Source organism: Vulpes vulpes, chromosome 14, assembly GCF_048418805.1.
Source record: "Vulpes vulpes isolate BD-2025 chromosome 14, VulVul3, whole genome shotgun sequence".
In the NCBI taxonomy this organism is placed as follows: Eukaryota; Metazoa; Chordata; class Mammalia; order Carnivora; family Canidae; genus Vulpes; species Vulpes vulpes.
Genome location: NC_132793.1, coordinates 14,973,971 through 15,038,905, shown reverse-complemented (window position 1 = coordinate 15,038,905; position 64,935 = coordinate 14,973,971). Strand labels below are relative to the sequence as shown.

Here is a 64,935-nt window from a genome sequence, read left to right as displayed (position 1 = left end):
ACGGGGCTCAGACTCAGGACGCAGAGATCAAGGGTTGCATGCTCTACCCACCAAGCCAGCCAGGCACCCCCATTCATGTATTTTTTAAACGGATGGTTGTAGGTATCAAATTGTAGGTATTTAATTCAACTGTATATAATGAAAAGAATGCTATAAACATCTATTTTTGAGTGTATGAATTTATAATATATCAGAAATTGCAACCTTTGCAACTATTTAAACTCTTGATGAAAAAGGATTAGCAGTCAACTAAAAAAAGTGCCAGAAATACATAGTTGTTCAATGATCATTTGGAAAGCAAACTGACAAAAAGATTAAATACTACCAGTTTAGACACCAGAAGCTCTTCTATAAAGCTATCCCAAGCTCCTGAAATGAAGGAATTAATTTCCCCTTCTTTGTGTTCTGAGAATCTCTCCGAAGGCATGAAACACGTTTGAATGTGGTTATTTGTAGATGTGTAGGGTTTTTCCCTGTGCTTCTTGAACTGGGACAAGGGGAAACATGGATGATCATTACTTCCATAACGTATGTGTCTCTATGCAAATTTCTGGGGCAAGCAACCTCAGATTCTCTCTTCCTGACCCCCAAGAGGTTAAAAACTATTTGAACAGACTCTGAGGCCTTTTAAAAAGTCTTAATGGGTTCTTCTGTGACTCCTACAGAACAAAATGCTGTAATCAAAGGTGAGCTGAATTGAAGTCCTCAATTCCCCTACATGGGACTGAAGTAAAATACAACAAAACAAAACAAAAGCCAAGCAAGCAAACAAAACCCACCCAGGTATTGGGGCCAGAAATTCTTGATTAAAATCCTGTTTTCTGGCACTCACCAGTGAGAGGAAAGTTTAAAGATCACTTTGCTCCTCAGTGGGGGGATAAAAGACCTACCTCTTGGGGTAATTAGGAGGATGAAATAAGGTGAAGTTCTGGGTACTGAGTCCATGCCCCCTACATTCTGGCCCTTCCTTGGTTTTGCCCCTGAGATAGAGGGAGTCTGGAAGATGGCATGGGCCACGCACAGATCCTCCTGCCAGCTTCCTTTCGAGCACAGAAAAGTGATTCAGAGAGTCAGCAGGCAGCTCAAAAAGGAGCTGAGATCTGGCTTATAACTGGGGTAAAGCTGCTCCGTCCCTTTTCTCAGGCCTCCTAGGCCAAAGGTAATCAAGTCTGCGTGTACACCTGGCGCATCCAGAGACACCTAACCCAAGAAACTACAACTAATCCTTTCTGTAATGGCCCAGATCAAATGCTCCTGGAAGGCTTCTCAAAACCCTCTCACCTTTTCTTTCTAGTTTTCCTCTCTCCTTCTCCTGAGATCGCTGTCACTCCATCAGTCCCTCTCCTTGGACAAACATCCCTTTCTCTCTTATGTTGGAGATTAAGGGCACAGGCTTCAGGGTCAGAGAGATCTGGGGGCTATAACCCTCCACCCGAGACAAGACATTTTACCTCTGCATCTCAGTTTCTCTTTAGTAGCTTGGGAGCCACGTGTGTTGAGAGTATGGTACTTTGCACAACACCCACCACATAAATGATATCCATTTTTATGATCACAGAGGTCTCCCTCTAGGAGTCTTGAGTTGGGAAGCTTTCTTGCCAAAAGCTCCTCACACAAAGTAAATAACAGGTAATCATGTCACTATTTTCAGAACAGCTGAGAGAGTGGGCGTGGGGCTCTCTCTCGCAGAACAGTGCCAACGCTCTTTGGTCATCCTCATTCCATGCAAATCTCTCTCCAGTTCCAGATACTGACAGCCTGGAGTTTCCAGAGGCCTTGTAATGTCCAGCCACTGCCTTGCATAACCACAGAACCTGGGAAGCCTGGACAAGGAAGGACCCTCCCAGACTGTTCATCCCAACAGCACCCCCATTGTAAGACAGGCAAACCAAGGCCCATACAGTGAGTCAGCACCCACTGGAGGGATGGCAAAGAATTCTAAAGATAGCCCCACCCCCTCCAATCACTTTCTCCTTGCTTTGCTTTATTTTGTTTTGTCATAACACTTTCCTCACCTGACATCATGTCTTTATCCTTTTCCTTATTTATCGTGTTTCCCAACCAGACGTAAACTCTGTGAGAGCAGGGACATGTTCTTGTGCATGGATGTATCCCTAGCATCTTGCCCAAGATCTGCCACAAGTCAGTGTCCAGTAAATGTGTGTTGTATAGGTAAATGAATGAATGCCATTTGGTTTTTTGTCCTTACAGGTTCAGACATGGCATTCACTCATTTACTCATCTATACAGTAAATGTTTGATGAACATCTTCTATGTGAGAGGTTTATTGAAAAATCCTGGTGAGTGAGACACTGTCCTTGCTTTCAAGCAGCTCCCTGGTTAGGGAACAGTAGCCACCAGTGGCTAAGGACCTATTATATGCCAAGCCCTGGGCTGGCAACTCTATATGCATCTTCTCTGTGTATGTACAGCTCCTGCAGTTGCAAAAAACCATGCCTCACTTTAGACTCCTTAAGAAAAGAGGGCTTAGGTCTTTTGGAAGGATACAGGACAGCTAAAGACTAAAACAGAAAGGAAGATGTAAGAACTGAGATGATTCCAGGGGCTGGCCACCTTATCTCCAGCTCTTAAAACCTGAGTGGTCTTTGAGGGCGTCTGTCCTTCCTGGATGTGTGCCCCTCTCTCTTTGACTGACTTACTCCCTTTCTAGTTTGAGTTTGGGAGGCAGTCTGATTAGTGTAGCCAATGGCCTGCATTGTCTCCCAGAGTGAGAATTTTTAGGTCAAACTGCTTCTTGGATTACTAGTGGGCCTAGAGGATGAACATCACCTACCTTGTAACATACCCTGAACAGAGCGTATCTTTAGTTCAAAGGGAGTGTTGAACATCATCCTCACTCCGACTCCATGAAGTTGGTAATGTTACTTCTATTCTACAGATGGGAAAACAGGCTTAGAGAGGAGACAACAAAGCTGTAACAAAGCTGACCTGCAAATCCATGATTGAGAAATACATGCCAATTCGATGGGGCGGAGGGGGGGGGGGTGTTATGCAGCAACAGCTGATGAATACAGGATTAAAATCAGCTTTCTCTGATTCAGTTTACCTATGTTGTCCCACTAAGTTAATACCTCTGAATCCTGGTGTCCCCACAAAAACATTTCGAAGTGTCCCATCCCCAAAGAGCAGAGAGGAAGATGCCGGAAAAGAGATTGAGAGATTTGTCCCTGAGAACTTCCTGTGTACTAAGCTTGTGCTTCCCCTGTAGTTCCCTACTCTGATGGCTGGAGAAAAGCACAGATGATAAAAATCCTAACCATTCACAGAGTGCTAGACTGTTCTTCAAAAATATTTTGTCTAAATTACTGTATTTACATACCTCAAACTGTCCTAGAGAGTAGCCAGGGCTGGTGTTATTATGACCAGTTTATTGTTGAGGAAATAAAGCTCAGAGAGGCAAAGTGAGCTGTCCAGGTTACAAAGCTTCATCTAAATCCTAGTCTCTTGATTTCTAGCCCTGAGCTCCTTCCAAACACCCTGTTTCCTCTGTGTCTTTGAGAGACCATCTGAGCACTTACCCATGGGACGCATAGCACCATGGGATTCACATGCTACAGCCCAAGGACTGCAGTGTAGAGATCAGAGTGCGATGCTTTGAACCCCGTTTACCAACATCCAGTGTTTTCCTGCTCCTCCCAGCTTTCCCTGCCCTTTTGAGGTCCTTTCCTCCAGCTTCCATCCAACATAGCCAGTCAAGGTGGAGATAGTGCATTTTCTAGATGCCACAGAAATCATAATCTGCTCTTTGCAAACAGCAAAAGCTGCTGGTGTAGCAGAAATGGGGCAGTGAGGCACAGAACCTCAGCTGAAGCCTCGTCAACCATTTGACTTATGACACGGGCAATCCACCCACGCCATGGGTCTGTTTCCTCCTCCAATTAATAAGAATCCTCCTGTGATGACAGGGCTGTGATAAACACTGTCTCCTTCCCCTGGCACATCTTTGCCCTGGGTAACTCCACTCATCTTTACGGTCTACTACTTTTACCACTTCCTCAGAGAGACTTTCCCCTAAGGCCAAATTGCCTTCCTGCCCAACTTCTTTCACTTAGCTTCCTTCATAGCATACGCTACAACTTGTATTCCTATAATTACTATTTTGTTTTCTGGCTTTGTTGTGTATTTCCCCTGCTAGATCAGAAGCTCTCCAAGGGGAGGGACTGTCTGTTTGCTCTACCCAGAGGCTGGCACAGTACCTGCTACATAGTGAGCACACAATAATATACATTTGTTGGATAAGTGAATGAATGAATCTGCTTTCCTCTTCTCATCTCTCCTGCCTAACTGCACCCGTGCACCCCACACAGGTCCCAGCAGGTGTTGTAAGGTGAATGATGAACTGTAAGCTGGAAATTCATGGGCTAGGGCAGATGGCCATGGCCTCCACTGCTCCCTGTTCCTGCCACGCTGGCCTTGCTATTCGGAGAATATGCCAATCTCATTCCTGCCTCAGGGCTTTGCATTTGAGTTCTTTCTGGAATGTTCTTTCCTGATACCAGTTGGCTTCATCCTTCACTTCTATCACATCTCTGCTTAAGTGCCACCTCTTCAGAGAGGTCTTTGATGACTGCCATTTCTGAAGTAATCACTCTCACCCTCCCTCTTCTGTTGTTCTCATCCCCTGGCCTCCATTTTTCTACATAGCTCTTCTCAAGACTTGATGAGAAGTTTTACACTGTTGGTTGACTTGCTTATTGTCTTTCCCCTCCATGAGAACAGATACTCAAGGGTTTTTCCTCTTTATTTACTTTATTCAGTTTCTGGCACATAGTAAATGCTCAGTGAATATTTATCAAATGATTGATTGAATGATGAAAAGGGAGGTGAAGAGAACAGCTTTTCTTCTTAAAATGAAGTCCTGAATTCTTCAAGTCAGAGCAAGGAATCATTTCTAGGGAGAGGCAGAGAGTATAGTATGTGGCAGAGTCAAAAAGCCCAGGGAGTAGAGCAACTGTTTTCAGAAAATCTCACTTCTTTTCCTCCTGGGGGGTGTCTTAGACCTGGTAACCATTCCCTGGATCAGAGTTCTTTATTCAAGAGAAACAGTACCCTCGGAGGCCCAGCCACCTGCTGGAATCCCTGGCAGCATCCACCCTCCATAGAGAGACGACTTGCAGAAAAGCACTGACCATTGAATTTCCTCCTCTGAGCCTTGGTTTCCTGGGACTATTAATTGTATCTACAATTTACAATCTTGTTTTAGAAAGTAAATAAGAATCAAGCGAGATCAAGTATCTAGCACACAGTATGTAACTCAGCAAATGTTCCTCAGAGGCACACACAGCCCTTAAAATACTCCAGGTGGCTCAGTCAGATAAGTGAGTTCTTTTTTTTTTTTTTTAAGATTTTATTTATTCATGAGAGACACAGAGAGAAAGAGAGAGAGGCAGAGACACAGGTGAGGGAGAAGCAGACTCCCTGCAAGGAGCCGGATGTGGGACTGGATCCCGGGACCCCCAGGATCATGCCCTGAGCTGAAGGTAGACGCTCAACCGCTGAGCCACCCAGACGTCCCAAGTGTCCGACTTCTGATACAGTCTCATGTCATGATTTCAGGGTGGTGAGATTGAGCCCCACATCAGGCTCCACACTGGGCATGAAGGCTGTTTAAGATTCTCTCTCTCCCTCTCCCTCTCCCTCTCCCCCTGCCCCTCCACCCCTGCCCTCAACACGCTCTCTCTCTCTCTCTCTCTCTCTCTCTCAAAAAATACTCTGGGTAACAAAGGGTTCTTAGTCTGAAGGAGAAAACAGACAACGGTGAGTTCTTTGTCTCCAGTTTCTCTTCTGAGAGAGGAAATCACTGGCCAGAGCCCATGCAGAGGACAGGCAGCCAAATACAACCTCCCACATGGAGTTTCCGAAGAAAAGTGTGAGCGCAGAGTTGCATAACCTGTCCCGGAGACACGTGTCTCTCCTGAAGTGTTTTCATCAAACATTCCCTGAAAGGGATCACGTGAGTGGGCAGCCTAGGGAAGGAAGAAGGGAGAAAGGGAGGGAGTTGGAGAACTCTGCAGGTGGGACAGGATTAAGAAAGAAGATACTGCATTTACGGAGCTCCTACTGTGTGCCAGGCACTGGGCTCACTCTCTTTGACATCCACCCAGATCTTTCCCATAAATCTGACAGATCAGGTGTTAACACTCCCACATTCCAGGGAAGAAATAACAGTAATTAATATTGCTAACATTTCCATGATGCTGACTGCCTATCAAGTAGCGTGGTGAGCACATATTTGATCCTCAGGACAGCCCATAACATGGGCACTATTCTCATCGCCATTTTTATAGAGAAGGAAACAGAGACTCAGAAATGAAGTAGCTTCTCCAAGGTCACCCAGCAAGATAGTAGTAGGGCTTGGTTTCAAATATAACAGGGCTCAAACCCCACAGACCTGTATGAGGACATCCTCCAAGGGATTTATGGGGGGTAGATCTGGAAAATGATCTCCACAAGAGTTGACCTTACAAACCCACAGTGGGAGTTCAGTGTGGAAGTGACATAAGTGACCAAGCAACCAGAGGCACTCCTCTTCTCTGCACCCGGAGGACAGTTTGTCCCAGCTTGTGGCTGTTTGTCATTCAGTCTCTGACCTAAAGTTTAAAATTTCATTCATAAGTTTGGAATCACAAACCCAGCAGTGTGGGAAGGGCCCTTGGAGATCAGCTATTCCAGTCCAACCCCCTCAGATTACAGATGGAAAAAAACCCTGAGGCCTAAAGAGAGCCACGGACATGGCAAGGTCACAGAGCAATTTTCTCTTAGAAGGAGGATTTGGTTTGAGGTCAATTACAGATCATCTTGTTCTGTAATTACCAAATGTTGGCCATACCTCTGATTCACTTGGGGAGCTCTTTAAATATCCAGATTTCTGCATTCTCCTTTGGAGATTCAGACTTTAGTTTGCAACAAGGCCTGGGAATCTGACAATATAATACGTTCCTCAGCTGATTCAGATGGCACAAGGCCAGGGACTGCATTTGGAAGTTGGAGTCCAATGTTCCTCCTTCATTTTATTCTTTGGCATACTAAAACCTAGCGTAGGACTTTCCCAAAGTCACATGGCAGGCCATTGGGGCCCTAGTTCAGACTCTGTGATCTGAACCCAAAACTCATTTTTTCTCCAGGCTTCCTGTGGTCAGATTCTCAAAATGGGCCAAGGAGGTTGGCTGAGGGAGTTACTGTGGTTTTCCCCAGCTCTTGTTTTCCTTGCTGTACCCAAATTAAGACAGAGGATGATGCCCCATTTCCCAAACTAGGAAAGGTGGGAATTCAAGAGCTGAACTCCTACAGCAAACTGGAAACTGCAACAGGCTGTCCTGCAGGTCCGCAGAAGTTTCCCAGAGGTGAGCTCCAGGCTCTAGGAATGACATCACACCCCAGCTATTCAGTGCCCTAACGTCTCAGGCTACCTGAGTTTTCCATTTCCCATTTCCGGAGAATGGACAGGGAGGGCTTTCTGTCTGTGGGAGGTGACAGGTGGGGAGAGCCCAATGGGCCCAGCTGTGACTCAAGTAAGGGCCTGACTCAGGAGGAACCAAACATTCCAGCACCTGGAAAGAAGACCAAACTGCTCATGGAAACTAAGTCAAACCCTCAAGCACTTTTCCTGAGCTTCTCCTCACTACTCCACTACTTATTTTGCCTTGCTTCAGGAATGGTTATCTGCATTTTGGAATGAGGGGTCTTGGGGTTGAATCCCTGATCAGCTTATGAGCTCCCTTACCTACATAGAGTCACACTCCCTTTCTGAGTCTCCATTTCCTCACTTTAAAAAAGACAGGGACAGCCCCCGGGTGGCTCAGCAGTTTAGTCCCTCCTTCAGCTCAGGGCGTGATCCCAGGATCCCTGGATTGAGTCCCGTGTCGGGCTCCCTGCGTGGAGCCTGCTTCTCCCTTTGCCTGTGTCTCTGCCTCTCTCTCTCTCTCTCTGTGTCTCTCATGAATAAATAAGTAAAATCTTAAAAAAAAAAAAAGATAATATCCACGTTCTCAGATTGTGAAGATGAAAGATCACGTATGTATTTGATAAACAGAAGATGTTTTCTCAGAAACAGCAGATCATATGACTCATCAGTGGACCAGAGGGATTTGAACATATTTTTCTTGATCTGAATTGAGCCACCTAAAAGAATGGTTGACCTGGAAACACCTCAGAAATCTTTGGGCCTTAATAACTTCTAAACCGGAGTCCAGGGGAACTGTTTACAGAATTTCTAAATGATAAGGGAAACCTCCTATTTACTCTTAATAAAGTTTCATGTTTCTTTACTCTTGTCTGGAATCATATCAACTCAAGGTGATAATAGGATTACCACATGCCCTTCAGAGGTTCTGACTGGCAGTTTCATGTGCCTTTGATAAGTGTTTAAATGGGAAACTAATTAGTGGAGGGTAGATCGAATGTTGGCAAACATTAATCTTGTCTAACTCCGTATTTCATAATCTGGGAAGCTGGATTTAAAGAAGGAAGTGGCTTGCTGGTCACGCAGCTAGTAGAATTGGCTCTACCTTCTTTTCCTGGAATGGGTTACTTCCTTTCTTTCCATTCTGGAGAAGGGGGACTAGGCTCAATGAAGTGGTGGGGTTTGGGTTGGCTGGGCAGGAATACAGTGATTCATCAATTTGCTGTTACCCTTTCTGTTTTGACTCATTAAGCAAATATTTACTGACTGCGTACATACACTATGTGGACTCAGAGAAGGGGGAGAGAAAACAGTCATAGTGACAGGCAGTCAGAATCTGGTTCCAGGTATGACTTCAGCACCTGTCCTTTTTTCTATTTTAAATGTATATGTATATACAAATATAAATGGATACCCATGTGATGCATTTGGGCTCCAAGTCCCAAAGGTCCACTAGGAGGATGTTTGCCTCCTAGTAATCAGGTTATGTCAGAGGGCAGGAACGATCCCATTCGTATGGGTCCAAACCTTCCAGGCACCCAGTAGCACGAAGTCACTGCTGCGGTGTTGGCACGTGAATTCTACTCCTGACTTCCACTAACTCTGTGTCTTTGGGCCAGTATGTTGCTTTCCTTCTCCAACCCTTAATTATCTGTCAGACGAAAACAGTGGCAAAGTCATGCGTGGAAGAGCTGGCAGGTTCATTTAAAGTTATCCTGGACTTTGTTATTTTTTTTTAAGATTTTAAAAAATTTATTTATTCATGAGAGACACACAGAGAGAGAGAAGGAGAGAGAAAGGCACAGACACAGGCAGAGGGAGAAGCAGGCTCCCTGCAGGGAGCCCGACGTGGGACTCCATCCTGGGGTCTCCAGGATCAGGCCCTGGGCTGAAGGCTGCACCAAACCACTGCGCCACCCGGGCTGCCCCTTATCCTGGACTTTAACGAGGAGAAAGGAAATAGAATCAACATCTATCGACTTGTTCATTGCTAAGCATCTTTCCCTGCTCTGGCCCACGCACCCCTCTCCCTACTCTCCCGGTTGCCGCCTTCTTCTTCAACATTCCCCTGTAGAGGGCACGCAAGTTCCACGGCTCCCGTGCCTCACTTCCGTTCGCCTTCACTTTTCATCTTGCGCATGTGCGGACTCCGCTTCCCGGCGGCCCCCACCCCGCCGGGTCTAAGGAGGCTCAGCCGAAGGTTGCGCCCACCACGCCTGCGCGCTCTCTGCCCCGCCCCCTCCACCGCCATCCCCGGAAACGCTTCCTTCCTACGCCGTCGCGGCTGGTGCCGTGGTCGCTGGATCTTTGCCTCTCTAGGCCGCTAGGGCTTCTCCTCCATGGTCCCGTCTGTCAGCGCTGTCTGGGGGGCTAGCAGGTGAGGCTGGGCCGCACTCGGACGCTTCGACCCTCGAGTCCGTCACCGGTGAGTGAACCCCAAAGGAGCCTGTGGACGGGCGGGGCCCGAACAGGCGGAAGGGCAGGACTTCCCCTCGCTCTGGGAATGGGTCCGTCCGACCCCGCCTTCACCCCCCACTCCCGGAATGGGCTCGCTCCCTCCGTCCGGGTCCCTCCTCCCGGGCCGGGCGGCGTTGCCATGGCGACGGCCGGCTGGCTGAGGCCCGGCGTGTGTTCTCGCAGGTGCCGGGGCGGCCCCGGGTCCATGGCGCGGCGGCGCTGACCCAGGCCCCTGGTGGCGGCCGGGCCCTGCGGGCCGGCATGGCGGGCCAGTTCCGCAGCTACGTCTGGGACCCGTTGTTGATCCTGTCGCAGATCGTCCTCATGCAGACCGTCTACTACGGCTCGCTCGGCCTGTGGTTGGCGCTGGTGGATGGGCTGGTGCGCAGCAGCCCCTCGCTGGACCAGATGTTCGACGCCGAGGTAGGGTCCCCTGGCCGGCGCGGGCGGCGTCTGGGCCTCGTGGGGGGGGGGGGGGTGTTGTGGTCTGACCCTCCCGGGGGCTAGCCGTGGCTGGACCACCATCTCATATTGTGGCCCTGGGAAAGGGATCTCATCCTTCTGAGCCTTAGGTGCCCCATCCATGAGAGGAAACCACTGACACCGAGGCAGATTGTTAGTACAAAGGAAAGGACCTGGATATCATAAGGAACAGGCCTACGTTCCTTATGAACAACCTGGTGCATCTCCTTTCTGACACTCTGAGAAGGTGACTTCACTTCCCTGGGCCTCACATTCTCAGGTGCCATATTGGAGAGGGGGGTGGATAAAACAGCATTCATGGAGGTGTAATGGAAACAGCCTAGACTTTGGAATCGGGCCTCTGTTTATTTTTTTTATTTTTTAAAGATTTTACTTATTCATGAGAGACACAGAGAGAGTGAGAGGCAGAGACACAGGCAGAGGGAGAAGCAGGCTCCATGCAGGGAGCCCAACGTGGGACTCGATCCCAGGTCTCCAGGATCATGCCCTAGGCTGAAGGCGGAGCTAAACCGCTGAGCCACCAGGGCTACCCCCGGCCTCTGTTTAAATTCCGTTTACTAGCCCTATGATGTGGGGCAAGTGTTGTCCTCCCTGAACTCTAGTTATCCCCTCTGCAAAATCATGAGAGCAATAGCAGAGAGGTCGTGGACTGTAACACAAAGAGCCTGTACTTTGGATTCAGAAAGGTTTAGCGTCCAATCTGGGTCCAGATGTACTAGCCATGGGACTTTGGGCAAGTTGCTTCACTTTTCTGAGCCTGTTTTCTCTCCTGGAAACTGGGCGGAATAATTCTCAGCAAAATGTTATGAGGCTGAGAGACCCCAGAGGTGCCTAGGAAGATGAAGAGTGCTTTCTGAAGTAATGGGTTATGAGATGGTTGGTTGCATCTGAGAAGCAGCTGTGGTGAATGGTAATGAGCACACTTCTCAGCCAGGAGGTCTAGAATGCTCCTGCTGCTTATTCTCTGTGTAGCCCTTGGGCAAGGTATTATCTGAAAAGAGGTAACAGTAATGATAAAAATAGCTTTGCGAGGTGGTTGTGAGGATAACAGGAGTTGATTAGAGTCAGAGGCCTTCGTAAGCTGACAATGCTGGGCAGATGTTTGGTATTCAGTAGCATTGTATCAAGAGTGGTGGAAGTTGCACACACATCAGGTGCCCAGAAGTAGCCTCTTAGGAGCCTCTGTCCTCCTGGGAAGAGCCTGTGGAAATCCTGGGCTCTGTTGAAGAGTCATCTCATGCATACAACCTGGATTATAGACTGGGGGTTGGCAGACTTTTTCTTAAAGGGCAAGATAGTAAAGGTTTTAGGTCACAACTACTCAATAACACCACTGTGGTGCAAAAGCAGCCAGAGACAGTACTAAGCAAATAGGTGTGGTAGCGTTTCCGTAAGACCTATGTACAAAACTAGATGTCTGACTGGTAGGGGACCAGTTTGCTGAACCCTGTAATAGTCCTTACTCTTTCTTTAATTATGATATCACTTTTGGGCAAGTTACTTAATGTTCATCTCTGGACTTTGGCTTCTCTTTTGTAAGTCTCTTCCTGGCTGCTGTTTGGAGTCATATAAGATACCATAGTGGATGTCTGTGAAAGCACCTTGTTGGAATTAGGCTGCCACACTGATGGAGAGGCCTGTTGTCTTCTGTGCTTTGGGATGAATGCTTTTTCCTTGGGAGGTCCTGGAGCCTGGAGCTCTACCAAGCCAAGTCACTTCCAGCATATTTCCATTTGTGATTCCCCCTCAGATCCTGGGCTTTTCCACCCCTCCAGGCCGGCTGTCCATGATGTCCTTCATCCTCAACGCCCTCACCTGGTGAGTATCACCAGTTTTGCTCTCCAGCTTTTGGGGTCCAGCACTGGAACTAACTTCCTAAATTTGGACATGGGACAGGCTGGCGCTTGTTCCTGGGGAGTGGTAGACTAAAGTGGGTGGCAAAGGCCAGTTCTGGGACTGGCTCCATAATAGGGCTCCTTCTATCATGATTTCGACTTAGCTGAAAAGCTCTTACGTCACTCTGCATGCTGCCTGTGGGATAGCTTTCATCTCAGATCACTTCCCTGTTGTAGAATGAGATGAGGAGGGGATTGGACTGGGAGTCAGGAGAAGTCAGTTCTGTTGGTCCTTGTGCCATTGGCCAAATTAAGTCCCTTCTCTCTAGGCTTTGGGCTTCTTGTTGGTACACCTGAGGGTTTTGACTGGATAAAATTTAAGGCCACTCATGACCATTGCCTGCCCCTTGAGAGGGAGTTTAGCATAGTGACTATGATCTCAGGCTCTAGATGGTTGACTCACTTGGCTTTGAATCTCAGCTTTCCCACTAGTCTAGTGACTTTGAACAAGTTTCCTCATCAGTAAAATGAGGCGAATAATATTACCTATCTCATAGTTGTAAGGATTAAATCAATTCATTCATGGGAACTACTTAGACCAACACCTTGCACATTATTGTTCTCGACCTTACACTGGAGATTGAAAGTGGGTGGGCTGACCTGACCTGAATTTGTCTCCTAGATATGTTCTGTTTGACATCCCACAAGTGGTGTTTGAAATTAAACATTTTTCCACTTAGTTGAAAGGATATTTTCTATTAAAAAAAAAATCCAGATTTCTGGCTTCTCTTGAAAACTGGGAAGATCAATTGATTTCAGACCAACCTTCCAGCATGTGGATTTGCCCAGCTGCAAATAGCCTGTTGTCCTCACTTTCGATGGCCCATGTATGCTTCAGGGTCCCTAGGATTCCCCTGAGCGATGGTTACCATTTCTCATCAAGCTTATAGTTTTGTTTTTCTTCCACCCAACCTGATTCCCTCCCAGCATTACCTGCCAGCTTTCTTTAGGCATCTAATAATGTAACTCTTGCTTCACACTTCTCTTGCTTGCTTCTGATCACTATGCTGTTATCCTAATTGTCTCTACTCCCCAAATGATCCAAGGCCAGGACAACCCAGTGACAACTCACTGCTGTCCTCTCCCCACAGTGCCCTGGGCTTGCTGTACTTCATCCGGCGAGGGAAGCAGTGTCTGGATTTCACTGTCACTGTCCATTTCTTTCACCTCCTGGGCTGCTGGTTCTACAGCTCCCGTTTCCCCTCGGCGCTGACCTGGTGGCTGGTTCAAGCCGTGTGCATTGCACTCATGGCTGTCATCGGGGAGTACCTGTGCATGCGGACGGAGCTCAAGGAGATCCCCCTCAACTCAGCCCCTAAATCCAATGTCTAGAATCGGGTCCTTTGGACACCCGGCTGGGCACTTGGCCCCACACCCCCAACACCTTGGGCTGCTCAGACCTTCCAGATGAGGTCCAGCCCAGGTCTGAGAGGAACCCTGGAAATGTGAAGTCTCTGTTGGTGTGAGAGAGATAGTGAGGCCCCGTCAAGAAGGCAGGTAGCAGTCAGGACCACAGCTTCAAGAATGGCCTCTGTCTGGTGAAGCCTTGCTATTTGGGAGGTCATCAAGGGGACCTCTTTCAGGGTAATAACAGAATTGGAACCATGTCATTCTTGAGCCACCACACCTGTCACCAGCCTGTTATTTTTAAAAAGAACCAAATCAAGGATATCTGATTGGAGCAAACCACTCTTCTAGTCATCTGTCTTAACCTTCCTGGGACAGCTGTTACCTTTGCCATGTTGCTGAACCACAGCTATTCTGTTTGGAGAAACACTCGGTTTCTGGATCCATAGCCACAGAAAGAGACAGAGGTGCAAAGTATTAGGCTGCTGTCAGGGAGAGGACGGCAGATGGAGGCATGAAGCACAAAGAAAATACACAACCTGTGTCCTGCTACACGCATGTGTGCGCACACCCATGAACCCATGACTAACTTTCTTCCAGTTCTACTGGGTCTACTGCTGCCAGCTTTCAACCGAGCAGGCCATAGGACCCAGAGAAGAATCCCAGCATTGCTTCTGGTCCACCCTTCATGATAGAGTCACTGCCTCTTCTCTGGGAATGACTAGGCACCCCAGCTCCCACCGGACCTCACTTCTGGCAATAGTTCCTTTTTCCTGCCTTCCTGGGAATTCTACACTGGGAAGGGTATGATGGGTGCCCAGAAACAGGAAGCCTCGCCTTCCAACTTGGGCTGCGCTGATAGTGCTGAGGGAGATAGGAATTTGCTGCTAAGATTTTTCTTTGGGGTGGCATGTCCTCTGTGGGGGGCTTGCAGCTGTCCCTCCTATGTACATAAATACAGTATTTTCCACGGTTCTGCGTGTGCTTACTTTGTACTGCCATGGTTGGGCCAGTGAGAGACCTGCACAGCCAGACAGGGAAGCTATACAGGATGATTAGGCCAACTTCCCCCCTTCCAGACCCCAGATTATTCGTCCATTTGGTTAAAATGCTAAGTGCAGGGAATTCCTGTGTCCTACCCTCTCCATCTACGCCCTCCTCTGCTCTGTCTTGGATGAAGTGCCATGACTGAGTTTTCTTTTTCTTGCCAGTGATTTATGAATGTGTCCAGTGGAATGCACTTGATCTAGACCCACTTCTAGAAACCATCTGTGTTCCTCTTTGGGTCCTCTGAGTCCAAGACCGTGGACAGCTTTCAGCTTACAGTGTTAGGGCTTCACAGATGAGTTTTGCTCTCTGCCCAGGAAGCCTGTCTAGCTTCCTGGCTCCCAGCCCTGCAGAGTAGGGAGAGGAGGCTGACAGGATGAAGGTTGGAGAGTGAACATGCTTGGGGGATGACAGGGAAGGTGCCAGGGTGAGGCACTTCAGTGACTCAGGGCCCTGGCCAAGCTGGAAGAAAGCAGCTTGTTAGTGGGACTTGGATCCTGGCTGCAGGGTCCAGGAGATAAGACAAACTGAGGTGACTTCCCCTAAGTTGGTGGATTTCCCCCAGACACCACAAACTATAAAGGCACGTGGCTAACTTGTTACTTGGGGAAGGGAACCAGAGCATATATCATGTGGCTGCTGTCTCCCGTGGTCAGCTATGGGCTGGTTGCTCCATCTGTGTTGGCCCACATCTCTGGGAGTTTCCATCAGAGACCTGTGCCTGTTCTGCATATCTTCTGTAATGACAAATCTTTGCCAGAAGTCAGGGGAGCCAATATTTTTTTCTCACAATAATACAGTGACTGAGCTGGACGACAGTTGGGATTGAGAAATGTATGACTTTAATGAAATTGTTATGATTTCTGAAGTAACAATAAAAAGTGTCTAGAGACAAGTTCCAAAGAGAACTGGGCAGTGGCAGGGACATGTTATTTATTTTATTTTTTAATGTATATAGTTTTTAAAGACTTAAATATTTTTTTGGGGGGGGGGAGAGAGAATATGAATCCCAAGCAGACTTTGTGCTGAGTGTGGAGCCCAGTGTGGGGGGGCTCAATCTCAACCCTGAGATCACAACCCTGAAACCAAGAGTCTGACTGACACCCAACCAGCTATGCCATCCAGGCGGCCCTGTTTATCATTTTAATAATAAATAGCTGTGCTTAATACATGTCCAGAAGTAGGCTAAGTGCTTTACCTGTTATTAATCTTCACAACAACCCTCAGAAATAGGAAATATCATGAGGATGATGATGAAACTAAGACATTTGCCCAAGGTTATGTGTTAGGAACCAGCAGACCCAGGATTTGGGCTCTGGTTCTGACAATAAACTCATTTTGAAGACATTAATAGTTAAAGGATGTATGTGCATGTTCTTTAATTAGTTAAAACAATCTGTCACCTCTGCCTTCTATTGTTTTAAATACAAAGATGTGTAGTGCTTTGTAAACATGACAGCTTTCTAAGAATAACTGGTAGTATATTAAATATGGCCACAGATTCCCAAGTGAATGGATGAAAGGATAAGGGAAAGTTACCTCCACCCCGCCACTGAGTTGGTGTGTCTCTTGGCTTTCTAGGGAGTCTGAAGCCTGGACCTCCTTCCATCCCACCCCCCCACCCTCAACTATCTCAACTTCTATAGGGAGAGAAGTGGAGACTACTGCATAGCTGGTGCTCTCAGAATAGTTTATGACCTGGAAGATGGGAAAAGAGAAAGGGATGTCTAGCTCAGTGGGTTCCCCTAACTGCCAGTTCTAGGTAGCCCTGTCCAGATCAGAGCCAAATAGGAGCCAGGATGGCAGCCAGCAGATGCCAGGGGGTGGGGTGGGAAGCTCCAGGCCCATGAATCATGAGGTGCACAGCTCAAACAGGCTCCCCTGGAAACAGTTTCTTAGGCTGCTCAGTGACTTCCCAGATCAGAGTAGCTTCCTCTGGCAGTCCCAGGGGGGCAGTCAGTGCACAGACATGGATCTCTTCCCTATATCTGTAGCTCAAGGAGCACAGAGTTTCAGGGGCAGGTGAGTGTGGGCAGATTCAGGGCACAAGAGAGGCCCTCTATGGAAAGAGAAAGCCTTGCTTGAGGTTTTCTGTAGGAAAGTAGCAAGTGGTAGTGAAAATAGTGTTGAGATAGGGATGGGTACAGGTTGCTGAGAGTTTGGATCCCTATCTTGCCACTCCCTGGACAAGTCAGATTTGTAGGGGTCTGGGGCTCTGGGCAGCTCAGTTGATTAAGCATCTGACTGGATCTCAGCTCAGGTCTTTTTTTTTTTTTTTTTAAGATTTCATTTATTTATTTATTCATGAGAGAAGGAGAGGCAGAGACACAGGCAGAGGGAGAAGCAGGCTCCCTACAGGGAGCCTGATGCGGGACTCAATCCCAGGAGTCCGGGACCATGACCTGAGCCAAAGGCAGACTCTCAACCACTGAGCCACCCAGGTGCCCCTCAGCTCAGGTCTTTTTTTTTTTTTTTATTGGAGTTCAATTTGCCAATATATAGCATAACACCCAGTGCTCATCCCATCAAGTGCCCCCCTCAGTGCCCATCACCCAGTCACCCCCCACCCCTTGCCCTCCTCCCTTTCCACCACCCCTTGTTTGTTTCCCAGAGTTAGGAGTCTCTCATGTTCTGTCTTCCTCTCTGATACCTCCCACTCATTTTCTCTCCTTTCCCCTTTATTCCCTTTCACTATTTTTTATATTCCCCAAATGAGTGAGACCATATAATGTTTGTCCTTCTCTGATTGACTTATTTCACTCAGCATAATACCCTCCAGTTCCATCCACGTCAAAGCAAATGGTGGGTATTTGTCGTTTCTAATGGCTGAGTAATATTCCATTGTATACATAAACCACATCTTCTTTATCCATTCATCTTTTGATGGACACTGAGGCTCCTTCTGCAGTTTGGCTATTGTGGACATTACTGCTATAAACATCGGGGTGCAGGTGTCCCGGCGTGTCAGTGCATCTGTATCTTTGGGGTAAATCCCCAGCAGTGCAATTGCTGGGTGGTAGGGCAGATCTATTTTTAACTCTTTGAGGAACCTCCGCACAGTTTTCCAGAGTTCAGCTCAGGTCTTGATCTCAGGGTTATCAATTCAAGCCTTGTGTGGGCTCCATGCTGAGTGTGGAGCCTACTTTAAAAAGAAAAAGAAAAGTGGGTCCCAAGGCTATTTGACTTGAGAGAGCTACGGTGGAGTGCAGGGTCAAGTCCTGGGACCCCTTACTAGTGGTGAGGCCTTGGTGATCTGCCCTTGCCTTGGTTTCCTTGTTTGTAAGATGAGGATATAAGATAGCACTTTTCTGTGGTCTTGTGAGGATTCAACGAGGTATCTAGTGTAAAGCACTTATTAGCATGATGCCTGACCTATAGGAAGTGATCCAGAAATCTAAGCAGTTATAGTTACTGGGCCACTGCCCCATCTCTACTCCTTTTACAGAGGAGATCCTTTTCTTCCAAGCCTCAGTGTTTTCAACTGTTAGTTGGGGGACAGGCTTGCCCATGATTGGGGTACAACTACCAACTACTGCGCTCCTATGTACCATCCATTGCAGAGTGACTTGTGTCTCTTCTCAATCCTGTGGGATAGGCACCATTATTTTCTCACTTTGCAGACAGAGAAACTGAAGGAGTAAACACCTTTCCCTAACATCACACAGGTGATGAGAAGCTAGGCCTGTCTGCCTCAACAGCTTCATTCTCTGCACATTCCAATTATGTTTAGTGGTAGGTGATCCAGAGTTGGAGAGGGACAGTCTCTGGAACCCAGATGTCATAGCAAAAGGCTGTGAATGTGAACAGAAGATTGGCTCTTTAACAAGCAGCTAATTCCCTTAAAGGTGAGCAGTTAGGGCTTTATTGTGGCACAGGGCCAGGAAGGAGGCAGAAAAAAAGGATATTTGTTCAACACCCCACAAACTGGCTTCACCTGCATCAAGCCTGATTTTCTCCAGGCCCTGTGGAATGGATATTAGTATCCCAATTTTATAAACCGTTGAAATAGACTCAGAGAGGTCATGTGACTTCTTAAAAATCACTCTGCATCAAACACTTAAATTTTTGCCTGTTAACTGGTAGGGAGCTGTTTTCTGGAGTGGTCTCCTCTGATCCCTGAGATCTGTTGCCGCCTCCTGCCCAAAGCAGGATCTAACTGAGCCCAGAAGAGGTGCCTCAAATTGAAGTAGTCAAGCATAGGGAAGATGGTAATGGGAGGACTCCAGCTGTGGGATTGTGGAAGGCAGGTTGCCTGAGGCCCAAGTGCCAGCTCAAGTGGGGGTAAGGCTGGAAAGAGTGCAGTGCTGGGAGTCATTCACACTGAGGCCTGCACCCTTGCACCTCTGCACCCCGGTGGTGCCCTGGACAGGAAGGATCCCAGCCTTAGCACACAGGAACAGCCCATCCAACCGCTGTCCTTGGGCCCAACTCTGGCTCCTTTTGCAGCAAAGTGGAGCCAATCTTTCTCAGGCCCACACCTTTTGGGTTCTCACTTGGGACTCCTGGGCAGGCTCCCACTAAGGCTACTGCAGGGGGTCCGCAACATGGTAGGTTTTGGTTGAGAGCACGGCTGCCCTGATTACCTGCTGGTAGCACACGGGGACAGACATTCGTTTGGGAGGTTGATGGAATGGAGAGTGCTGGGGGTGGGAGAGCCAGTGGGGTGATTTTCAAAGACTGATGGGATGGATGCTGTCCAGTAACGGAACCGAAATGGCGACTACCCAGGAGGTGGGCTGGAGTGCAAGCAAGCCAAGCGGGAAGGCAGCTTGGGGTGGAGGTTGCAGGGTGGAGGCGGCGCGGGAAGTGGCGCGATGGGCGCGGAGGAGGCGGGAGTGGGGAGCGCGGCACCCAGACAGGCGTAGGCTCGCAGGGGCCGAGCGGGGCAGCCCCAGAGCAGCCCCTGTGCCGGCGGGCTCAGGCTGGCAGCGCCGCCCAGGGCTAACGCGGTGGGGTGCGTATTGTGGTCGCGCCGGCCGGCCAGGCGCAGTCTCAGAGCAGAGCGCCGGGATGGAGGAGCGTGCAGGCGGGCAGATTCGGAGGAACCCCTCCCGTCTTCCTCTCTCCCGCTCCAGGCATCTCCGCTGCCGCCTGGGTTCCTGCAGGAACTGCTCTGCGCCCCTTGATCACTGTGCGCTCTCTTGAGGGCGCCAATCCGGGCAACCTGCCTCGCAGGGGAAGAACCCCAGAAAGCCCGGGTTCCCTGGGTTTTCCTCTCCCCAACTGCATGTTCAGGGCTGTGGCTCCTGCCGACAGAGGGCGACCCCGACTCGATGGGGTCAACGCGGCTTGCGTGTAGGGGGGCTGGGCTTGTGTCCCGCCAGAGCTGTCTAGCTGGAGTACTGACCCTGGGCCTGACCCAGGTGAAACACATTTTGAGGCCCAGCTGACACCCATTTGTTGACACCCGATGCTGCAATATCCAGGGTGCAATGCCCATGAATGGCAGGCTGGATGCTTCCTTGTGCCTTTTTCCTTTCTGCAGAAAATGGAATGGGGAGCAGCCAGCAGTTCTAGATGAGAGTCTGCCCCTGCCACTTCCTAGTCCCTTGAGCCTGGCCAAATCACCTTCTGTCTCAGAACCACGGCCTCTCATCCCCTTGTCTTGCAGGGCCATTTGAAGTACCTGGCACCCAGAAAGCATCTGACAACTGTCTCCCTTCCATGACTTCATAGAGTGCACTCTTCTGGAGGCCAACTCACTCGAGTGGGGAGGGATGCAGTTTGCTGGTTTCTGTGTGCCAGGTTCTAGACAGACTTTAGGGGCCTGGGAATGGGGTAGAAGAAATCTAAAATCAGATGCATACTACTCTCCCCACCTGGGTGGAGGGGCTCTTTCCACCAGCCCCAAACAGGCAGAACCAGCGGTAGTATTCTTCAATTCACTATGGAGATTTTATTTGTAGACTGGAGAATTTTTCCGCCCATCCCTCCCGCTCAGATGATGGCGCCATCTTCACCCTCACCTCACACTTCTGGCTCCCATCCCAGGTCACACCACCTGTGAGCAGAGACCTTGGTGTTAGGAGTGCAGATGGCCACCAGGGGGCTCTGCTGCCTGGGGAGAGGGACCAGGGTGCCCTGAAATCTAGCAGGTTGGGGTTTGGGGTTTTGTGTAGGGGAAGCCTCCCTTTCAGATGGACCCCCAAGACTTTTACCCCTTCCTCTCTTGGGACCTCAGCTCTCTCATGGAAGGCTGGAGTATTTTTGTCTTCTTTCTTTTTTTGCTAAGAAACTTTTTGTTCAGAGGAAATCTTCTTTGAAGCATGAATAAATGAAACAAATGGGGGCAGTGATTTGGTCTAAGAAGGGATGGGATATGGCAAAGCTCTACTTGACCACTCCCCCTTCCCCTAACATTTGGAAATCCCTCAAGTCCCTTACTCAGACTCCTGACTGAGATTCTGAGCCATAGCTGCTGTTGTGGCTCCTGAGGCCTCCAGGCAGTGAGATAGATGACCCACCTCCGAACGCCCACTTCCAGTGTCCCTCCCCAGAACCCCTCTTTGGATTTTGAGAGGCCCCAGCCTGGCCACCACCCTGTTGTGTGGCCTCCATCAATGGTTTCCCCCTCTCTAGGCATGAGGGAGGGGTCCCCCAGCACTGCAAGCTGGCTACAGTCCCACTCTGGGGCCCAGCTCTAGGCCTGGCTTGGGGCCTGTGTCTCACCCTGGCCTGGCAGTGGTGCTGTCACACTTTGTATGGATGGCACATGGGTAGCTCAAGTGATGCAGAGCAGAAGCGGGTACAGCAACGCTTGACCCAGCGCAGGGTGGATGATCTGCACATCACTCGAGGCCCTGGGAGGTGGATTCGTGTAGGCAACCCTTCAAACCAGATCCACTGGTCAGCTACAGTTTCCTGCTGTTTCTTGTCACCCATGGGAGTTCTGTGCTGGTAGGTCTTCAGGAAGATGATGCGGGGGTCCCTTGTAGATGATTGGCTCCCCTGGACTCTGGGGTAAGTGGTCAGGCCATGACCCTTCGATGTCCTTGGGAGCTCAGGCTCCATCTGTTCTTGGCTCTGGCGCACTGCTGCAGGTGACTGCTGCGCCTCATTCTTCTCCCATAGTCCCACCGTGGGCTCCCCTGTGGACTCTAACTTCTTGGATTCCAGTGTCTTCTTGGGGCACCCAGCCTCTTGGAGCTCTTCATTATCTTGTTCCACTCTATCACAGACATTGCTGCTCCTGGCAGGGGGAGGGAAGGCAATCAGTAAGACTAAAGGTCCTGGTCCTCCAGCCTCACCCTGAGACCATTGCTATGCAGCCAGGTCAGGCGAGAAAGCTATGGAGAGGACCAGAAAAGAAACTTCGCAACCAGAGGCCTTGGGCCTGGAGGCAGAGGAGGTGATGAGGACCATTGAAGGGACAGGAGAGGTTGGGAACGTGAGAGGCAGTGACCAGGAGTTAGAACACCTAGGACTGTGGACTGTATGTTGTCTTCACGGGCCGCTGGCCATGGTTCTGCCTCTCTGGATTTCAGAGAGGTGGAGTGAACTAGTCCAGTGTTTTCAAATTCTGCTCCAAGAAACCTTAAGTTTCTCAGGAGATATCTCAAATGCCTCTGCACCCAGGGGTGGGGCAGAGTGAGGGCAGGATACCTTTCTACCTAACAGCACAGCTGGGGCTTGATGACAGATACTTGAAGAGAGGTTCTGCTTCTTCAAACAGGTTGGAAAACTATGGGATGAGAGAGGCCTGACCCCTCCAGCCCAGTGCTTCCTGATTGCTGGCGTCTAGGAGGCCAGCTCCGAGAGGAGCTCTGATAGGAGGCATTAGGTGGAGGTATTTGGTGCTAGAAGAAGACCTGCCCCAAGAAGGTGTGTAATAGACTGAGTCCTCTGCACAGTGACAGCATTGTTCTAGCTGAATATGTGTGGAGTGGAGTGAGGACTGAGGCTCAACGTAATGCCAGTACCAATGCTAACTGCCACTGCTGAGTGAGTGTCCACTGTGCATTGGGCCTGGGACCCTCACACCAGCCCCACAAAGGAGGAGGCAGTGGTGGAATGGCTTGGCCACCACAGGCTTTCAAGACCAACAAATGGGGGTTCAAATTTGCTTGTGCCTCTTACCATCTGTGATTTGGGGCAAGAAATTTCACCTCTCAAAGCTTAGTTTCCTCAACTGTGAAACTGGGATAACTCTATCTAATAGGACTGCTGTGAAGAATTAACTCAATGGGAAATGTTTGTGAAGTATTTAGCAGATGCCTAATAAATGTCAACTTTCTTAATATTCTGACATGATTTATGAGGAAGCCAGGCCTTAGCTAGATGACTGGTGTGCAGGTGAATCTCTGAGTGGTATGGACTTGAGGGTGGGGAGGAGGAGGAGTGGTCCCTCTTGCTTGGGTAGTGCCCCAGTTGGTGGTTAGCCCCATAATTGGATGATTATGACACTAGCTAGGACCACAGCTCTGATATCACACAGGAATGGCTTCAAATCCTAGCTCTATCACTTACCAGTTTGAGTTATTGGGACAAGTCACTATCTTTTGAGCCTCGCTTCCCTATCCATAAAATAGGGCTAATAAATACCTTTATCATAGAACCTTTGTGAAAATTAGGTTTTCTAAATTTGTCAGCATACATAGTGCCCACTCCTAGTAAAGATAGCCAGGGGGCTGAGCTCACCCAGTGGAGATACCAAGGATCTGTGGAACTCTGAGCAGTGAATTCCAACACCTTCTGGCCAAGTTATGCAGTTCTTGGATCCGGGGGTTCGAGCTCTTGAGCAGCTTCAAGAGCGACAAGTTTTTTAATACCTGCCAGGATCAACAAACCAGGAAAACAGAAGCCTCAGCTTTCCTGGGGTAGCCTCCCACATCCCACCTAGACTTTGGCTCAGCTCAACTCAGGGCTGCACCTGGTGACCCCTTCTGGGTCACAACAAGCCTGGCACCCAGGAGGGACCAATATGAGGGATCTCACCATCTTAAGTCGGTGCCGCCCAATTACTTTGTTGACAGATTGCGGTATCTTGTCCTTTGGTTCTTCATCTTGTATCTGACAGACAGAGGGAGAGAGTATGCTAACATAGGAAAAATACCCCTGAATGCCTCCATTATGCTGCTCCATTTGGCTGAACATGGTTTGACTAACCTTTGACCAGGGGTTTTGTCATCTTGGTTTGGGGACAGAAATGGGAAGACCACTCTAATTCTCCTGACCTCCCTTCACCTTCACCTCTCCCTTTCCCCCAAGGCTAGATGGCCCCTGTTCTGGGTGTGGTTGGATCCCCTCTGTGTCCACTCCCAAGTCCAACCTTAGAAACCATTCTATTCTTGGGCCTCTTCTTTGCTGATGGAGTCATACTGGGGCTGTGAGACCTCAAAGACAAATGGAGCAACACTGGTACCAGGCACCACCTGCGCCCTGCCCCTCTCAGTTCGGCCAGCACTCAGGCTGGCCGTCAGCATGGCTCTGCTGGAGCTTCCTGGGAGGGGAGCTGTGACATCACTGAAATTTGTGACAGCAGCAGGGCTGGGTCTCCACGGAGTATGTGTGTGGCAGGGGTGGAGGGTGAGGAGGAAACTCCCACCTGTGGAAAAACCTAGTAGGTGCCAGGCAGAGGCATATATTGTCAACATCTCCCTGTGAGGTAAGAGAATTATCTTCTCTTTTTAAATAAAGAAACCAGGGTTCAAAGAGGTTAAAGAATTTACTCAAGGCCACACAGTTGGATAATGGTGGAGCTGGAAATTGAAGGTCTGATAATCAACACATGAAACCAGGTGTTCCCAGCAATGCTCCTGTTTATTCATGTCGTATGTTGATGGTACACCTGCTACATTTGTTGTTCTAAGCACTGAAATAAAAGAAAATTCTTACCCTCAAGGAACATACATTCTAGTGGAGTTCAAAACAGTGTGTGTGCTTGTAAATGTTTAGCAATTGGCTCCCTGAAACAAAATGTATTTGTGTGTGTGAATTTATTATAAATTTCACTGATAGAAATCTAAAATAATAAAATTCTCCACTACTCTTTATTGTAAATTCCAAACAGCCAGTTTATTCTTAAAATAGGCTTTTCTTGGATTTTGCCTGACTCATATCCATAACCAGCCTATGGTCACAATGGATGAACAAGTGTAGCTCCAACATAAATGTTGACATTTTCACTTACACTAAAGGGAAAGAAGAAAGCAAAAAAGTGAAAGAATAAAAATGTTGGAATTTCACTCATTCATCAGTGACATATTGATTTATCTGCTGTATTGGATCAGAGTTTTCAAATACAGGAAGTATATTTTCTCAAAAAAATTTTTTTTGTCTGTGTGTTGTCTACAATGTATAGACAGGACATATGTGTTTACATTTAATTGCATTATTAATATCTCCATTAGTTTCTCTTTTTTAAAGATTTTATTTATTCGAGAGAGAAAGCACAAGCAGGGGGAGAGGGAGAGGGAAAGGGAGAAGCAAAGGCAGACTCCCCTGCTGAGGAGGGATCTCGATGCAGGGCTTGATCCCAGGGCCCTGGGATCATGACCTGAGCTGAAAGCAGATGCTTAACCAACTGGGCCACTCAGATGCCCCTCTTCCATTAGTTTCTTAAGGCTGGACCAGTGGTTGGCAAATTTCTTGTGTAAAGGGCAAGATAGTAAATATGTCAGGTTTTGTAGGCCACAGCATTACAGCTGCTCAGCTGTGCTATTGTAGTGTGAAAGCAGCCACAGATATTATGCAAATTAGTAAGCATGGCTGTGTTGCAATAAAACTTTATTTACAAAAATAGGCTGGATTTGGCCCATGATAAACCTCTGGTCTAGACAATCAACAAAATAATAAATCAAAGCCTGATTTATAACAAGTACCTATGTCTTTGGGGTAACAACTCCTACCAAGGCTGATTTCAAGGTACCAGTGTGATGTCACTGAATGCAGAGTTGAATAGAAATGCACAGTAGCATACCATTATATATTTCTACTGTATTTCTACAAATGTGAAGACTCTTGAGAGCATAGATAGTAGCAAAAGGTAGCAAACAATTGGAAGTGATGAGTTTGAACATTTTTCACCTTGTTTTTAATATCATTAATTTAATTAAGTTTGTATAATTTGATTTTTAATGATGACTATGCTTAATGACCAGTCAGCAGAGTTCGTAGAAGCATAATAGGCTTTTGCAAGCCCTTATGAGTCAGTTGCAGCCTATTATGCTTCTACAAACTCTGTTAAAAATAAAGGTGAAAAAGGGAGAAGGAGAGAGAATCTGAAGCAGACTCTGCACTGAGTGCAGAGACTGATGCAGGGCTTGATCTCTCAACTGTGAGATCATGACCTGAAACCAAGAGCTGAAACCAAGAGTCAGCGCTCAACTGACTGAGCCACCCAGGCAACCCAGGTTGTGTTTTTTAAAAAGCCATTCTAGGGGATCCCGGGGTGGCGCAGCGGTTTGGCGCCTGCCTTTGGCCCAGGGCACGATCCTGGAGACCCAGGATCGAATCCCACGTCAGGCTCCCGGTGCATGGAGCCTGCTTCTCCCTCTGCTTATGTCTCTGCCTCTCTCTATGTGTGTGTGTGACTATCATAAATAAAAAAAATTAAAATAAATAAATAAATAAATAAATAAAAAGCCATTCTAGTAGGTATGTAGTGGTATCTCACAGTAGTGTTAATTGACATTTCCCTAATAACTAATAATATTGAGCATTTTTTCATGTGCTAATTTGCCATCTATTTATCTCCTCTGATGAAGTGTCTGTTCAGATCTTTTGCCCATTTTTAAAAATTGGGTTGTTTTTGAGGGACCTGGGTCAGTTGGGCGTCTGACTCTAAATCTTAGCTGGGGTGTTGATCTTGGAATCATGAGTTTGAATCTCATTTTGGGCTCCACACTGGGTGTTGATCCTACTTAAATAATAAAAATCGGATTGTTTTTCATACTGTTAAGCTTGAGAGTTCTTTGTAAATTCTGGATCCCTTTGTCAGTCATATGGTTTACAAGTATTTTCTGCTAGTCTCTGGTTTATGTTTTCATTTTCTTACTGCCTTTTGAAGAGTAGATTCTTAATTTTGATGAAGTCCAATTTATGAGTTTTTAAAAAGTGGATTATGCTTTTGGTGTCGTATCTAAGAAATATTTGTCTAGCCCCAAATCACCAAGGCTTACTCCTCAACATTTTACAGTTTCTAGGTTTTTAAATTTAGGTCAATGACTCATTTTGCATTAATTTTTATATATAGTGTAAGGTATGGATCAGGATTTTTCTATATGCATATCCAGTTATTCCTACACAATTTTTTTTAAGATTTCATTTATTCATGAGAGACACACACACAGAGAGAGGCAGAGACACAGGCAGAGGGAGAAGCAGACTCCCTGCAAGGGGCCTGATGTAGCACTCCATCCCAGATCCTGGCATCATGCCCTGAGCCGAAGGCAGATGCTCAACCGCTGAGCCATCCAGGTGTGCCCCTACACAGCATGACTCTTCTTTCCATTGAATTCCTTTGCACTTTTCTCAACAGTCAATTGACCATATAGGTATGGATTTATTTCTAGATTCTGTTCTGTTTCTTTGATCTATATGGTCTGTCCTTTTGCCAGTACCATACTGTCTTGATTCCTTTTAGTAAGCTTTATAATATGTTTTGATTACTATAGCACTTTATAGTAACACTTAAAATTAGTGAGTTTTCCAATTTTCCTTTTTTTAAAGTTTAATCTCTATACCCAACCTGGGCCTCAAACTCATGACCCCGACTATAGCACTTTATAATAATACTTGAAATTAGTGAGTTTTCCAACTTTCTTGTTCTTTTTTTTTTTTTTTTAAGTTTATTTATTTAGGTAATCTCTATGGGGCTCAGACTCATGACTCCAAGATCAAGAGTGGCATGCTCTTCAGACTGAGCCAGCCAGGCACTCCTTCTGTTTATTTCAAAAATTGTTTTGACTATCATCCTTCATTAGTCTTTCCTTGTGAATTTTAAAATCAGCTTGTTGATTTCTACACAAAATCCTACTAAAATTTTGACTCTGTCCCTTGGACTTTTTGTTCTGAGTTATTCTTTCTTTTTTGTGCACAGTTGCAGTTGTCATTTTCTTCACATGTTTCCTGCCAGTAAAATTTTGAGGTTCAAAGGCCTCTTTTAATTTTTCTCAAATATTTTTGTAAATTTTGAAATGGTTATAGATCATAGGGAGATGCAAAAGTAGTATAGTTTTCTCCAAGGGAGCACCTTACAATATGTACAATATGAAAACCAGGAAATTGATATTAGTACAATCTATAGACGAAATTCAGATTTTAGCAGTTTTACATGCATTCATTTGTGTGTATATATTCCATCACCACTAAAATCTCTCTTGTGCTATCTGCCTCTCTCCCCACAATCCCATCCCTAATCTTAGAAATCACTAATTTGTTCTCCATCTCTATAATTTTGTCATTTCAAGGATGTTATGTGAATAGAATCACACATCGTGTGACCTTTCAAAATCGGCTTTTTTTTTTTTCACTCAGCACAGTGCTCTTGAGATCCATTCAGTTTGTTGCTGTATCAGTAATTCTTTTTATAAACTTAAAAAATCACTATAGATTCACAGAGAATTCCAAAAAATATATGCATGGAGGTCCTATCTACCTTTCACTCATTTTCCCCCACTGGTAACATCTTGTTTAACTACGTTATAATATCAAAACCACATGGTGATTCATGTAACCACCACCACAATCAAGACACTGATTATATCATCAAGTACTGTTATCATCCCAAGGCTCCTTCATGCTCTTTATACCCACCCCACTTTCCTCCCATGCTATCCCCTCGCAACCCCTCTTCATTTCTATAATTTTGTTGTAGAATATTCGAGAATGTTATATAAGGGGCACCCGGTGGCTCCGTAGGTTAAGCATCTGCCTTCAGCTCAGGTCATGATCTCAGGGTCCTGAGATGGAGCCCTGTGTTGGGCTCCCTGTTTGGTGCAGAGTCTGCTTCTTCTTCTTCCTCTGCCCCTCCCTACCACTTGTGCTCTCTCTCTCTTTCCCTCTCCCTCTCCTTTTCAAATACATACATACATACATACATATATACATAAAGTTTTTTAAAAGAATGTTATATAAATGGAATTTTATAGTATGTAACATTACAAGTTTGGCTTTTTTTCACTCAGAATAATGCCCTCAATATCTATCCAATTGTTTGTATCAATCATTTGTTCCCTTTTTTGCTGAGTTTTATTCCACAGTATGGTATGTACCGCAGTTTAACTATTCACTCATTGAAGAACATATGAATTGTTTTTAATTTAGAGATATTATAAGTAAAGCTGCTATGAACATTCATATATAGGTTTTTGTATGGACATAGTTTTCATTTCTCCGTAATAAATGCTGAGGAGTGCAGTTGCTAAATCATATAAGTGTCTATTTAGTTTTCTAAGAAAACACAAACTATCTTCCAGAGTGACTACATTATTTTACATTCCCACCAGCAATGTATAAAAAACCTGTTTTCTCTGCATCTTTAAAACTATTCTAATAAGTTTGTAGTGATATCTCATCATGGTTTTAATTTGCATTTCCCTAATGGTATTGATGTTGAACATATTTTAATGTGTTATTTGCCACCACTGTATCCTCTCTGATGAGATATCTGTCTTTTGCCTATTTTCTAATTGGATTATTTGTTTGCTGTTGAGTTTTGAGAGTTCCTTATGTATTCTATACATAAAATTCTTTGTAACATGTGATTTGAAGTATCTTCTCCCATCTGTATACCTTTAATTTCTTCTTCTCCTTCTACTCCTCCTTCTTCTCCTTCTTTTTCTTCTCCTCCTCTCCCTCCTCCTCCTCCTCCTCCTCCTCCTTCGTCTTCATCTTCATCTTCGTCTTATTTTGCCGGCTAGGACTTCTAACACCATGTTAAATAAAGGGGATGAGAGCAGACATCCTTGCCTTGTACTTGATCTTATCTTTCACCAGTAAATATGATGTTAGCTGTAGGTTTTCTGTAGATGCTCTTTATCATTATCAAGTTCAAAGTTACCCCTTTTCCTAGTTTGCTGAGAGTTTTCATAAAAATGGACATTGGATTTTGTCTAATGATTTTTCTGCAGCAGTTGATATGGTCATGTGATGTTTTTCTTTAGTTCATAACTGTGGTAGATTATATTGATTGATATTTGAATGTTGAATTATGTCTGAATAAATCCCACTTGGTAATCCTTTTTATATATTTTTGGATTGAATTTTTGCTAATATCTTGTTGAAGATTTTTGTGTCTATTTTTGTGAGGGCTATGGGTCTTTTATATGGTACCTGCACTATCCTAGAACTGGTATAGTGTTACTTGAGAGTAGATTTAAGACAGTTGTAAATATATATTACAGACTCTAGGGAAATGACCAAAAAATTTTTTTAAAGATTTTATTTATTTATTCATGAGAGACACACACACACAGAGAGAGAGAGAGAGAGAGAGAGAGGCAGAGACACAGGCAAAGGAATAAGCAGGAACCACACAGGGATCCTGATGTGAGACTCCATCTCGGGACTCCAGGATCATGCCCTGGGCCGAAGGCAGGTGCTAAACTGCTGAGCCACCCAGGGATCCTCCCCAAATTTTTTAAAGTGTAATTGATAGACTAAGAAAGGAGAGAAAAATAGAATCACCTAAAATGCTCAAAACAAAAGAAAGCAGAAAAGGAGAGTAAGAAAGAAAAAGAAATAAAGAACAAATGCAACAAATAGAAACTACTAATAAACATGACAGATATTATGCCAATTATATCAATAATCACTTTAAATGTGAATGGCCTAAATATATTCCAGTTAAGAGACTGGAACTCTCAGTGGACAAAAACCAAGACCTAATTATATGTTGTCTAAAAGAACCTCAATTTAAATATAAAGGCAAAGGTAGTTTAAAAATGAAAGGATAGTGGGGATCCCTGGGTGACTCAGCAGTTTAGCGCCTGCCTTCAGCTTAGGGCGTGATCCTGGTAGTCCTGGGATGGAGTCCCACATCCAGTTTCCTGCACGGAGCCTGCTTCTCCCTCTGCCTATGTCTCTGCCTCTCTCTCTTTCTCTCTCTGTGTCTCTCATGAATAAATAAATACAATCTTTAAAAAAAAAAAGGGATAGAGAAAGACATACCATCCTAATGCTAGTCAAAGGAAAGCTGAAGTAGCTATATTAATTTCAGATAAAGCAAACTTCAGAACAAGAGACATTATTGGGGATAAAGAGGATTGTTAAATAATAATAAAGGAGTCCATTATCCAGAAGACACAATATTCTTTAATATTTATTCCCCCAACAATAGAATGTCAAAATATGTGAGGCAAAAACTGGTAGAACTCCAAGGAGAATCAGCAAATCCACAATTATAGTTGGAGACTTCAAAACCTCTCTTTCAATAATTATAAATCAAACACAGAGAAAATAAGTAAGGGTATAGTTGAACATCACCAGCAATGAACCTGATGTAATTGGCATTTATAGAATATTTCATCCACCAAACAGCAGAGTATGCATTCTTCTCTAGCTCTTATGGAACATCATGATAGACTGCACAGTGGGCCATCAAACACACCTGAACAGATTTAAAAGAATAGAAATCATACAAAGTATGTTCTCAAACCACAATGGAATTAGAGTCCAGTAACACATAGCTGGGAAAGTCTAAAATATTTGGTGATGAAACAGTACACTACTAAAATAACACATGGATTACAGAAAAAATCTCAAGAGAAACTTAAAAATACTTTGAACTAGGGGTTCCTGGGTGGTTCAGTCGGTTAAGTGTCCAACTCTTGATCAGCTCAAGTCATGATCTCAGGGTCAGGAGATTGAGCCCCACATAGGGCTCTGGTGTCAGCAGGGAGTCTGCTTGAGATCTTTCTCTCCTTCTGTCTCTGCCTCTCCACTTTCTAGGTGCCCCTAGAAGGAAATTATACCAGTACTGTATATAGGAAAAGAAGAAAGATCAGAAAGCAATCCAAGCTTTCACTTTATAAAACTAGAGAAAGAAGGGCAATTTAGGGACACCTGGGTGGCTCAGTGGTTGAGCGCCTGCCTTAGGCTCAGGGCATGATCCTGGAGTTATGGGATCGAGTCCCGCATTGAGTTCCCTGTGAGGAGCCTGCTTCTCCCTCTGCCTGTGTCTCTGACTTCTTTCTGTGTCTCTCATGAATAAATAAATAAAATCTTTGAAAAAAAAAAAAGAAGGGCAATTTAAACCTAAAGTAAGCAAAGGAAAAGAAATTCCTAAACTAGGGCAGGAATTAATGAAATTGAAAACAGGAAAAACAGTAGAGAAAATCAGTGAACCCCACGAGTTGTTCTTTGAGAAAGTCAATAAAATCAACAGACCTGTAGCCAACTATCCAAGAAAAAAATAAAAGAAGACACAAATTACCAATATTAGAAATTTAAGAGAGGTCATCACTACTGATCCTAGGGGCATCAAAAGGATAATAAAGGAATATGTGTGTGTTTTGCATTGACTATGCATTCAATTTCTTTAATAGTGATGGAGCAAATTTATGATCTATTTCATGTTGGGTGAGTTTTGGCAGTTTGTACTTTTTGGAGATTTAGTCCTTTTCATCTAAATTGCCAAATTTATGTGTGTAGAATTGTTCTTAGTAGTTCCTTATTATCTCTTTAATGTCTGGGAGTTCATAAGGGTATCCTGTGTTACACTCATGAAATTGATAGTTTAGATCTTCTCTTTCTTTGTTTCCTTTGTCAATCTTGTTAGAGGTTTGTCCATTTTATAGATCTTTCCAAAAAACAAACAAACAAAAAAAACCCACAGCTTTTTGTTTCTTTGATTTTCTCTATGTTTTTCTATTTTCATTTCTTTGGAGTTTTTGCTCTTCTGATTCTAGTTTAAGGCTGAAACTTAGATTGATAATTGGAGGTCTTTCTTCCTTTGAAAGTAGACATTTAGTGCTGTAAATTTCCCTTTCAGCATGGCCTTAGCTATGCCCTACATATTTTTTTTTATAAAGATTTTATTTATTCATGAGAGACACACCGAGAGAGGCAGAGGAAGAAGCAGGCTCCATGCAGGGAGCCCGACGCTGAACTTGATCCTGTGACTCCAGGATCACGCCCTGGGCCGAAGGCAGGTGAAAACCGCCAAGCCACTCAGGGATTCCCCTAAATATTTAATACTTTGCTTCAGCTCAATTTTAAAAATTTTGTTGAGATCTTCACTTTGAACCACAGATTGTTTAGAAGTATGTTGTTTAATTTACACGTGTTTGGAGATTTTCTTGTCACCTTTCTGTTACTGATTTGGATCTGTTTGATTTCATTGTGGTCAAGGGAACATACACTGTATAATTTTGATTGTTTTAAGTCTCTTGAGGTTGTCTTTGGACTTAGGATATTGTCTGTTGGGGTGAATATTCCATGGGCACTTGAAAAGAATGTGTATCTTGCTATTGTTGGGTAGAGTGTTCTTTAAATGTCTATTAGAGCTTTTTGGATATTTTGTTGAGTTCTTATGTATTCTAGGGGCCTCTATATATCTGCCTCTCTCTGTGTCTCTCATGAATAAATAAATAAAATCTTTAAAAAAAAAAAGTTCTTATGTATTCTGCTGCTTTTCTGCTTAGTATTTCTATCAGTATTTCAGAGATGTGTTGGTCTCCAACTCTCCTTTTGGTTCTGAGTTTGGTGCCCATACATTTTAGGATTGCTTTGTTTTCCTCATGGTTTGATCCTGCTATCATTATGTAATGTACCCTCTTTTCCCTGGTGATTTTCTTTTATCTGATATTAAGATGGCAGATTCTGCTGTCTTTTGATTGTTTGTATGGCACATCTTTTTCCATCCTTTTACTTTCAACCTACCTATGTCATTATACTTGAAGTGAATTTCTTGTTGATGGCTTATAGTTGGGTTATTTATTCATATCCTGTTTTGCAGATCTCTCTCACTTTTATTTATTTTTTTTAAAGATTTAATTTATTTATTCATGAGAGACACACACACAGAGAGAGAGAGAGAGGCCGAGTCATAGGCAGAAAGAGAAGTAGGCTCCATGCGGGGAGCCCGACGTGGGACTTGATCCCAGGACCCCAGGATCATGACCTGGGCCAAAGGCAGATGCTCAACCACTGAGCCACCCGGGTGCCCTGTCTCTCTCACTTTTAAATGATATATTTAGGCCATTTCCAGTTCATGTAATTATTTGTGTCTTAGTGCTTCTTCCATTTGTCATTTTATAGTTGTTTCCTCTGTTTTTCATTTGTCTGTTCCATTTTCCACCCTTCCTGTGTTACTTGAATATCTTTTAGGATTAAATTTTTTATTTAATCTATGATGTTTTCTTTTTTTAAGATCTTTTTTTAATATTTCATCCATTTATTCATGAGAGACACACAGAGAGAGAGGCAGAGACTTAGGCAGAGAGAGAAGCGGGCTCCATGCAGGGAGCCGGATGTGGGACTGAATCCTGGGACTCCAGGATCATGCCCTGAGCCTAAGGCAGATGCATAACCACTGAGCAACCCAGGCGTCCCTAAGATTTTTTATTTTTAAATAATCTCTACATCCAATGTGGGGCTCAAACTCACAACCTCGAGATCAAGAGTTGTATGCTCCACCGATTGAGCCAGCCAGGTACCCTCTTTGGTCATTCTTTTAGGGTAGGTCTTCAGGCAACAAATTCTATTAATATTTCTTTCATTTGAGAATGTCTTGATTTCTCATTCCTAAAAGATCTTCTCGCTGGGTACAGCATGTCAGAGATAAACAAATTATTTAAAGTAGAAAGAACAGATTTTTTAAAAAAGATTTTATTTATTTATTCATGAGAATACACAGAGAAGAGAGAGAGGGAGAGAGGCAGAGACACAGGCAGAGGGAGAAGCAGGCTCCACGCAGGGAGCCGGACATGCGACTGGATCCCAGGACTCCAGGATCACGCCCTGGGCTGTAGGAGGCGCTAAACCACTGAGCTACCAGGGCTGCCCGAAAGAACAGATTTTGATCAGTAATATACTGTTGTAATAGGAAAAAGAATCTAGTGTGAACTGAACTCAGCTTTTTTTTTTAATAATAAATTTATTTTTTGTTGGTGTTCAATTTGCCAACATACAGAATAACACCCAGTGCTCATCCAGTCAAGTGCCCCACTCAGTGCCTGCCACCCAATCACCCCCACTCCCCGCCCTCCTCCCCTTCCACCACCCCTAGTCCGTTTCCCAGAGTTAGGAGTCTCTCATGTTCTGTCTCCCTTTCTGATATTTCCCACCCATTTCTTCTCCCTTCCCCTCTATTCCCTTTCACTATTATTTATATTCCCCAAATGAATGAGACTCAGCTTTGATTTGTCCAGAGATGACTCAGCATCTTAAAGGAATTTGGGAATAGGGAGCTGAGGGGGGCTGCTCTATAGATTTAAGGAAGTGAAAATTTACAGAAGACAGAAAGGGAGTATTGGTCCATGTGAAACTCATGTAGATTTGCTAACTGACACTATTGATGTTAATCTCCTAGCCTCCCATAGAAGATGGGTATCTTGCTGTTGGGAGACAGGGGCCCTATCTTGAGAGGTTGGCTGGAACAAACAGTTAATTCATTTGGCAGCCTTCAGTTTTCTCAGGCAGGCATTTTAAGGGATCTGGGGTCATCCTAGGGATTCAGCCTTGAGCTATTAGAAACTATGTTAGTGTTTGTTCAAGTCTTTATAGATCAAGGTGAAGTCCTGTTCGAAAAGAGGGCTCAGAGGAGCCCAGGTAGAGTTTGATCAAGGGGAGAGTCTTTGTCAAGCACTCTCAATTAGAGAGAGGCAGAGACTTAGGCAGAGAGAGAAGCAGGCTCCATGCAAGGAGCCTGATGTGGTACTTGATCCTGGGACTCAGGATCATGCCCTGGGCCGAAGGCAGATGCTTAACCGCTGAGCCACCCAGGGATCCCTGTAATTGTTTGTTGAAGCACTTTTTATAGTGACTGTCTTAAAATCATGGTTAGAGGGATCCCTGGGTGGCGCAGCGGTTTGGCGCCTGCCTTTGGCCCAGGGCGCGATCCTGGAGACTCGGGATCGAATCCCACGTCAGGCTCCCGGTGCATGGAGCCTGCTTCTCCCTCTGCCTATGTCTCTGCCTCTCTCTCTCTCTCACTGTGTGCCTATCATAAATAAATAAAAAAATTAAAAAAAAAGATTACCTTTTAAAAAAAAAAATCATGGTTAGATAAATAGAGCAATGCTGTGATTCTGTTGTCTTTCCTTATCCAAATTGAGATTTTCCTGGTTCTAGGTATGACGAATTATTTTCAGTTATAACCTGGACATTATGGAAATTATGTTATGAGTCTCTGGATCTCATTTAAATTTTCTGTTTCAGTAGGCCTTGGATGACCTGGGCCAGTGAGATGGGGGGTGGGGCACCAACTCTACCACCAGATGAGAGTGACAATCCAGGCTACCTGCATGACCCCACTCAAAACGGAAAGGTGAAGGTTGTCTCATTACTGCTGGGCAGAGTTGGACATCTAGGCTGTACACTTGGCCTCCTTTACATTGGAGGAAGGGAGTGGTGCCTCATTATTGCTTGATGGAGATGGCAGTGCAGCTCCCCATGTGGCCTCCTCTGACACCATGGAAATGGGGAGGGATTCTTGGGGAAGGGTATTTGTTACTGCTGGTAGTGATGAAGCTCAGGCTCCCAGCCGGTTTCCTCTAACACCACCTGGAGGTGAAGCGACCTTTGTTACAAGGTGAACATTGAAGTCTGGCTTTCCCTCTGTCTTTGCTAGTAGAGGCTGGTAGTGGTTTTTTCTCTATTATTTTGCTGGAGGGGGACATTTAATGTCAAAAGATCTCTGTACTGCTAGGGTGCCTCTTTCTCAGTCAGAGAAAAGCCAGAAGACAGGCTTTTCATGGGGACAATTTTTATCTGTGCCTGTTTGGCATTTCCAGGTTACAGGCTTCTCCAGACCCTAGCAAAAAGAAAACCTACTGGAGTTCCTGGTTGGTCTGCCTTCTTATATTTATTTGATATATAAAACATTAAAAGCTATATTTAGTGGGAGGGATGGAGAGGAATGCATCTACTCCATTTTGTTCAGGACCAAAAATCCTCTTTTTATTTTATACTCTCTTTATCCCTATACATCCAAACTGGAGACTTTTCTGGATATATTGTCCTTTTAAGAACTTGTGGGTCACTCTAAATCTTACTCAGAGCACTCTATTAGACAAGGGCCATGCCTACAATTTCTTTGAGATAAGCTCTTCTCTGCATTAGGCTTATGCTGAAATGGCTAAGGGACAACATCCCTAAGCTTTCTAGAATCCCTATTGTTTGATTCAGAGGATCTATGAGGCACACCTATGATTTCTTTGGAGATCTTTCATCTGAGTACTCTGAGGCATTGCCTTTAATCTTCCTGAGATATAAATTCAAGATTTTATAGTCATGTTCTCAGTTTCATTTTTTGAAAGATTTTATTTATTTATTTGAGAGAGAGAACACAAAGTAGGGGGAAGATAGAAGGAGAGGGAGAAGCAGACTCTCCTGTTGAGCAGGGAGCCCTGCTCAATCCCAGGACCCCAAACCCAGGACCCCGGATCATATCTGAGGGGAAGGCAGATGCTTAACCCACTGAGCTACCCAGACACCCCTCAGTTGCATTTTTGCACCATGCTGTTTTGGATGTTTTCAATGCCCTAGATTTAAGGTTTGCTAGGAAACCACTTCTTAATGTTACTATCATTTGCCATTTGGAGAGGCTGAGAATTTCTTACTGTGAAGTCCTGGTTTCTTCATACTTAACAGTGCTTCCTTTTAGCTCAGGGCTTCTCCATCTCGGCACTTACTGACACTCTGGGCTAGATGATTCTTTGTGTGCGTGTGTGTGTGTGTGGGGGGGCAATGGTGAGAGGGGTCTGTCTTGTGCACTAGGGGATATTTAGCAGTATCCCTGACCTCTACTAACTTGATGCCAATAGCAACCTCTCCAGTTTCAACAACCAAAAATGTCTCCAGACATTGCCAAATGTCCCTCCAGGAGGCAGCCTCCCTGTCACTAGGGAACTGCTGCTTTAGCTCCTCTCTCCTTGCTTGCATTTTACTGTCAGCAGCGAGGAGAGACCAGGTGGCACCTTACCACCTTGCTTGAAAACGTCCTTAGCTAGATCACCCAATTCATTACTGGCACACTCTCTCTGTTCCTCTTTTACTGGAGGCAAACAGGGCGGCTAACCTCTCATGACATAACGAGCTTCCTCTTACCCCAGTTTCCAATAGCATTTACCTACTTTCCCATTTGCCTTGGCTGGTGTCTTATCAAAGGACTGAGGCTTCTCTCAGCAGCTTTTCCAAGGCATTTCCACTACACTCCTCTGTTTGTTGCCAGTTCTAATGCCACTGCCATGCTTTAGAGCTGACAGACAAAGCAGCACTCTACCCCAGTACCAAAACCTCTATACGAGGTTTGTATTGCTTTATTGCAATACAAACTTAGCAGTTTGATACAAGAAGTATTTAGTATCTCAAAGGTTTTGGGCATAAGGAATCCAGGAATGCTCTAGCTGAAATGGTTCTGCCTCGGTCTTTCACAAGGTTGCAGGCAAGCTGCTGGCCAGGACTGTAGTCCTCTCAAGGTGCTACCAGGGCCAGTGGATCTGTTTCTCTGCTCACTCATGTGGTTGCTGGCAGGCCCTCTGTTCTTCCTAGCTGTTGGCTGGAATCTTCTGTTGCTTGCCACGTGGGCCTCTCTGCATGGCTGTTGACAACAAAGTAGATTGCTTCCACCAGAATGAGGACACACACCCAAGATCCCAAGATGGAAGCTGTGGTCTTTTGTTTTTTTAATCCTAATTTTGGACATGGTCCACCATCATTTCTTACTGGTCACATAGAGTAACCCTGATACAGGGTATAGCAGAGGACTACATAAAGGTATGAATAAAGGAAAGGCACGGAACCCTGGGGGCGGAGCCCTGGGGGCTATTTTGGTGGCTGGTGGCTGCATTTCAATATTATTCCATTTCTAATTTCCTTTTGGACCTTGTCTTTGACTCATGGGTTATTGTGAAGCGTTGTATTTTATTTCCAAGTATTGGGGGCATTTCCCAGGTATCTTTATTGGTTATATCTCAATTCTTGTATAGCCATATCAACATTTTGTATGATTTAAATTCTTTTACATTTGTTGAGGTTTGTTTTGTGGCCCAGAGTACAATGTATCTTGGTGAATGTTTTATGTGCAGTTGAAAAAGATGTTTACTCTGTTATTGTTGGTTAAAGTGTTAATAAAAGTGTCAGTTGGAACAAGTCAGTTGATAGTGTTCAGGATTTCTATATCCTTCCTTCTTTGTCCTACTTGTTTTATTGATTACTGGGGCAGCAGTATCAAATTCTCTAACTGAAATATAGATTTTTCTCTTTCTATTTTAGGTCTATTGGCTTTTACTTCATCTATTTTTTAAAACTCTGTTATTAGATGTATTCACACTTATAATAGTTGAGTCTTCCTAGTGAATTGAACCTTTGATTTTTATGAATATCCCTCTTCATCACTGGCAACAGTCTTTTTAAAGTTTACATTTGTCTGGTATTAATTTTGCCACTCCAGTTTGCTTTGACTGTATGGTGTATCGCATACGTGCTCGCTTCTGCTCGCTTCAGCAGTACATACATTATAATTGGTGTATCTCATTCCATTCACTTACTTTTAACCCATATATTTTGTTATAGTTAAATTGGGTGTCTTGTAGACAGCACATTATTGCCTTTTGCTTTACTTCCTTTCCTGTTCTACTAGTCTTTTAATTGGTTGTCTTTTCATTGACAGTTGGATTAAAATCATATATATTGCTATTTGTTTTATATTTTCCATCTTTTGAAAATCATTTTTTCCTTTTTCTTTCTTACTTTGGATTAAATTACTTTTTTTTTTTTTCAGGGAAAAACATCAACCCATTGATCACCAAAAATAAGACAATAAGACTTTTTTTTTATTGGAGTTCAATTTGCCAACATATAGCATATCACCCAGTGCTCATCCCATCAAGTGCCCCCCTCAGTGCCTGTCACCCAGTCACCCCCACCCCCTGCCCACCTCCCTTTCCACCACCCCTTGTTCATTTCCCAGAGTTAGGAGTCTCTCATGTTCTGTCTCCCTCTCTGTTATTTCCCACTCATTTTTTCTCCTTTCCCCTTTATTCCCTTTCACTATTTTTTATATTCCCCATTTGAATGAGACCATATAATGATTGTCCTCCGATTGACTTATTTCACTCAGCATAATACCCTCCAGTTCCATCCACCTCGAAGCAAATGGGTATTTGTCGTTTCTAATGGCTGAGTAATATCCCATTGTATACATAGACCACATCTTCTTTCTCCATTCATCTTTTGATGGACACCATGGCTCCTTCCACAGTTTGGCTATTGTGGACATTGCTGCTAGAAACATCGGGGTGCAGGTGTCCCGGCGTTTCACTGCATCTGTATCTTTGGGGTAAATCCCCAGCAGTGCAATTGCTGTGTGGTAGGGCAGATCTATTTTTAACTCTTTGAGGAACCTCCATACAGTTTTCCAGAGTGGCTGCACCAATTCACATTCTCACCAACAGTGCAAGAGGGTTCCCCTTTCTCCACATCCTCTCCAACATTTATTGTTTCCTGCCTTGTTAATTTTCCCCATTCTCACTGGTGTGAGGTGGTATCTCATTGTGGTTTTGATTTGTATTTCCCTGAAGGCAAGTGATGCGGAGCATTTTCTCATGTGCTTGTTGGCCAAGGACAATAAGACTTAATTGCATTTGATTGAAACAATTTATTACTCATTGCACACCAAACAACATGAACATCAGCATCGATGTGTGTTTATTGGTTCCTTTGGCCCCAAGTCCAACAACTGATATGGAGGTCCCAGATGCACAGCACATACAAAGTGGGTTTACACTTGGCTGGGGAACCAGTCCCAGAACTTTTACAGCAAGCAGTAAGCAAGCTTGACTTTGAGAAAGACACCATCTGGGATCCCTGGGTGGCGCGGCGGTTTGGCGCCTGCCTTTGGCCCAGGGCGCGATCCTGGAGACCCGGGATCGAATCCCACATCAGGCTCCCGGTGCATGGAGCCTGCTTCTCCCTCCGCCTGTGTCTCTGCCTCTCTCTCTCTCTCTCTCTGTGACTATCATAAATTAAAAAAAAAAAAAAAAAAAAAAGAGAAAGACACCATCTGATCTCTCAAGCTCTTTTAGTAATCAAAAATCCTGAGCAAGGGCCCAGGTGAAAGAGAAGTCAGATCCTTGCAATCTTGAGATAGTCAACAAGACACGTTGAACACAAAAGGCCCAGGGAGAACGTTTCCCAATATTTTTATTATCCCACTTTATCTCCACATTGGTTTGAATTATTTATACTTAAAAAAATTTTTTTAACGGTTGCCCTTGCATTTACAATATATATCTTCAATTAATTGGGGGTGCCTGGGTGGTTCACTCAGTTAAATGTCTGCCTTCAGCTCTAGTGCTCTGGTCATGATCCTAGGGTCCTGGGATCCAGCCCCTGCTCTTCAGAACCTGCTTCTCCCACTCCCTCTGCCTGCTTCTCCTTGTCCCTCTACCTGCCACTTCCTCTGCTTGTGCTCATGTGCTCTCTCTTTCTCTGTCAAATAAATAAATAAAAATCTTTAAAAGTATATATAGGTATATGTATACATATACCTATATATATATATCTTCAATTAATTAAAGTCAACCTTCAAATAATGTTATATCACTTCTTATACAGCAGAGGATCCTTCGACAGTATATTTCCAATTACTTATCCCATCATTTTGACTATTGTTATCATTACACATTTTACTTTTATATATGCTAGCTATCCACAACATATTGCTACTTTTAAAAGTTGAAGTGTAGTGACATACAATTTTATATTAGTTTCAGATATACAACATAGCCACCCGACAATTATGCACATTACTAAATGCTCAACACAGTAAGTGTACTTACCATCTGTCATCACATAAAGCTTTTTTTTTTTTTACATAAAGCTATTGACTATATATTCCCTGTGCTGCACTTTACATCCCCATGACTTCTAAAGCCAAAGAGTAGTGTATTGCAACTCTTTTGCTTTAGTCAGTTGTCTTTTAAGGTGATTAAAACCAAAAATGTTATATCTACCTTTATTCTGTCCATTTCTGGGGATCTTTACTTCTCTGTGTAGATCTTTTTGAGGCAGAAAGAATATGATACCAGAAAGAAATGTAGATCTGCATAATGAAACGAACTGTTTTTACCTGTCTGCATGGAGGCCTCGTCACAAGTGTGCCATTGCCTGCGTCCCATTTCTTCTTGAGGGCTGCTGGCCTCCTTTGGAATTCAGGTTAATTGGTTGCTCTCCAAACCTAGCTCTCTGATGGGTTTGACAAAAGTTGTAATTTTATAGACTACCTGACAATTTTTCAATATTGTTCTTAAATTTAAAAAAAAGCTCTTCCTAGCTTTCTGTGTCCTGGATGGAAGCCAGAAGTCTCAGCCATCTACTTTTCCATGGCTCCTTTCACTTCTTTTTGCCATCTGCTCTTGGGGATGCTGCCTGGGTCTTTCCCTTGGCCAATACCCTTCCAGCTTTGCCCCCTGAATTATATCTAGCTTAGGTGCTCTTTCCTTTCTACCCCTTCATGTGACAACTATCTGGCAAAGAGAAGGGACGGAGGTTCCAGATCTGTCACCATATTAGGAACAGGTCAAAACAATCCATAGAGTTCAAAGTTCCTAGGGATAAGCCTGGAAAAGGGAGAAGTAGCTTTGGGAGCTGAGCTCTCATCCAACATACTCCTGAGTTGGCCTCATTCCCCTGTGCGAGGAAATGGGACCAAGTATCTACTTCATCCATTAATGAGGAATAAGAATCAAACTGACCAGACAATTCTTAGAAGTTGAAAACTGCAACAGGACGGAAGGGGAACAGCCTGGGAGCAGTGGTTACAAGCACAGTCTCTGAAAGCAGCCCATGTGGATGTGAATTCATCGCTTATTTGCTGTATGGCCTCGGACAAGCCTCCTTACCTCTCTGTCTCTGAGTTTCTGTATCTGTAAAATGGAAATAATAATAGCTTACCTCACAAGGTTGTTAAGAGGATTAAAAGAGTTAATATAGGCAAAACACTAATAATAGCAACAGATATATAATAAGCCCTGTGGAAGTATTATTAAGGTATACTTCCTATAATTTCAGAAATTCATGGAAGAAAGCACTATCCTCCCTTTCTCAGAATCTATTACAATCAAAACACCTACTGTTTATTGAGCATCTCCAAAGCGCCCATTCCTGTACTAAGCATTTTATATGAATTATCTCATAAGTGGTAGGGATTAATTATTCCTACCTAATAAGCAGGGAAATCAAGGAACAGAGAAATTAAGTATTTACACAGCTGGCTAGATGCAGAGCTAGGTTTGCAACCCAGGAGGGTCTGACCACCACACCCATGCTCTTAACCACTTGCCTCCCACGAACTAGTTTCCTTGGTTATAAAATAGTGGGAAAGCTGCTTGCTGTATTTCTCTCCTAGGGTTGTTTTGCGATCCCATTAACAAAAGAAGCAGCGCTTTGGGTATTTGTAGAGTACTGGTCCCCTGACAGGGAAACCTGAATATGTCATGACTCCATCCCTTTGTACATGCCCTTCCCCCCTCTTCTCTGCTTGTTGAACTCATTTTTTCAAGATTAGGCTCAGATATCAGCATCTAGATTTTATTCTAACAATGGAAGGATTCAAGCAGGGGGTGGTGTTTGGAACACAAACCCGCGTTTTGAAATGGTGGCTGACTTCGGTGTGTTGGGGGAGAGGGGGAGGGCGAGCGGGGATGGAGTGTAGCAGGGCCAGAGTGAGTTCAGGAAAACCAGATAGAAGGCTATACAACTGGAGGAGCCAAGGGAGAGATGGTGGTGGAAAAGGAGAGGAATGGTGGATTGAAGTTATTTAGGAAAGAGAATCGACAGGGAATGGAGGTGAATTTAGCGCAGCACAGGGAGGTGCCAAGGATGACTCCTAGTTCCTGGCTTGCTCGCAGATGTTTGTTGAGTGAATGAATGAATGACCCTATGGAATAAGTATTCCCGACAGACACTCCCAACCCCGTCCTGTTCCCGCTGCTTCTGGAGCTGCGAGCACGAAGGGATAGGTGGGAGGGAGGAGGAAAAGAGTGGGTACAGAATCTCAGTCCAGGAGCTGCCAGATTGGACACTTCTGGCGCTGGTCTGAGCAGGAGGCGCGGCGAGTGGGGCAAGAGATTCCTCGGTCCGCCGGCAGTTTGAGCCTCGCCCCTCCACCCCCGCCAACCTGGACGCGCAGCGCCCCTGTTCGCGCCCTGGAGAGCTTGGCTCCCCGCCGGCGTCTCGGGGCGCGGCGCAGAGGCCCACCCCTGCGGCCCCGACCCGCCCCGTCCCGGCGCCCACCCCGCCCAGTGCGCTGGAAGGCTGGGCGGTGGCTCAGTCCGGTCCCGGAGCCAGAAACCCGGGCTGCCGGGTGAGTCCCGGGGTCAGGGGGCCCTCCGCCGCGGCGCACCTGCCCTGATGCGCGGCAGCGGGTCAGTGCCCTCCTCGCCCTGGCCGGTTCCCTTCCCCGCCTGCGCCTGCTCGCCCAGGGTGCGGGTGCGGGTGCGGGTGCGGGTGCGTTGCGCCGGGGCTGCCCGGGAGTCGCGAGCAGCAAGTGCGCCTGGGTGCAGAGCCCGCGTGTGTGCCCCCAGCCGGGCTGCGGCGCCCAGGGCGGCGCAGCAAGTGGATGTGAGCGTGCGGGGCCGAGCGCCCCGGCGGCTGGCGGAGGGACGAGCGCGGCCAGCTGCGGAGCGAGGATGCGCGCCGGGAACTTTTCGCCCGGCCTGCAAGTGCGAGCGGCCGCGCCCGAGGGGGCTCCCCGAGGCGGCCGGGAGGGAGGCGGGCGCGGGTGCCCGGCGCAGCCCCTCCCCCACTTCCGCCGCCCGACGCTTCCTCGTTCCCGGCTCCCAGGGCCTGGCGGTCCCGCGGGAGCCCCGGCGGCGCAGCCCCACCCCGGCCGGCGCGGCTCGCTCCCACGCCCCCGGTGCTGTCTCGCCGGAGCCGAGCGGTCGAGGCTGCGGGGGCGCAGGGCGCTGCAGGTAGGGGCTCGGCGCGGGGGCTCAGAGGCGGCGGGCGGGCCAGGGCCGGGGGCCGGCGGCACGAGTCGGACGCCCGCGGCCCTCGACCGCCTCCTCCCCCCACCGGCGGGCGCGCCCGGGCCCTTTTTAGGGAATTTTCTTGTTCCCGCGGACTCCTGGGCGGGTGGGGCGGAGACTGGCGGGGCGCGCTGCATTTCACGGCCACCCTCCTCCCCCCGGGCTCCCCCCCGGGCTCCCCGACCTCGTCTCCCTTATCCTAGCACCTTTGGTCGCGTAAACAACTCCCTTCCTCTCCCCAGACCCGGCTCCGCTGCCCCCTGGGGACAGCCGCTCAGGTCTCGGGAGATGGATGGGGTTGGGGAGAGGGGGCGTCCTGGCGTCCCCCGCCCGTGGGCGCCCCCACCCTCGATCTCTCCCTTCCCCGCTCCCCTCTCGGCGGCGGAGCAGACGGCCCCAGGGGCCCGGGGTATTTTTAGCGCCGTGACCTGGGCGGCAGCTCCGAGAGCCTTTCCCAGGAATCGGCGTCAGCGCCTCCCTGCCCCCGCTGCCAGCCGGCGGCCACCCAGTCTCCGCACACCGCCTTTGGCCCACTTGGGTTTGAGCCCCTCGAAGCCCGCAGCAGCGCCGGTGCAGCTGCCCGGGGTCTCCTGACACTTGAGTCCAGATGAAGCGCGGGAGGCAGGCTACGGAGGTTGACGAGCTGGTCCTCAAGCCTGATACTCCCTTGCCTCGGGTGATGGGCTCCTCCGCTGCCAGGAAGGAGATGGAGTGAATGCGAGTGGATGTTTAGGGCCTGGGCCGGCCCAGAGCTCTGGTGTTCTGGAAAGCTCTCAGCACCGGGGACCGCCTGGGGTGGGGGGTGGGGGACTGGACTGAATTGGACCCAAGACTCGCCGGCCCAGTTGCTACTCATTGACTATGGGGATATAAGGCTGATATGTGTCAAAGAGGTGCTCAAAAAGAGCTGGGGAGTGCGAGAAGAGATGGTGGGAGGGGGGGCCTCTAAATAGCACACTCTCCCAGCTTTACATTTTACAGAGCACCTGAACCAACAGCTGCTGGGTTGTGTTTGAGGCTGGTAGGACTATTCAGTCATTTTCAGATGGGAAGGTTGAGGCTGGAAAGATGATTTCCTTAGGGGCAGAGCCAAGTCTGGAAGTCAGGTCTGCAACTTCAGAGCAGGGTTTGGAGGGGATGGTGGTGATGGGGTGTGTGGGGGAGAGGGAGTGCTTTAGTCTTTGTCTGGGTTTTGAAGGCTGGGCATGAACCAGAGTTGCAGCACTGGAACAAGATAATCTTCCACCCTGAGATCCCCATCCCACTGTCTTCCATAGCCTTCTGAGGGGAGCCTGGGTCCATTAAAAGTGCCTTGCTCATTTGGACTAGACCAATCCCTGCAACTCCTCTCACAAGGGCATGATACTGAGACTTGGCTATTGGCTCTGTTCTCTGAATACAGAGGAGCTGCTTTTGCGGTGCCTGGAACCAGCATCCCCTTTGTGGGGACAGGGTCAGCCCTGCCTCTCAATGAGATGTGAAGTTTGTGGTAATGGATTCTGCGTCAAAGAAGAGAAGGAGGTAGCCCAGTCCAGAGGTGTCCAGGCTGTAACACCGGGATGCTGGCTACAGAGGGGTTCCCCAAGTTCAGGCCCCCATTGTAGTCCCTCTCAACTTCATAGCCATCCTTGCTCTTCTGTCTTCCAGGAGCTGACATGGACCCAAATCCTCGGGCAGCCCTGGAGCGCCAGCAGCTCCGCCTTCGGGAGCGGCAGAAATTCTTCGAGGAAATTTTACAGCCGGAGACAGAGTTTGTCTTCCCCCTGTCCCACCTGCATCTTGAGTCACAGAGACGTAAGCTCTGAGTTCTGGGGAGAGGGACTGGGGCAAGGGTGGGGGGGTGGGTAAGTCATATAGGTCTTGAATCATGGGAGCCTCTTCCTCTTGTTTTTTGGGCCCTCAAAACGTCTATCTCTAGACCTGACACACGTCTCTAACCATCCTAGGGGCCCTGGCTTGTGTCCTCCTGACTTGCCCCCTTCTTGATCTGCAGCCCCCATAGGTAGTATCTCATCCATGGAAGTGAATGTGGATGCACTGGAACAGGTAGAACTTATTGACATTGGAGACCAGGATGGAGCAGATGTGTTCTTGCCTTGTGAAGACCCTCCGCCAGCCTCCCAGACATCTGGTATGCCCCTTGGCTTTGGGGACTTGGGCACGAGTTAGCCAGAACTGGTGTCAGGCTCTGAAGTGAGGCTGCAAGGCAGGGCTGCGGAAGTATACATGTGGCGGCTGGAAGTGGGTGTTTCTACCAATGAAACAGCTGTCTGTTCTGATTTTAGGGAAGTTGACCCTAAGGGAAACTGGGTGACAGATCGCCAATCTAAAATTCTGGGAATGTCCCAACCTCTTAACCTTTGTTAATTTTGCCTTTTGTGAAATTAATGTAATTAATTCATATAATTGAAATAATATAAAATATGGTTTTTGTATTAGATAAGCCATTTTAGTCATCTTCATATGAATATTTACTCAACATGTTTTTTTGTTTTTTAAGGTTGCTAATACTGTGCTTAGTTACCTCAATCCCTAAAATGTCCTATTAGGGCAGGCAGTATTATCCTGGTTTTATAAAGGAGGAAATTAGACTCAGAAGTTGTTACATAGCCAGAAAGTGGAAGAGCTGGATTCAAACCATGGCTTTCTTATTCCAAAGCCCACATATACTTAGCTTATTAGATATTTTCTTATTTAAAGCTACTGCTATTTATTAATGGCCTACTGCATACCAGATATATTTTTTTAAGATTTTATTTATTTATTCATGAGAGACACAGAGAGAGAGAGACAGAGACACAGGCGAGGGAGAAGTAGGCTCCATGCAGGGAGACTGATGTGGGACTCGATCCCAGGACTCCGGTTCATGCCCCAAGCTGAAGGCTGATGCTCAACCACCACCCGGGCGCCCCATACCAGACATTTTATAAGCAGTTCTCGATTTCATCTTCAAAACCCCTTCTGGAATGTAGGTGCATATCCCATTTTTAGAGAAGATTCGGCCCTTGAGGGGGAAAATGACTTGCCCAAAGCAACTCAGTAGCAAGTAAGTGACATAGATAGATCTTGAACTCTTGAATTGATTGACCTGACTCCAGGGCCCGGACATGGTGTTGGGAAGTGGAAAGAACTGGAAGTCAGGAGACCTGGCTTTTTTTTTTTTTTTTTTTTTAAATTTATTCATGAGAGACATGGAGAGAGGCAGAGACATAGGCAGAGGAAGAAGTAGGCTCCCCGTGGGGATCCCAATGCAGGACTGGATCCCAGGACTCCGGGATCACTCCCTGGGCAGCAGGCAGATGCATAACCACTGAGTCAACCAGGCATCCTGAGACCTGGCTCTTTGTAAACTAGCTCAGTTACTGGTCACTCCCCTACCCTTCTCTGGGCTTCAGCCTCTCCTGGCCAGAGGGTCTCTGAGAGTCCCCTGAAGCCCTGACCAACTCTTCTTTCGGGGCAGGGCTGGATGACCATCCAGAGGAGCTGAGCCTGCCAGTGCCTACGCCAGACAGGACTGCCTCACGTACCTCCTCATCATCTTCCGATGACTCCACCAACCTGCACAGCCCAAATCCCAGCGATGGTGGAGCAGACACGCCCTTGGCACAATCTGATGAGGAGGATGGGGCTGATGGAGGGGCAGAGCCTGGAGCTTGCAGCTAGCGGTGGGCCTACATCTACAGACTGGCAGAGCTGGCTCTTCTCCACAGGAGACCCTAGGTCCACTTCAGAGAAGACCAGACTCTTTATTTGCAGTAGGCACCAGGGGGACGCAAGGACGGTGGGATGGCGTACCTCTCTGGGAATTAACCCTCCTGCTTTCCTGCTAACCTTTTCCTGCTACAACCCTCCCACCAGTTTTTGGCTTACTCCTGAGGTAGGGCTTATAGGTGAGGAGATGGAAGGTGAGGTAGGATAAGATGCTGCTGCTTTTCTTAGCACCCTTCCCTCCCCCAGACTCTGCTGTAGTCTTCCAATAGAGGCTTCTAAACCCGTGTTTCTAAGTGGATGTGAACTCCTTAGCACTCCCCGTGCAGTGGTAGGTACTTCAGCCATCCTGCTCGCCTATGTCCTGTTTGGGAACAGGACACAGTATAAATAATAAACAAATAATCATATACCAACCATTCCCCTTCATGTGTTATACTGCAGAGGTCTCAGACCCATTATATCTGACCAACACTGTCCCCCAGCCCCATCTCTTGTGTGCTCCCTCTCTTTAGAAAATAGTTCTTGAACATGTATGCTAGGCATTTGGGATACAGTTCTGAGTAAGACAGGCCATGTCCCTGCCTTCAGGAGTTTACTGTCTCTGGAAGAGAAAATCAAGTAAATGCCACGGTTCATGGTGTAATAAGTAGCATGATGAGCAACGATTCTGGTGTCAGAAAATAGCTCATCTAGCCACCGAAGAACTGATTTTTAAGCTGAGATCAGAGGCTGAGTAGGAGTTTGCCAAGTGGGGGCTGTAATCCAAGCAGAAAGAGCAGCTTGGGAAGATTTTATATGGAGAGAAATAGCTCTGAGGAACTGAGAAACATTCAGCTGGGCACAAGTGTTGAATTGGAGAAGGAGAGGAAGGTGCAAGAAGGAAGAGTGACAGAGGTTAGTCATGAAAGACTTTGGAGCCTGTATCAAGTTTCAATTCGGCTGCTAGTAAAAGGGCAGAGACTTAAGATACAAATGTATTTTTTCGTATAAAAGAAGTCCAGGGCAATGTGGCTGCTCCAAAGTTATTAAACACCGGAGTCCTTTTTGGCTCTTTTTTGCTCAGCCATCCCAGCTACGTGCCTTGAATGCTCAGTGATAGCTGGTGTCTGTGATGGCCCTTGGAGCCCGGCCATCATGTCCTTGAAACTGGCAGAAAGTGGGAAAAGAAACTGAGGACGGGCAAAGCACAGCCTGCTATTTCCACATTGGGAAGCATTCTTGGAAATTCTAACAAGTGGCATCCACTTTCATCTCATTGACCAGAGCTTGCTAACACAACAAATGTTTCACTTATAGATATTTCATAGACATGGGGACACAACATTATCTGGAAGAAAGAAAATTCTGGCCTTTGGAAAAACAATAACCTTTTCAAGTCACTGAATTACCAGTGCATCTGATTTCTGAACTACCTTTCAAACCTCTCAGAAGCACCGTGGCTACTGGAGAGGCCAGGATAGGCCTTTAGTAGGGCACACTGCTATCTTGATAAAATCAGGGTAATGTTTCTAAGGAACAAGAAGACATTAGTCTTTGGGTAGTTAACTAGCAGTTTTTGTGTTAGAGGCCACATTAATGAATCTGAACTTTATGGGGAGTAATGAAGGATTACAAGTGGTTGGATTTGCTTGTTAAAAAGGTAATTCTGGCCATTGTAGAGAATATACTGGAGAAGGACAGGCTCAGGACAGACATCTAACAAAAAGATAATGGTAGTGATTAGCTTGACTGGGTTGAGGCAGGGTATAAAAAATAAATGACATTCATTCAACAAATATTTATTAAATGTCAGTGTTTAACATGTGTAAGACACTGAAGATGGAATGTAGAGCGGAAAAAAAAAAAGACAGTGCTGCTTTTATGGGAGTCTAGTCTAGTGGGGGCCCAGATGTAAAACTGCAATAATGACCAGTTCTAGGAAGAGGTTAATAGCCTATTAAGAGCAGTCAGGGGAGTGGGGGGCATTTCTTTGAGGAAGTGGCATCTAAGCTGAGGCCTAAAGGATAATTAGGAGTCAACTAGAGGGGAGTGAAGGGAGCAGGGTGAGAACCTCCTCAGTGGAGTGCTGACTGGAAAGCACCAGAGTGGATGCCTGGGATCCAGGAGGTGATAGGTGATTGTTGATCACTGCCACATACTACATAGTGGGTAACAGGACTAGGGTGGAGGTGGATGGGATATAGAAAGGTGGAAGGAATGAAGAGATATTTAGGAGACAGATTCCAAAAGATTTGAGCAGTAGGTGAGAGAGGAAGAGGTCAAGGGTGCCACAATTGTTTCTCCCTTGCAATAGGATGATATAGAGGGTTATTCACCCAGATGGAGAGTGTAGGGAAGAACCAGGTTTGGAGAGAAGGTCATAAATTTGTTTTTGGCCATGGTGAGCTTGAGGTGCTTTCAAGACCTGTGGGAGGTTATGTTGGGTACGAAATCAGACCCATGAGTGTTGGATTTAGAGAGGATTAGGCTGGGAAGATAAATAGAGATACCACTGTGTAGGTGGTAAGTGAGTGAATGTGCTCAGGGAGAGAAGGGGAGTGGAAGGAGTAAGGAGGGTTCTAGGACCCAGCCATAAGGGGCATCAAGTCATTTTTCACATCAGAAGAAATAAGCCCCTCCACCTCCCTTCAGACATCAAAGCCACCCATGGGATCAGTAGCCTTCAGCCTAAATCCCAAAGCTCTTTGTACTATCCAGGCTGAGTGAGTGACGGGCCTGCAGTCTTCCCATGGTACCAGCCTGCTTTCACCCCTGCAGGAGACCTTTGTAAGTGACAGCTCTTAAGTGCTTTTTCCCAGCGCTAGTGAGAAACTTGTGGGAGTTTTTAGTTCCTTTTGTCTAAAAGCCTCTGTGTCCAAGTTGAGATCATCTACTAAACTGGGCTGGGGCTAGTCTCATGTGAAATTTTCCAGTTTTTCTGGATTGCTTATGACTTTGCTGCACACAAAAGATATGGTCTCTGTCCTTTTGCGCTCTCCCTTCCTTTGGAGTAGCAAAGCTCAACCACCTGACTGTGGCTGAGCCTTCTCCTGGGCTGCAGCCTGTGAGCTCTATGGCTCTGCTATACAAGGCTTCTCAGCTCCCAGGATCACCCTGCTCCCTTCAGGGCAAATGATGGGAAGCTAGACTAACTTGGTTGCTGTCAGTATGTCAAGAAATCTCTTAGTACTCCAGGCACGTGATGCTAAGATTTGTGGGGTTTGGGGCAGGGAGCCTGCCTGGGGACAGGGATCTCTAGTCTTCCAGAGAGGCAGAATTGTGTGTGAGCCTGCGGGGAACCTCCAGTTCGGCTGCTATGAGCCCCAGCCCTGCCTGGAAAAGTCTAGGGTCAGCTGAGACCCAAGACCACTTCCTGCTTGGACAATGATCTCTTCTCCTGCCAAACCACAGGGGTTTGGCCAGCCTTCAGAGCCAGCATCTCCAACTGACTGTATCTTGAGGCCACACAGTGCCCCAGAGAGGAGAGGATGATTTGGAGCCAGCTCCAAAGCATGCAGCCCAGCTTTGTCTCCAAGCCGCAGTGTGGCTTCTTCTGTCTGCTGCACAGACTTATCACAGACTCTGGGGAGGAGGGATAAAGACAGTCTCATCCTGTAGAATCCTATGGTGTGGAGGAAATAGGAAGGATCACAACTTGGGGAAAGATTCCCTGGAAGGTGCACCCTCTAGCAGTCCCTAAAGAATGCACAGAACTTGACACTGAATAGTGTGGCAGTGTGGGGACACTATGAACTGTGCTGTGACTTGTTTGTTCAGACATTGCTGAGCACCTACTGTATACTAGCCTTCTTGCTTAGGTAACAGGAATACTAAGGTGACCAAGAGCTCTTTCAGGAGCACATGGGGCCACAGATAATGGAAATAGAACACAGGCTGTAGCAGAAGTGCACAGAAGACTGTAACACTAGAGAAGAGAAGGTAAGTCTCCTGGAGGTGGCGGGTCTTGAATGATGGGGAGAGGCAATTTCAAAAGGAGAGAAAGCATAGAATATAAAATAATCATAATGATGGCAGCTCCTCTTTTGGTTTTTGTTTTGTTTGAGTTTGATGGTGTGAACTCTAGTTCTGGCTTCATGACTCACTATGATCTTAGGCAATATCTTGGTTTCTGTACCTATTTTCTTATCTGTAAAACAAGAGATCATAGACCCTACATCAAAGAATTGTTTGAGTAAATGACAGTCAATATTATTAAACACTCACTACATTCTATGTCCTGCATATACATAATTTCTAGTCTTTAACACCAACCCTGAAAGTAGGCTTATCCATTTTACAGAAGAAAAGTGACACTAGGTTGTTCATGCTCCGGTGGATTAAAAGCTGGTGTGGGGATTTGTCCGACATCTAAACTCATAGCCTCTATTCCATGTGTAGCGGGAGAAGAACACTAGATGGAAGTAGGATGAGGGCCTAATGACATAGAGATATCTTTTTGACATCCCCTTTCTGGTTGGTTGGGGTATATCTAGGCAGATCTGTCCACCATCAAATTTGGCTCTTAAGTAGAAGCATGGTTGTGAGCAAGAGACTGAGCAAAATCCTTCATGAGTGTGTCCTCATAGGTCACCCAGAAAAACCAAAGCAGTAATTTAACTTTGGAACTCCTACAACTGAGTAGTAAAAAGGCAAACAAGCCAATACAAAAGGTGGGGGGTGCAAAAAGAATTTAACAAACTCTTCACAAGAGAAAACATATGTATGGCCACAAAGCATATGAAAAGATGCTCAACATCATTTGGGACCAGGGAAATGCAAAATAAAGCCACACACAATAAGATACCACTACATATACCATAAGGCTAAAGCTAAAGTCCACCCCCCCCGCCCCCGCCAAATTAAAAAACAAATGTTGAGCAGGATGTGGATTAACCAGAACTCTCATATATTGTTGGTGCAAGTATAAAGTGATACATTTTGGAAAAAGATCTTGCAGTTACTTTAAAAGTTAAGAATTATCTAGTCTTTGACCACTCCTAAATATTCACTCAAAGGAAATAAACATACATCTACAAAATAACTCCTATGGCCACCTACTTCATAACAGCTAAAGACTTGAAAGAGTTCAGGTGTTCATCCCCAGGAGAATGGATAAACTAAGGTATATTCATATAATATGAAACCACACAGCAATAAAAAGAAACTGCTGATACACACAAGAACAGGGATGATTCTCAGAAACATTCTTCCTATGCAAGAAGTCTTACACGAGAAAATAACATACCATATGATGGTTTCACTGACATGAACTTCTAGAACAGACTCGTATTTTGTGGAGAAAAATCAGAATAGTGGTTGCCTCTGGAAGGTAGGAGGGACAGGGATTGGCTGTCAAGGGGCATTAACCAAATTTCTGGGGTTTTAAGAATGCTCTATAAATCGACAGAACTTTGGGTTACACAAACTTGTGTGTGGTGTATGCTTTGTCAGACTCCGTGAATATGCACTTCGGAGTTGTGCATTTCATCGTCCGTGAATTTTACACCAAAACGTAAACAAACATTAAGCTTTATTTAATGACATACATGCTGAAATATCTAGGGGAGAGGTGTACTTATGTCTGCAGTTTACCTGGAGACATCCGAGGAATTGAGGGACTTAACAGACCAGTCTGTGATAAAGCAAGTATAGTAAAATGTTAATGCAGGAAGTGATGGGGAAATAGGTGTTCATTGTAACAGGTGTTCATTCAACTTTGTTGTACGTGTGACATTTTTTTTTCCCCTAATAAAGGGGCCAGTTATTTGAGGGTTTTACAGGAAAGCTCTGCACCAGGCTTAGGACTGAGCAAACGGACACACCAGAAACTGTGGGATTGAAACCCACCAGCCCTGCCATGTGACCTCGCAAAACACGTTTTCAGTCTTTTTCCTGTTTTCCTTTTTCCAGTCTTGTTTCAATTACCACATTGGCACGGCGGCAGTCGGTATTAAGCACTTTTTTTAAAAAAAGATTTTATTTATTCATTCATGAGAGACGTAGAGAGAGGCAGAGACACAGGCAGAGGGAGAAGCAGGCTCCCTGCAGGGAGCCCGACGCGGGACTCGAACCCGGGACTCGAACCCAGGACCCGGTCTCACGCCCAGAGCCCAAGGCAGACGCCCGACGGCTGAGCCACCCAGGCGTCCCTATTAAGCGCATTCTAATGCATAGGAGTACCCCAAGTGGAGAGTCCTCGGTCCGGCCCTCGGTCCTGCCATAAACCCCCCGCCCCCCGCGCCCCCTCAGACCCACCAGCCCCAAAGGCTCCAGGTGGCCGCCGCTCCGGGAGCCTCGCCCCGGCTTCCCGGATGGCACCGGAAGTCATTTCTCGTGCGCTCTTCCTATTGGACGTCGGCTTTCGTGGGGGCGGGCACCACGGGCGGGCGGAAGCAGCCGCAGGCATGGCGGCGGCCCGCTTGCGGCTCGTGTGGCTCGCGCCGCTGCTCCTGGGGCTGGTGGACGGGGGCCGAGCAGAGCCCCCACGAGATACGCTGCGGGAGGAGCTCGTTATCACCCCGCTGCCTTCCGGGGACGTAGCCGCCACATTCCAGTTCCGCACGCGCTGGGATTCGGACCTGCAGCGAGAAGAAGGTCGGAGGATGCGGCATCTCCTCGGTGGCTCCTGCTGGGAGGCGGGCTGGAGGCCAGCCCTGGGCGGTGGAGGCTGGTACCTGAGAGGGGCTCTGGCCCCGGGGCTTGGAGCCCGACAAACTGGCTCTGCGGGGAAAGATGGGATAGTTATTGAGAACCCGTCCTCCAGGATCATCCCTCACCTGCTCCCCTTTTCCCAGTGTCTCATTATAGGCTATTTCCCAAGGCCCTGGGGCAGTTGATCTCCAAGTATTCTCTACGAGAGCTGCACTTGTCATTCACTCAAGGCTTCTGGAGGACTCGGTACTGGGGGCCACCCTTCCTGCAGGCCCCATCAGGTGCAGAGCTCTGGGTCTGGTTCCAAGACACCGTCACGGAGTGAGTGCCCCCCCTGGGGCCTGTTGCAGGTCACGGAGGGAATGTGGCAGTGGCCGGCGTTGTCATCCTGCCACTGCTCCTTGGGGAGGGGGGGCAGCAGTTCCAGCAGACAGCGACTCCATGGGGGCATCGGAAGTGAGAAATGACATTACTACCCGGTGGCATTCCTTACATTGATGTTTTTCGCTTCCCTTAATACTTTGAGACCTGAGGTAGCACCTGCATGTATCTACAGACAGATAAATAATTTGAAGCTCATTTGGGTGTAAGACAGTAGAAGTCTGTGGCAAATTGGGTAAAATTTAAAAATCTCAGGGGCACCTGGGTGGATCAGTGGTTGAGCATCTGCCTTCCGCTCAGGGCATGATCCCGGGGTCCTGGGATCGAGTCCCGCATCAGGTTCCCCGCCCCCCCAGCCTGCTTCTCCCTCTGCCTGTGTCTCTGCCTCTCTCTCTCCGTCTCATGAATATGTAAATACAACCTTTTAAAAAATAAAAAGACATTCACTCATGTAATAATAATAATAATGATAATGATGATGATGGGACCATGAAGGCCAAACAAAACCTCTGTGGGCTAGAATTGGCCCACAGGATCCCAGATCTCCCCATTAGAGGAATAGGTCTTGTTTGGGAGAGGGACAGGTTTAGGTACTACTGTTGTACCACAATTTCCTCTTAATCTCACTATGAGAAGTCAGTATCATAAGCATGATTTTAAAGAGGGGAATGGGATAGGGAGTGGTGGAGACCGGTAGCGGGCTAGAGAGCTTGAGAGGACAGCTGCCACTCACCCCTAGTGGATTGTTGCCATGTGGGAATAGAGGCTTAACTGTTGTCAGATACTCCCATTTTCAAGAGATGCCAGAAATCTGGATTTTAGTGTGGTAATTGGCAAATATGGATATCAGTAAGTAATTTCAAAATGTAAGAAATGCTATATGGGTCAGTGTTGTGCACACCAAATGAAATGTGATTATGGCTTGTGTAGGCTTGCTTTATTTATTTATTTTTTTAAGATTTATTTATTCATGAGAGACACAGAGAGAGAGGCAGAGACACAGGCAGAGGGAGAAGCAGGCTCCCTGTAGGGAGCCTGATGCAGGACTCCATCCCGGATCCTGGGATCAGGCCTTGAGCTGAAGGCAGACACTCAACCGCTAAGCCACCCAGGTGTCCCTGGGTAGAGCTTTCAGGCTTAATGATTAGAGCAATTGAAAAGCTCTGAATAGCAGATTATTGAAAAATCCCAGGACAACACTAAGATGATATCAAATGAGGCACAAGCCCTGACTTCCAGATTTGCTTTTCTTTCTTGCCTGAACTTTGGCTCTTTTGCTTTTTTACCCCCGTCTGCCTTGTTGTCACTGTCTCCCCCCAGCTCATAATTGCCTGTGATGTGGAGCTGGTGGTGTTTAGAATTTTGGTTTTATGCTTTTTGTTATTGATATGGAGAGCAAATCTATTGTGACATTTCTCTTTCTAATTTAATTCGTTGTTTTTGTAGGGTCCTAGAATGGTTGTTTTCCCTTGTTCAGTAAGCCTTTATGGATGTAGGACTTCCTACTCTGAGGGTGGAACCAGGACTTACTTGCATGCCCAGGGTGTTCGCAGGGAAGTACGTGGGTTTGTCTAGCTGGGCACACCTCATGGTGGATCAGCGGGCTAATCTCAGCCTCTGAAAATGTGGGGCACTTTACATGGTGTTGTGGGATATACCTAGGAGACCCAGACTTGTTCCATCTCCCCTGGTTGGTCACAGCCTAGCTGAGAAAAGATGCTTAGAACAAGATGCCACTACCTAGCCATGTCCCTGGAGGGACCTCGTGAGAGGCTCAGGTAGTCAGAACCTTGGCAGCACAGGAGGGAACTGTGGTTGTAGAGGGCAGGAAAGACTTTCTGGAGGAGGTAACCTCTTTGAAGGTGGGCAGAGAGGGGTGAGTAGGGCATTCCCAGGCGAGAGGAAGAGTCACCTGAGTAGTAGAGACCTGTGGGGCTGCTGGGATGTCCAGAAGAGAGTGAGGAAGAAAGGGTGGGTAGGGCAAGACTCAGGAGGCAACTGAGCAGGGCAGTGGTACCATGGCAGCTCCATTAGCTGGTCAGTTTTTTGGTTCAGTAGCCAAGTGCAGGCTTGGAGGGAGGGAGCCCCATGATAGTAAGTGGGTTTTTGTCTCCATCCAGCGTGGATAAATCTTGGAAGGAGCTCAGTAATGTCCTCTCGGGGATCTTCTGTGCCTCCTTGAACTTCATCGACTCTACCAACACGGTCACTCCTACTGCCTCCTTCAAACCCCTGGGGCTGGCCAATGGTGAGATAGCCCTGTGGCCCTCTCCTTCTTCTTCTTGCCCCAACTTTTGCCTCCTTTCTCTTCAGCTTCCTCCTTCTTCAACTGGGCTGGATCCTGGGTATGCAGGCCCCAGAGGAAGGCTTCCTGAGACTGTGCTGTCTCTGCGTTGCCTTCCAGGGAGAGGAGGGGTCCCAACCCAAGCTGGGACTGTTAGGGTGGTGGTACTGGAGAGTTGCATGGCCAGCAGGAGGGGGTTACCCCATCTCTGGAGTGTGGGTCCTGAAGAGTTGGGCCACAGGGCCCACCCCAGACAGACTTGTGTCTTGCCCAGGCACTGATCATTATTTCCTACGCTACGCGGTGCTGCCACGAGAGGTGGTCTGCACTGAGAACCTCACCCCGTGGAAGAAGCTCTTGCCCTGTAGTTCCAAGGTGAGGCCAGAGTGCTCTGGATGTGTGGGAGCTCTGGACAGTGGGGTTGGTGCGTGCTCCTTCACCACCTGACCACCAGGGTGTGTTTACCGTTCACCTCTGCCCCCTGTGCAGGTGTCCCACAGTGTAGGGCACCAACCTTTCACCTCTTCCTGCTTCCTCCAGGCAGGCCTGTCTGTGCTGTTGAAGGCTGATCGCTTATTCCACACAAGCTACCACTCCCAGGCAGTGCATATTCGTCCTGTTTGCAGAGTAAGTCATGGGGAACAGGGGTGGGCGCTATCCGGGGGCTCCAAGGGAACATGCAGATAAAGCACGTAGCCTAGTGTGTCTTGCGGGCTGAGCTAGCAGTAAGTCTTAGCTGTGCTGATGATCATTTGGGGCATTGGCCACACACCAAGGAAACTGAGTGGTTGCCTGGCAAGCGTTCAGTAAATCTTTGTCATGGAGCATAGCGGTTAAGAACAATAGCTGTGCATGCAACTACCAGGTAAGTCACTCAGCCAGCTTGACCTTGAGCAAATCATTTCATTTCCCTGAGCTTGATTTCCTCGTCTGTCACATGAGAGTAATAGTAGTTATCAGTTCCTATGGGTGTTGGTGGCGGTTTATCCAACTGGTACTTGTAATGCCACTGGCATAGGGTCAAGTGCTCAGTAGTGAATTGTAGTAAATTGATGGGTGGGAAGATACATGATAGACAAGGGATGGGGTCCGGGCAGAAGTCCCTGAGGCTCTGGGGGCTCGGGGTAGGGAGTGATGTGTGCTGACTGTTGCTGTCTGGCCCTCGTGGTAGAATGCACGCTGTACCAGCATCTCCTGGGAGCTGAGGCAGACCCTGTCTGTCGTATATGACGCCTTTGTCACAGGACAGGGGAAGAAAGGTAGGCTGCCTTGGCAACCCACTGGCTACTTACCGTCACTGGTCCCGCCCTATCTATGCAGACTAGGCCTAGTCCTCACCCCCACTCAACCCTCCTCTCTGCTCCTCAGACTGGTCCCTCTTCCGGATGTTCTCTCGAACCCTTACAGAGCCCTGTCCCCTGGCTTCGGAGAGCCGAGTCTATGTGGACGTCACCAGCTATAACCAGGTACCAAGGTCTCAGTCACAATCGCCCTCCCTCCACCCAAAACCAGCCTGCGCCTCTGCTCACTTCTCAGTCCTGCCCTTGTGCCACCAGGACAATGAGACATTGGAGGTTCACCCAACCCCAACCACCACGTACCAGGACGTCACCCTCGGTACCCAGAAGACCTACGCCGTTTATGACTTGCTTGACACAGCTGTGATCAACAACTCCCGTAACCTCAACCTCCAGTTCAAATGGAAGAGCCCTCCAGAGAATGGTAGGTGCGGATGGGCTGCCAGGGCACTGGGCTAAAGAGCTTTCAGTGTTACCGAGGAAAAGTGTAGACAGTCACTGGTTTGAGTTGGGAGGTGCACAGAGCTCGGTGCATGTAAGTACTTAGTAAGTGATAGTAATTCCATCATGCCCTGGGCTGGAAAGACAAGGATGGTTCCGGGATGCAGGCTTCTGAGTTCTGATGGCAAAGCTCTTCCCTGTCTCCTCCCTCGCTGTGGGACCCTGCAAATGGCCGGGGATGTGGGGGGTGAGCACTGACCCTTTCCTTTAGTAGCTCTTAACCATGAACTTGTCTTTGCAGAGGCCCCTCCAGTACCCTTCCTGCATGCCCAGCGATATGTGAGTGGCTACGGGCTACAGAATGGGGAGCTGAACACGCTGCTATACAATACTCACCCATACCGCGCCTTCCCTGTGCTGGTGCTGGACACAGTGCCCTGGTACCTGCGGCTCTATGTGCACACCCTCACCATCACCTCCAAGGGCAAGGAGAACAAGCCAAGTGAGAGCTGACCCCAGGCCCCTGGCACCTCCCCGATCCCATCCTGCTCTCCCTTGACGTCCCCCAGACCTTTACTTCTCAGAGTGATTCCTCAAGTACCTCAGAAACACCATCCAGGCACAGAGACTTTGAAACGTGGAAAGGGTAGCCTCACCATGCCAGATCTGGAAGTAATTTTTTAGGCAAAAGTAATGAAACCATATAGAACTGGTGATTCTTAATAGGACTTCACAAGGGCAGCAGTTTCCTGATCTTTTTACTTCCTTGTTCCATTTTCCCCGGGGCCCTGGGCATGTCCTTTTGTGTGGATTTGTAGGCCTGTAGTGGAGAATGGGTTAGCAGCAAGAAAACGGTATCAGAAAGAAAATAGAGAAAACTGGAGTAGATGTTTTTTGCCTCCTTGGGCAGGGTAAAGAGACATTGTTTTAAATCTTTATTTTTTTTTTCTATTCCTTTTCTGAAGAGGAGCTAATGTTTACTGCGTGCTTTCTGTCGGGTGGCAGGCCTAGCACCAAAGCCCTTGTTGTTTGGAGTGGAGGGAGACTTAACACAGAAGAGTTCTCAGGAGGAGGTTCTTGCATGTCCCAAACACCCAGACTTACTGTCTGTGACCACCCCTGTCATCATCTGCATTTTCAAACCTGGGGCTGTTTTACTACTATTTGTATCCCCTCCAGAATCTCTTCAAACATGTTACCCCTGTATTTTGTAGGCTTTTCTGTTTTGTTTTTTAACCTTTTGCCCTGGAAAGTGTCAAACACACCCATGGGGAAGAGCATGACACACTCCCACGCCCCCAGCCTGCAGTGCCAGCAGCTCTGGCTCCTCCTGGCTCTTGTTTCATGTCTGCCCTTGTTTCGTTTTTCGGTTTTGTTATTTTTCTGCTAGAGTATCTTAAAACTGATCCTAGATACCAGATCTGCCTTTAAATGCTTCAGTCTACGTTTCTAATACCACCTGTCCTTCTCATGCCCGTTGTCTCCAGTGGTGTTAAAAATAACACTTTAGTAGTTGGTTTATTTGAGTTACAATCTAAACAGGGTCCTCACATAGCGTTTGCTTGATAAGCTCTCAAGTTTCTCTCTCTTCATTTTCTTAGAGCAATTTTAGGTTTAGAGAAAAACAGCAGAAAGCAGAGTTCCCTCTCCTGCCACTCAGTTTCCTTATTATTAACATCTTGTATTGAGGTGTTTGCTTTTTTTTTTTTTAATTTTTATTTATTTATGAAAGTCACAGAGAGAGAGAGAGAGAGAGAGAGAAAGAGAGGCAGAGACACAGGCAGAGGGAGAAGCAGGCTCCATGCACCGGGAGCCCGATGTGGGATTCGATCCCAAGTCTCCAGGATCGCGCCCTGGGCCAAAGGCAGGCGCCAAACTGCTGCGCCACCCAGGAATCCCCGAGGTGTTTGCTCTTAAGTGTGACTTAATCTATAACAGTTCTCACTCTTTTTTTTTTTTTTTTTAAATCTGCTTGCTGGAGGAGCTTGGTCATCTGTTGTGTGGAAGGTTCTGTATTCTGAATCTGTCCTTGGGCCTGTGTTTAACACGACCCCTCCCTCCTCTGCACTTCTTGTGTGTTGGCCTTTAGATATAGAAACTCGCTTAGATTCAGGTTCCACATTTTGGCCAGGAAACTTCCAGGTGATTCTGTGACCTTGTTGCATCACAGGTGCCTGCTGTCAGGCGCCCCAGTTTGAGTGATGTGAGGATTAATTAGGTTGGACATGCCCTGGGACAGCCACCCTGGACACATCATCTCCCTTTTCCAAGACCCTCCTCCCCTCCCTGAGCCTGCCTGGCTTCTGTGATCCAGAGCTGAAGGTCTCAAGAGGCAGGGACAAGAGTACAGATCGTTGGACCCCAGCAAGGAGGTGTGGGTGACACTTACCTTTCCCCAGGTTACGTCCACTACCAGCCCGCACAGGACCGGTTGCAGCCACACCTCCTGGAGATGCTGATTCAGCTGCCCGCCAACTCGGCCACTAAGGTCTCCATTCAGTTTGAGCGGGCGCTGCTCAAGTGGACTGAGTACACCCCGGACCCCAACCATGGCTTCTATGTGAGGTGAGCTCCCCTCACAGACTGCCCCCAGCCTCCTGACCCACCCACTGGGCTGCTGGCCCCGGAGGTGAGGGTAGGGAGGAGCCACACACTCGCGGAATGCATGTCTGCTTCTCCACAGCCCATCTGTCCTCAGTGCCCTCGTGCCCAGCATGGTGGCAGCCAAGCCCGTGGACTGGGAGGAGAGTCCCCTCTTCAAGTCCCTGTAAGTGTGGCCTTAGCCGGTCTGCTTTGGGGTGGGCATCTACACAGGTGACCAGATTCCTGCAAGCCAGGTCAGGGATGGATGTCGCCTCTTCTAAAACAATGTACAGAGTTAACTCAATCCCAGTAGAAATCCTAGTGGTCTAGAATATTTATTCTGACCCTATGAAATGATTGTGAAGTGCTTCTAGAAGAAGAAATAGGTGAGAAGAACTATACTTAGAACCTGCCTTTACTCATTATTTCTCTTAATGAATATTTAATTGAGTCACATCAAATCGAATCAAATGCCAGTTCCCTCAGAGAGCACCGGATGTATAACAGGACACAAAGCAGTCTCACCCCTGCCCTGCTCATGTTAAGAGGCTGGAGGGGAGATTCTGGTCCTAGAGTAATGGGATCGGGTGCTGGGGAGTAATCGAGTGGGTTATCCAGGAAGGCTTCTCTGAGGAGACAGCCTTGAGGCTGAGACCAGAGGCTAAGGAAGAAGCAGCCTAGCAAAGGCAGGGCCCTGTTCTCCACCCTCAGCACAAGGCAGTTCTCCTTTGATCAAGTTTATTTGTCATCTTCTGTGTTTCTGTGTCAACCTGAGATGTCTTCTGTCAAAAAGATGTCTTTTGAGCCTGAGAAGGCTTTGTAAACCTTTAGCTCTGTGTATCCAGCTCTGCCAGGAGTGGGGACAAGGTGAGATGGGGAGGAGCATCCGGTCCTGCCTCACTCACCTGTCCTTCCTGACCCCAGGTACCCGGTCTCCGATAGCTCTAGCTACTTCGTGCGCCTCTACACTGAGCCGCTGCTGGTGAACCTGCCCACACCGGACTTCAGCATGCCCTACAACGTCATCTGCCTCACGTGCACAGTGGTGGCTGTGTGCTATGGTTCCTTCTACAATCTCCTTACACGAACCTTCCACATCGAGGAGCCCAGCACGGGTGGCCTGGCCAAATGGCTGGCCAACCTTATCCGGCGTGCCCGTGGTGTCCCCCCGCTGTGAGGTTTGCCCCCTTGACAGCAGGGCTGCTGTTTCTCTCTGGGAGAGGGCTTGTGGTGATCCCAAGGGCTCTTTCTGCCACTTTCTCCAGAATTGGCTTTTGAACCAAACTGCCCCAGGACGAGTCCAGGGCCTAGAGTGCGCTGTCCAATTCAGTAGCCACAAGCCAAATGCGACATTTGAATTTAAATTAAGTTAAATTAAAAATTCATTTCCTCTGCTGTCCTAGCCACATTTCAAGTGCTCAGTAACCAAAAAGTAGTTAGTGGCTACTGTACTGGACATTGTGGGCAAACTTTTTCATCGTTGCAGAAAGTTCTAGGACAGCACTGACCCAGCCATGCTGAAGAACTTGTATCACTTGTGCAGTAGCTGGAACTTACTGGCAGTGGAATAAAAGGTGGCTTCCTTGGTTCTTTGCCTCCTGTCCTTGAGGCCCAGGAAGAGGGGGCTAAGGATTGTTTCCTGGGTACCTACATAAGACTTCCTACACTGCCCCCCAAAATACCCACAAACAAAGCTCCTCTGCCTCCTGCTAAAACTTCCTTCTCTCTTGCTTTCCTCATCTGTGATTCCCAGAACTCCCTGGGTTTGTCTGGGAGGGTTTTTTTTTTTTTTTTTTTTTTTAAGATTTTATTCATTTATACATGAGAGACAGAGAGAGAGAGAGAGAGACAGAGAGAGGCAGGGACACAGGCAGAGGGAGAAGCAGGCACCAGAGGGAGGCTCCATGCAAGGAGCTTAACGTGGGACTCGATCCTGGGACTCCAGGATCACGCCCTGGGCTGAAGGCAGGTGCCAAACTGCTGAGCCACCCAGGGATGCCCTGGGAGGGTTTATATAAGTGTATCCATGACCATGAACCATTCTCTGCCTTTCAGGCCCTGAAAACCTGTCCTCTGTCACTGGGGGTAGAGCTGGAGAGGCAGAAGAGCTCTGTGTGTTGATTTTCTGTGTGGTACATTGGAACCACCTGAGATGCTTGTGAAAATAATAAGAATTCCTGGGTCCAGACACTATGAATTCAATCCATCTGAGTTTAGCCCGCCTTGAGATTTCTATCAGGTTCTTCATGAGTTTGTGTTCTGTGTGGTCCTTAGACCTCCCACAGGCTTTGAGGCCACGTCCAGTGAATCAAGGCCTGCCCCTGCCCACCTTCCCTTCTGGTAATATAATCCTGGATTCCTGTTCCAGGTCCTTAGGCAGATGCCCCACCTCACCATCTTATGTCTCTGCCCTGGCACACTGGGATTAACTGTATATGTATTTGCAGTCTGTTTGTCCCTTCCTTAGCTCTCCCATCATAGTGGTTTGGCTTAGAATGCCCTCTTCCCCCAGCCACACGCTCTCCTCTACTCCCTGGTTCACTTATTATTTATTTATTTATTTATTCATTTATTTATTTATTTAAAGATTTATTTATTTATTTATTTGAGAGAGAGAGAGAGAGAGAAAGTGAGAGCAGGGAAGAGGGAGAGAGAAACCCAAACAGACTCTGGGCTGAGTGCAGAGCCCAATATGGGCCTTGATCTCACAACCCTGAGATAACTACTCAAGCCCAACCGACTGAGCCACCCAGTGCCCCTGCCTGGCTAACTTTTAAAAACAGTTGCGGGACGCCTGGGTGGCTCAGCCAGTTAGGTGTCT

General features: G+C 47.0%; 3 protein-coding genes across 5 annotated transcripts; all 3 read left to right on the top strand.

Moving 5' to 3' along the window:
* Positions 1–10,141: 10,141 nt before the first annotated feature.
* SYS1 (SYS1 golgi trafficking protein) lies at positions 10,142–46,572 on the top strand. Of its 2 annotated transcripts, none has more exons than XM_025998719.2 (3): positions 10,142–10,303; positions 12,114–12,181; positions 46,434–46,572. In XM_025998719.2, the coding sequence occupies exons 1-3, from the start codon at positions 10,142–10,144 to the stop codon at positions 46,438–46,440; spliced, it is 237 nt and encodes a 78-aa protein (XP_025854504.1). In that variant the 3' UTR covers positions 46,441–46,572. The 2 variants fall into 2 exon arrangements, with proteins under 2 accessions (XP_025854504.1, XP_025854502.1); XM_025998717.2 differs by lacking the exon at positions 46,434–46,572 and adding an exon at positions 13,350–14,580.
* On the top strand, positions 46,175–52,709 carry DBNDD2 (dysbindin domain containing 2). Its single transcript, XM_025998711.2, has 4 exons — positions 46,175–46,323; positions 46,434–46,580; positions 46,780–46,917; positions 48,247–52,709. The coding sequence occupies exons 1-4, from the start codon at positions 46,257–46,259 to the stop codon at positions 48,447–48,449; spliced, it is 555 nt and encodes a 184-aa protein (XP_025854496.2). The 5' UTR covers positions 46,175–46,256; the 3' UTR covers positions 48,450–52,709.
* A 2,084-nt stretch (positions 52,710–54,793) lies between these two features.
* Positions 54,794–63,702, top strand: PIGT (phosphatidylinositol glycan anchor biosynthesis class T). Of its 2 annotated transcripts, none has more exons than XM_025998709.2 (12): positions 54,794–55,070; positions 55,271–55,448; positions 57,629–57,756; positions 58,067–58,167; positions 58,333–58,419; positions 58,964–59,051; positions 59,161–59,258; positions 59,349–59,514; positions 59,833–60,033; positions 61,931–62,096; positions 62,215–62,298; positions 63,039–63,702. In XM_025998709.2, the coding sequence occupies exons 1-12, from the start codon at positions 54,881–54,883 to the stop codon at positions 63,289–63,291; spliced, it is 1,740 nt and encodes a 579-aa protein (XP_025854494.1). In that variant the 5' UTR covers positions 54,794–54,880; the 3' UTR covers positions 63,292–63,702. The 2 variants fall into 2 exon arrangements, with proteins under 2 accessions (XP_025854494.1, XP_072591848.1); XM_072735747.1 differs by having other exon boundaries at positions 54,868–55,070; positions 55,271–55,731; positions 56,621–57,756.
* The last annotated feature ends 1,233 nt before the right edge of the window (positions 63,703–64,935 follow it).

Coding starts and splice junctions, on each gene's coding strand:
- SYS1 (XM_025998717.2), top strand. CDS start 10,142: ATGGCGGGCCAGTTCCGCAGCTACGTCTGGGACCCGTTGTTGATCCTG. Junction 10,304..12,113: donor ACCAGATGTTCGACGCCGAG/GTAGGGTCCCCT, acceptor ATTCCCCCTCAG/ATCCTGGGCTTTTCCACCCC. Junction 12,182..13,349: donor ATCCTCAACGCCCTCACCTG/GTGAGTATCACC, acceptor CTCTCCCCACAG/TGCCCTGGGCTTGCTGTACT.
- DBNDD2 (XM_025998711.2), top strand. CDS start 46,257: ATGAGATGTGAAGTTTGTGGTAATGGATTCTGCGTCAAAGAAGAGAAG. Junction 46,581..46,779: donor GCATCTTGAGTCACAGAGAC/GTAAGCTCTGAG, acceptor CTTGATCTGCAG/CCCCCATAGGTAGTATCTCA. Junction 46,918..48,246: donor GCCAGCCTCCCAGACATCTG/GTATGCCCCTTG, acceptor CTTTCGGGGCAG/GGCTGGATGACCATCCAGAG.
- PIGT (XM_025998709.2), top strand. CDS start 54,881: ATGGCGGCGGCCCGCTTGCGGCTCGTGTGGCTCGCGCCGCTGCTCCTG. Junction 55,071..55,270: donor GGACCTGCAGCGAGAAGAAG/GTCGGAGGATGC, acceptor CCCTTTTCCCAG/TGTCTCATTATAGGCTATTT. Junction 58,420..58,963: donor ATATTCGTCCTGTTTGCAGA/GTAAGTCATGGG, acceptor CCCTCGTGGTAG/AATGCACGCTGTACCAGCAT.